At 41.4% G+C, this 71,797-nt stretch overlaps 2 protein-coding genes, 1 long non-coding RNA gene and 1 other non-coding gene across 5 annotated transcripts; 3 read left to right on the top strand and 1 right to left on the bottom strand.

The window, feature by feature from the left end:
* The first annotated feature begins 19,940 nt into the window (after window positions 1-19,940).
* LOC128903028 (uncharacterized) lies at window positions 19,941-22,944 on the top strand. The gene is made up of 2 exons (XR_008463951.1): window positions 19,941-20,333; window positions 21,417-22,944. It is a non-coding gene; the product is annotated as an uncharacterized LOC128903028 (long non-coding RNA).
* On the top strand, window positions 21,063-21,201 carry LOC128903142 (small nucleolar RNA SNORA47). The gene has a single exon (XR_008464033.1). It is a non-coding gene; the product is annotated as a small nucleolar RNA SNORA47 (small nucleolar RNA).
* Window positions 22,618-44,802, bottom strand: AGGF1 (angiogenic factor with G-patch and FHA domains 1). 2 transcript variants are annotated; one of them, XM_054186902.1, is made up of 14 exons: window positions 44,483-44,802; window positions 43,578-43,674; window positions 42,906-43,111; window positions 41,949-42,095; window positions 39,792-39,977; window positions 34,420-34,489; window positions 29,570-29,681; window positions 28,252-28,303; window positions 27,462-27,563; window positions 26,932-27,097; window positions 26,599-26,681; window positions 25,445-25,572; window positions 24,410-24,509; window positions 22,618-23,573 (listed from the first exon to the last, which is right to left on the bottom strand). In XM_054186902.1, the coding sequence occupies exons 1-14, from the start codon at window positions 44,651-44,653 to the stop codon at window positions 23,373-23,375; spliced, it is 1,821 nt and encodes a 606-aa protein (XP_054042877.1). In that variant the 5' UTR covers window positions 44,654-44,802; the 3' UTR covers window positions 22,618-23,372. The 2 variants fall into 2 exon arrangements, with proteins under 2 accessions (XP_054042877.1, XP_054042876.1); XM_054186901.1 differs by lacking the exon at window positions 34,420-34,489 and adding an exon at window positions 30,254-30,608.
* LOC128903081 (uncharacterized) lies at window positions 44,652-47,546 on the top strand. The gene is made up of 3 exons (XM_054186986.1): window positions 44,652-44,723; window positions 44,795-45,233; window positions 46,121-47,546. The coding sequence occupies exons 1-3, from the start codon at window positions 44,652-44,654 to the stop codon at window positions 46,267-46,269; spliced, it is 660 nt and encodes a 219-aa protein (XP_054042961.1). The 3' UTR covers window positions 46,270-47,546.
* The last annotated feature ends 24,251 nt before the right edge of the window (window positions 47,547-71,797 follow it).

Here is a 71,797-nt window from a genome sequence, read left to right as displayed (position 1 = left end):
ACACAGTCATGTTCTGAACATTTGTCCTTTCCTGAACATTTGGCCTTTGTGGTTTTCATTGCTGTGCATAAATCTGCCATTAAAATTCCTCTCATCCAAAAATCTGTCTGTGAAGAGCCCATTCCTGAGACATTATTGCAATCATACAAACAGTAAGGAAGTGGGTGTTTGTGTGTCCCCCTGAGTGGACTTCCCTGAGTACATCATCTGTGCCTGAACTGTACCACGACAATAGAGTTCATGTTTCTTATGCAAGTGAAATGCCCACTCCATAGATTCTGGGAATTTTGAAAGAGGTATCCAAGACATGTCACAGATAAGACCCAGGATACTGCTTTTTTTGGGTGAATTTCCCAGCCTACGGAAGCAAATGACAAACTCCAGCAGGGGACCAGTAAGTCTAAGTACAGCAAAGTCCACAATCCATGTCTGCCTCCTTAGCTGGCTGCAGCCTGGCTGTAGCTTCAGCTCACAGCAACCACATGTAGTTTATGAAGAGACAAGCTCTAGGTACCTGCTGGTGGTCTGGCTGAGGCGTACTTGCCCGGACACTCCTTCTTGCCCCAACTGCAAGGACGAGGATCCTGGTCTTTCTAGGCTCAGGTGTCTCCAGAGCTCAGGCTAAGTTTGCACTTGACTGTTTGTTTGGCATTAGCAAAGCCCATTATAAAACATGCCTGGTCTTGCAGACAGACCTAGTCCCATGAATGGCATCCTCACTCATTTCTCTGCCATCAGAATTTCCTCCTCTGATCTCATGGTAGGCAGGAGTAGGATGTCTTTGCCACTTACAGAAGAAGTTTTTTTCTTTTTCGTTTATATTTGGGCAGTGTTGAAAATGCTGCTAGATCTCAATAGATAAGAAATCATCTAAAATTAGCTGTGCTTAAAAGAACAATTTTTATCTTTGAACATACATAATCTCTGTATAGGTTAGAATACCAATCCTGAAAAGACCATGACTGAAAAGGACAGACTGCAAGCCAAAATGGAGCACAGAACAGTTTCATTATTTTTTTTTATCCAGTCCTTATACACTAGCTTGGGTTTAATCTCTCCTGAGACTTTCAGCTCATCACAAGGACAAACAGAAAAAAAATCATTAAAGGTTGACGTTAGAAGCTGAGGCAAATAGATATCTAACAATACTCTCTGGCAGAGCACAGCTGGGTGAATAGAACACTGCTGGACGGAGATTTGTCATGTGATGTGTACTCAAAAAAGCATTGCTTTTGTCACTGGCTAAGAAAGAACCATTCTTCAGAGAAGGGTCATTCAATAATAGTAATAATAATAATAATGATAATAAATAATAATAACAGTAGTAATAGATTTGCATTCCTGAACAATTCACTGCCATTTTATATCAAAGATAAAGCCGATAAAACTATGGGGTTTACGCTGCATTTTAGGTGCCTTGTTCGTGGATACACATCATGTTTCCAAGCTCTTTCCCTGCTTGCCAGCAGGTTGAGACCAGCAGGTCAAGGGAGGTGATTCTGACCCTCTCTCTACTCCACTCTCATAAGACCCCACCTGGAGTAATGTGTCCAACTCTGGGGCCCCCAACAGAAGAAGGACATGGACCTGTTGAAGAGGATACAGAAAAGGGCCACGAAGATGATCAGGGGATGGAGCTCCTCCCCTATAAGGAAAGGTTGAGAGAGTTGGGGCTGTTCAGCCTGGAGAAGAGAAGGCTCCGGGGAGACCTTATAGCAGCCTTCCAGTACCTAAAGGGGGCCTACAGAAAAGACAAAGAGTGTAATGAAAGCATGAGGGGTAATGGTTTTAAACTGGAAGAGGGGAGATTTAGATTAGATATTAGGAAGAAATTCTTCACTGTGAGGGTGGTGAGGCACTGGAACAGGTTGCCCAGGGAAGCTGTGGATGCCCCATCCCTGGAAGTGTTCAAGGCCAGGCTGGATGGGGCTTTGAGCAGCCTGGTCTAGTGGGAGGAGTCCCTGCCCATGGCAGGCGCGTTAGAACAAGATGATCTTTAAGGTCCCTTCCAGCCCAAACCATTCTGTGATTCTATGATTGATACTGTCTCAAAAGCCTTCAGGGGAAATGAAGGGCTAATTCTATCCCACACTGTCACACATTTCCATGGACTTTTTGACTGAAAAAAAAGAGGAAATAAATGCACAAAAGAGCTGAGCCACTCCCAGTCCAACTTCTTGAGCCTGGCCTGCAGAAGCAAGCAGATGGCATGAAATGGTCACTGGTCACTTGAGAGGCCACAGTTTAAAGACTTTCCAGAAGGCTTCAGATTGTCCTGATAGCCTTTGACTTTGCTGGGACTGCTAGCATGAGTAAAAGGCTGCAGGATCCTTCATTAATTCTGTTGTTATCGATAGGCTTCAGAGTATATCAGTTGTTTAATTTGCCTTAATTAATCTTTTACAGTGTAATCTTTATATGCACTCAATGCCATAATATGTTAAGTACATATCAGCTGATGCTATGAACTGCATGAGTTGATATATACAGTTGCTTCTTGTCTTGCCTTGGAGTGATTCATTTGGTTAGTAGGCAATCAATTTATTGTTAAATGTGTCCTCAACTGACAGCCTGATTGGACTCTCTTCTTATGTTCTTATGAACTAAATAAAAAGTAATGATCTATAAAAATAGTATAAAAATAGCACAGGAAGATTTGTAAACCACAAGCCAGAGAGCCACAAACATCACACAAAGCAAACACTCATGAGTGTTAGCACTTCTCTCTAGACTTAGCACAAATCTTAAGAGAACAATAATGCCACTCTGTGAAGAAGAACTAAAGGTACTGCAACCCTCAACTCGGAGACAGTCTAGCAGAATGTAGCAGCACTAAGCCATTTGTATCTAGAACAGGGAACATATACCTCAGCACGGATTTCAGATGAGATTTTCTCTCCCACGAGTATATTTAGGACACTTAAGGTCAGGTCCTTTTGTCAGTGACGTTCACATGAAGACATTGTCTTGTTCTCTCATCATGGGGCAACACAAGGCCTTGGTGGATCATATGCTCCTCTGCTGACTCTGGAATAAACTGTGCCACTAATAAAAGCAGATGAACGACGCATTCTCTAAATTCTGTAACTTTTAAAGAACCCAGTAATTTCTGACTTGTACTGTTGTGTCTTCAAAAAATAAGGCATTGCAGAGCAAACTTCAATTAAAAGCAGTGTGAAATAAAAATCTTCTCTAGCTCAAGTAAAGTTCTCTAACCTTTTCACTGTCTCCCACAAACCATGCTAACCAATCGCACTGGGGATTCACTGTTGAGAATCCATTGACACAAATTTTGCTATAAAATAGTATTAGAAGTATTCATCTTAGCCATCGCACAGAAATTCCTCTTCTACTCATTTTGGCGGCTGTGTACTTACTGAAGACATCTTCCCTCCTGGAAAGACACGAGCATGGCTTTCAAGAGCTACAATACTTGCCAGAACCCTGTTACTTGGCCAGGGCACAAAAGAAGGAAGCAACGTGAATCATTTTGTGCCTGTAAACTCTCAGGGTAATGCTTCAAACATGCAAACATGAATTCCACTATTTTAGAGCACTCCACAGCAGGACTATGTTGTAAGCAGTCCTTTGTCAGAGATGATGATTACATCACAGACTGCGTACTTGAGCGACACCTGTGCACAGGGCTCATGCCAAGGCAGCTATGACGAATATAAACTTCACACGAGTCATTAACATTTGCAAAACTCATTGGGGTTATGGGACAAAAGTCAATATGCCTGTGCAAAACACGCGTTAATATGATGTTTACAAATGGATGCTTCTGCACCTGCTAGAATACAAATATTTTAACAGGTGCATTTGAAACCTCTCTAATGTTATAGCTCTGAGAAACCGCTACCCAGCTCATCATACAGAAATAATCTGATTTTTTGATCTCTTTGCAATAATGCAATGAACCTGCACAAACACAATCACTCCCGAACAACTAAGGTGACAGATGCAGCAGAAGAATCTTTTTCTTTGCATGCCATGGTGTCTAACCCAGAACCATTGCACCAAAATATTGGTATTCAGATTTGCAAATCATGGCTATATACAGTCGCAGTTTAGAAAGTTTGACCCTCTTCTTGGCCCTTTTGCTTTCTATTATACACATAGATGAATTAGTGTAAGTGTATACGAGAAAGAGTAACATTACATTACTCTAGGAATGACTAGAATGATTTAATTTTAGAAAACCTTGTGGTGAAGATCCACTAGATCCAACAGTTGGCAGAAAAACATCACTGAGCCATTCTACTTCGTGTCACAACAAAATTGTATATCCGTTATTGTAATAACTATGCTTGCCTCGTGATGTCTACAAAGTTAGCTGTAGTTATGGAAGGCTTGGAGAAAAACAATATCCAGAGCAGGAATAGAAAAGCAACAACACTAAAAAAAAAATATCATAATGTAACATACCAGTTCCTGAAGTGACATGGTGGCAGAACTACACATTTTTCTCTGAGCTGCACAGCCCTGTCTGAGGCAGAACAGCTGCAATCTGCTCATTTCCACAAGCAATGAAGATGACTTGTGTTGCCCTGCAAGAAGCATCCAAGAATCTTCACTACAGCTTGGTCTCTCTTCCCAGATGTGGTAATGAGGGTATAAAAATTATATCTGTACAAATGGCAGAGGAGTCTTTTGCACAGGGCAAATGAAAGTATAAAAGGCTGTGGTGGGTTCAAGGCACAAAGCTGGAAGTGCAGCAACAAAGAGACAGTCACCCCACGCACAGCAGCCTGGTCCCTCAGTCCTGAAGGCAGTCTGAAATTCATGAACCTAAGGGTGCAGATCAATGAACAGCTGCATACCAACAGTTTTACCCACAAAGTGGCAATGTGATATCCGTAACCATTGTGCCAAGCCAAGGGCTCCCAGGCTGGTTGCAGCCTGCAGCTCATCCAACCTGCACACTCCACAGAGGTGTGGATGAAATGCTGGAGTGGTGGCAACAAGCTCCTGCCTACCTTACTTCCTTCTTTGCCATTGTGCTGGGTTGCTGTGTGTGCTCTACATGGCTGTGTAGTAGAGGTATATATCTGCTTCCTTTTTGGGAAGACAGTAGAGCACCCTGGGTTTTATCGTCTGCTCTGGTTACAGCAGTTCCGTGTCCTCCTTTAGAAGAGGGAGACTGACCGATGTGCTCACAGGCTCCCTAGATTGGAAAGTTTACATGCTAGTCATACCGCATAGAGTGTGAGATCTCCAAAGCAAAGCACTCCTGACAGAAGTCACAGACAAAGGCAAAGCCACTACTCAGTTGAGTGAAGGTTTCTGATGTAAGCACAAAGGGTACCAAAGCTACGACTCCTTCCCAACTCTTCTCTGGTAACAGAATGAGCACATGAAATCGCAGGTCAGAGGGCAGTCCTACTGACTTCCGGAAAACAACTTCTAGAAATGTAATGAACTCCAAATGTGGAAAAACAGGCTTTTTCATTCTCCTTTGTAATGTGGAGTGCAAGACCATTTGCAACAATATACAGCTATTTGCAACTTGTTTGCTGACCCACATCTCAGGTAGGTAAAATATTCTTTATTTGCAGTCAGAAACCACTGTGTGCAATGTTTCCAGGCTCATATCAATAAACCAAGTTCAAATCCATTTTAAAATCTGACCTTTAAAATGACATAATGGGTTTCTCAGTGCATTGTATAAGAGTGATTATTTTTCCATAGTGGGTAATTTCAGATAATAACGAATACCACAACTCCAGCTAAAGAAGGAAACAAACTCCAGGAAAAAATCATGCTGCCTTAGACTTATGACAGTACCAGTCAATTTTCTTTAAAAAAGAGATGTGCTTTTGCAAAGACTATCCTGCCTCAGTTTCCCTTCAAACTTCCAAATTCACCCCATTACTTCTCCCTCCCTTGTATCTTTTTCCTCTTCCCTCTTTAAGCAGTTTCTCTCTTATAGTTTTTACCCCTTTCCCCTACCTGCCTGCAGGGATACACCTTGGCTTTCCATTCCAAAAAACTCTTTTCCTCAGCAGTAACTGGTTTTCAAACTACTGCCTTCTCTCACCATCCTTCTTTCACCTCCAAGACTGCGGACTACGCTGTTTGCTTTCTCTACTTAATTTTCCTGTAATTAAATGGTGACCCCCTAAATCAGATATCTGGCTTATGCTTTCTCTCTCTTCCACCAAATTGGTTTTTTAAAGGCTGATGATGTCCTCCATCTATCTGAGTCCTTTGTACTGCTGGAACAGTAAATAGCAACAGTGACCATTCACTCACGGGGCAATCAGGATTGCTCGGTCACCTGAGCACAACCAGAAGTATGATTCTACATACAGAAATGATCAATTGGAAACAAGAAACGATCAAATACAACCAAGGGAGCATCACTATCCCAGTGTAGTTCTGCCTCTTCCTACCTGTGACCATCATCACATGCTCATCCTATCTCATGGCCAAGAGTAGTAGGATGATCAAAGTGAAATTAATCTAACAGCATTCATATGATACTTCTGTCCACTGCAAGAAAGCTCATCACCTACAGCCATTGCTGCTCTTTTACTCACATGGCTCAGAAATAAGACTCATAGGTATTGTGGTTTGAGAAAACTACAATACAATTCATTGTTGTTTAGACAATTATTATATCACCTGATGACCCCTCCCCACCTGGAAAGGGGAATCAGGGAAAGCAAGGAAACACGAGGGTTGAAATATAAGTATATTTAATAGGATAAGACTGAATAATTAACAATAATACTAAAGAATCAGTGTTAATCCTGATACTAATATAAGATATACAAGGATTATACTCAGCCCATTCTATCAGCAGGAAGCTGTGCACTCCCAGCAGTGGGCAGCAAATGTCGGACACTGTGAGTGCGGAGGCTTCAGGAGGAAGGGAAGGGCTCAGGGGTCCGGCACTGGGGCAAGGAGTTCTCTGGACTGCTCCCATCAAGGGAGAGAGAGAGACTATGCAGCAAACTTTCTAATATATATTGAAGGTGACGTTCATGGTATGAAATAATCCTGTTGGCCAGCCTGGACCAAGTGCCCAGGCCTCGCTCCCCCTCATCCCTTTCCTGGCAAGGCTTGAAAACACTGAGACCTTGAATCCCACATAGCCTACCTGGCTATAAAGTAAATATTTTCACGAATTCAGACACTAGAGTCTTCTAAAAGTGCAGTTTCCCCAGCATTAGAAGAGAAACTAGTCCTGTGTTGCTCTACCCAGGACAATAGGAAATACTGAAGGCAAATGGATTGCCTTCGCATCATCCTTTGTGCAAGGAGTAGTTTAGCATCAGCTAGTAGTTAATAAGACCACCATTATACACAGACATTTGTTTTAGCAGATCAACAAAACCTCCCTGAAGAAATGTGATACCCTATTCTACAGAGAGACAATGGGGAAAAGGATCAGAGGTACAATTCTGTATCAACAGCAGTGACTTCATTGAAACTTTAAGAAGACTCCCCTATGTCCCTAAAAGACCACATCCTTAGCTGAAGTAAGTAAAAACTCTGGCTTACTCTGGAGCAATTTCATCCACAACACGCCTGCAGAGCTGTATACAGCAAAGGCACTCAGTTCTGTATCCACAGGGTGGTGAGGCACTTTTCCTGACCTCTTTCTTTACAGAGACTTTATCTCCTTTTTCCCACCCATCTCTCAATGTCGCAAATGGCCTGCTGTTGCCATTGACAACAGTCACACATGCTTTTCTTCCTGTCCATCTGGTGCTCTCTTTCCTTCTAATCCATTCATTCCAGCAATCCCCTAAAAGGTGGGCTTGGCTTTTTTCAGCTATAATCTCTCAAACCTACCTTTAATTAAGTACTTTTTCTTTACAATGTCTCGACCTATGTTGTAGACTGGATCAGAAATGGAAAAATGTAATGTTGTTTGGGTTTTGGTGGCACTGTGTAGGTATGCGGTGTTCCACAGATTACTTAATTACTGCTAAAGCCTAGTTCAGCTATGAGGCTGGTTGTTAGCTATTCAGATCTCCCGATTACAGAAAATTTCCTCTGCTTGAACCTCGAGAGTGTATAAACAGTCTACAGGCAAGGTTTTTAGAGTCACCACAAAGGCTTCCACCCGGTAGAGTTTTTTAACATGGGATGGTGATGTTACATAGCACACTGAAATGTACTTACTGGAAGAGTTGCAACACTTATCATGCATGAGGCTTATGCAAGTGTTGTGTATTTGCTTAGGCTTTTTAGTATGGGTGACAAAGTGAGTAATTTTAGGACATGGACTGTCGTCTTCCATGGGAAATGGAAGCTGGTAACTCCAGAGAAGACAAATATGCTTAGTTTTGGGAGGGGATAGAGGAGGGAGTGAGCCAACGGTTTGCTTACCCTGAAATAGTCCTGGATTCCCAGGTTCTACCACATCTATTTTAATCACGTTTGCAGTGTGGTAAGTCATGTTTGGCCATGATGTGAGCAGCAACGCAGTGAGACTATTTGTGCTGTTCTGACAAACGCCATTAAAATAGCATCAAGATGATGAACTACTAATTCATTCAGCAAGAGTCTCTCAGCTTGCAGAAACTCTAAATAAAGAGACGGAGGGAAAACAAACAAGCAAAGACACAAACCAGCCAGAGCAAGTAGGAAGATGAGAATTAAAGCCACAACTAGCTGCATAAAAGCCAAAAATCCCAGAAACTATGACTTATAAATTCCCAGTAATACTGCTACCTGAGCACCCTCTAGTGGTACATGGTGGAGAATAAACAGCTCCAGAGACGAAAATGTGATCCCGCAGGGGAAAAAATAAGCAGAAGACGTAGTGTCTTGTTGACTTTGTTTGGACAATTAATCACTGTATTTGTGTTTCCATTTGTAAGACATGGAAGTAATTCAACATTCAAACCCAATTTTTTGTTTATCTCCTGGCATTGTGTTCCCAGCGTTTCCTTAATTTTCATGTAATCTGTCTGGTTAAAGCTTCTGTTCATTTAGAAGTATTCCATCGATTTGTTTTAAACTCATTTTATTTGGAATGGGAGATTAGAGTCAAATGAAAATTAATAAGCTGGTATAACAATACAAAGGGAAGATACAGAGGTAGAAGAAGTGACTCCAACTGATTTCTAATCCCTGTGGTGCCAAGGTATATTTTAACTTAACTGCAGATACACACTGGACTTGTTTGACCTGAAGACAAGGCATTTAACCTGGAAAAGGAGTGGAGACTAGTCTAATCATGCAGTGATCACACACATCACAGGTTTATAGTTCGGTATTTTTCAGGAAAATTCTACACTTAATTTTATATATGCACAGAGTATTCTTCATGTTTGCTCTTTCCCACAATTTTTTTGTCTTACGGTTTGTTATCAGTTGGGTTCAACATACAAAAAGTGTATGCTACTAAGACTATGATACTAAAATTATGAATTATTTTTACTGCACAAAAAAATAATAAAAATTCATCCCAGATAGCATGAGATCTCTTATTTCATATGGAAATCTCCTATACTTACAACATTTCTAGATCCACCTGACATTACTCCTGGAGACTTTGCCGTAGTGAAGGCACCTGTCATCAGAGTTGAACTGGTGGTGCCAGACAAAACTTCACGTCTTATGTTCTCCTACCTCAGGCACTGTGGGCAACCTCCTTCATGGCAGCACTAGCCTATGCAAAGAGAATGGCTTCAAGGAAGACAGATATCTGTAACTACGTGGAGGCTTAACACATTGGAGCATCAAATTAATCCTACAGCAGGCCATAGGCTCCTTGAAGAAAGACAGGACCATAGATAAGGATCCCTGAAGCTGCGATATCTGTCTTCAGTGCCTGTCTTGCCAAGTGACCAGATTTGGCCAGTAATAACAAACAATGGTGACTCCAGAAGGGAAAAGGCAGCTCTGTCAGACTGCATCCCCAAGGGCTCCTGGCCTGTTTGAGGACGTGCGAATGAAGGCATCTCTATTAAAATAATCACACAGCTGAAGACATGCCTTACCCTCAACAGGCCTTGTTCTCACAGTGTCAGGACTCTTGCCTCCACCCCCTCTTTTTTTTTCTCCTTGGGGAGCACGGAAAACACACCACACCTCTACCACACCTTACCTAGCTGAGCTTCTGACACAGGGGAAATATTTGTTGATAAGTATATTGCTGTTGATTCCTATGGAAAATAAATGTGTTCTCAGGGTTATGGCTTGAGAAGAGAAAATCGGAAAGATCTTATGTCCTGGATGAAAGGCATGGAGGACAATTACTCTCCTAAGTAATTAAAAAATCCAGGGTAAATTACCCCTCCAAAACTGGCTTCAAGATGGAAGGTGGGGATCTAAATTCTGGAATATTTCAGACAGCTCACAAAGTCTTGTGACCTGACTATTGTTCAGAGTTCTGAATACAGCCATGATCCACTAAAAATGCATATTCCATCTTCACCAGTCATCTACTGAAGGAAAAATCCCAGAAAACCCCAGAAAATATGTCTAGTTTCCAATTATCTCTTACTTTTTCATCTTCTCCTTACATACGTGAGAGAAATAATTTTTACCTTGATCATAAGATATGCAGCCAGAGGGGTCATTTAAAATCTTTGGTGGAGCATGTATTTGAGAAATACAAGCAGAAAAAAAAAATTCATTATAGTTAATTACAGTTAAAATGGATTTGGAAGAGAAACTGCTCATATTTTAAAGGCAGCCATGAAAAAAATGTAACGAGAGTCACATCCTGATCCGTACTTACCCTGTTTTGCATTGGTGTAACCTTCCTGCCTTTGAAAGAGTTTCTCTCCCTTTATACTCCTCTGAGTGAGATGAGAATCAGGCCCATAGTCTACCTGCCCACCCTTGCCATGATGATGATGATAACGATAATGAAAAAATTAATGGACCTGGAGTCAGTATTAAAAATTGCTTGTACCTAATACTAATTTTCCTCACGGCTGTGAAGCCCTCTTTTTGACGAGAAGGAAAACAGGACAGTTACCAGCTGTTCACATAATGACGAACACTAATAAGGGAAGACATGCATGTTAATGAACTGGGGGAGGAGAATCAGAGGGGGCACTCATCAGTGTGCAGCTGTAAGTGCAAATCCTTCCTCTGAGTATTTTTGAAATCTGATGGCATGTCATGCTGGCAAACAGGCTTGAGACTGAAATCAGTCCCAGATAAGGAAAACAACACTTCCAGAGTCTGCTTCCAGCCCTGACCAGGTGAAGATCAGCCTGTCTTTCACCATGCTGTTAACAGTATTAGGACAGGTATTTTCACCATGCTGTTAACAGTATTAGGACAGGTATTTTCACCACATGTGACATCCTCTATAAAATTATTATTACAGTCACAAATGAACAGTCAAACAGAGATGACCTCATGGGTCCGGCAGAAAATAACAAGTGAAGAAAGAAAGAGACGTGTGGATCAGAGCTGGAGGGAGAACAACAATGCCTTTTGTACTCTCTGGTCTGTACATCACACAAACAAATCGAAGCTTAAAGGCTTGCTTGCATGCAGAGTTGTAGGGTCTTCTTTCAAAGTGGGATTTAAAACCTGATGTAGCTGATTTAGTGCAAAAGCCAGTGAAAATCAGTCTTCCCTTAGTTTAAACCCAGCTCATTTTCATTAGGTTTAGGTCAGACAAGCACAGGCTTATGCCGATACATGCCATTCAGCCAAAAGTAAGGTCTGCATATAGGCTTACAGTGCTCTGACGCACCCACCTCAATTATGGACAGACAAAATCTGCTCCCAGGTCTTCGTTGAAGCAGTGGACTTCAAGTTACCACAGGTGCAGAACCCCTGCTTGCAATTCACTTCCAGTTCTCTGTAAACAGTATGAAAGGGCATTAGGTTCTTAGAGGACCTCAGCAACATGAACCCTGGCAGCTTGATAAGAAGATAAATTTGTTCAATTTGTTCATCCTGAGCAATCTTAGTAGACAAATCATCAAAACAGAGCGATGTTAAAGGGTAGGTCTGGAGAAAGAGGCCTGCTTATAAAAAGAAAATCTTGCTCCGGAGCTTCTGACCTGCTGAAGATTGCTTGGCCACATCCACAGGTGCCAACACAGAGACTATGGATTATAGTTCCACATAGCCAGAGGTAAGATTGACAATATGAAGGAGAGTGTTTGGTGTAAAACAGAATAGGTGATGTAAAAACGCATAGCTGGGCCTATGCTGATTTACATCAGCTAAAAATGCCTTTGGGGTTTTTGATGTGTAAGTAAGTCTTTACAAAAGGGTTAACATTTCATGGAAGGATGCTCACTTACTAGGTTTTTATTTCTCAGTAGAAGATGTGGCACTTAAATCAGTACTGCAAGTTGTTATATCAACCCCTATGTCAGGCTCAGATTGGAGAGAGGCTGCTGGAGACACGTTCTCTCCTGATTAATATGAATATAGAGCTTTTTTGGTTTTGGTTGGGTTTTTTTTTTAATCTTAATGCAGAGGAGACTGAAGAGAAACATTTACCATCCTAGCTCTGTTTCTACAGGAAAAACGTATGCTGCACAGCAGTCAGCACTTCTCAGCAGGAAAAACTGAGACCAAGAACACGGAGAGATGTGAAATCAGAGAAGAAATTGAAAACATGATCAAGGGAGATAAATTAGAAAAATCATTTAGAAAAACTCAATTTCCTAGTAAGTTCTAGTTAGTCTCACAGAATGCACTGAAATGAAATGCAAAACAGGGAGTCCAACTCCATCAAGATGCAAAGGTTGCACAGTATGGAAGCCAGTGAAATCATATGAATTCATTTAACTCTGAAAAAGTCTTCAGAAAAGTAAAAGCTTCTGTTGCTTTTGCAAATGGCTATAATGGCTGAGCCTGAGAGATGTATCAACAAGAGGATGAAATGCAGAGTTAAAAAAAGCCCCAAACTCAAGTGTTTTAAAACTACAGTTGAGGATAGAGAGCACGTCAAGAGGTGAACTGATCTGACGCCTACCTGACGCACAAGCTGATCCGTACCTGAGTCAACAACACTGCTAGGTTGCTCCTGTACATGTTCCCTGCAGCATGCAACAGCAGGGAGAATAGGACTGGAAGAAGCTCCAGGAGATCTATCCTGGCTACCCTCTTGGAGTCAGGACCTGGTACAAGACGAGGAGACATTGGGGACAGCTGTCCAACTCGCTGTTATAAGCTTGCACTCTGCCTAGAGATTTCATTACATTGGCCCTTGGAAGGGTAAAGTTTTCCAAACCCAGTCATTTTTTCTGCATATTAGGCTCAGTTATACTTGTTCCTTCCCTCACAGATTTGGTATATAACTGGTTACCATCCTCTTCAACACCATGCCTCCGAAGTCTTTGGCCATGTCTACTCTCTACTCTTTTTTTTTTTTTTCAAAGACAAACAAACCAAAATCTTCCTAGACCGCCCAACAATGTATTCCGGTCCTCCAGTCATTCTTGCTGTGGTCCTCCAGACTACCAGCTTCTGGCACAGTACAAGGTGGGTGGTGGGAATGCACAGAAAAAGAGGTTTCTGAAGGCCAGATGAATGCTCAAGCTGTTTAGACAAAGCTGTAAGTAATCGGGGAAAACACTGCCATTCACTTGGTGAAATCAGCCTTTGCAGAATTTCTTGAATTCTTCCTGCATGCAGACCAAGGGCTTGGTTCTGCAGAAGCATGAAGGCAGAGATGTATAAGTCACTCCTCCAACCTGAGGAAACCCAAGTCTCTTGTGCCCCTGATCATCAGCCGGACAAGTAGTTGCATTTTCAGTCGCGACTGCAATTATAAAAGGGTGTTGAAGCCACCAGATTGGTGACAACAGACTCTTTGCACCCCTTCAGTCTGCCTCTGCCTCAGATCCCCATAACAGTCCATGTCGGGCCAGTGCAGAAATCTCTTCTGCACCTGGGAAGTGTTGTGCAGGTGAGCTCCTCTGTGCCACTGCTCTGTAATCCCCATTGATGTAGCCATGCTGGAGATTAAGTGGTCTCTACATTTTGCACTCCTGGTAATAGTGTCAATGCCCTACAGGAACGAGACAATGGTATGCCAGTGCATAGCTACTGTGTGACCACTTCTGACAAGAAGCAACAATGAAAAGCACAGAGAAAATTTAGAGCAGGGAAAATTTATCCACAGGGAGTTGCAATTCTCAAGGTTGGAATTTGGTTGAAATACTTCCATGTGTGCTGAAAACCTTATGGAAACTTTAACAGCCCAAAGAAGTTAAGATCTTGGATTTTCACCTCTTCTGGAAAACTGCAGCACAGTAAGATACTGCATGTACTGATCAGAACCTTCCAAGATTGGTTTTGGACATCAAAGCACTAAAGCATGTCAATTGACTTTAAATACATGAAAAAAACAACAGGACAGCCAACATGTCTTCACCTAGGGCAAATCATGCCTGAAAAATTTGGTGGCCTCCTACAATGGGGTTACAGCCTTATTAGTGGATAAGGAAAGAGTGACTGCTGTCATTTACCTGGATTTGAGCAAAGCATTTGATACTGTCCTGCAGAACATCTTTGTCTCTAAAGTGGAGAGACACATGGATTTAACAGGTGGACCACTCAATGGATAAGGAACTGGTTATACCCAAAGACTTGCTATCAATGGCTCAATGTCTGGGTGGAGACCAGTGATGAGTCGTGTCCCTCAGGGGTCTGTATTGGGACCAGTATCACTTAACAGCTTTGTCAGGGACATGGACAGTGGAAGCGCACCCTCAGCAAGTCTGCAGAAGGCACCAAGCTGTGTGGTGTGGTTGATACTCTAGAGGGAAGGAATGCCATCCAGAGGGGCCATGACAGGTTTAAGAAGTGGGCCCATGCAAACATAATCAAGTTCAACAAGACCACGTGCATGGTCCTGCACCTGGGTTGGGGCAATCCCAAACATGGATACAGGATGGGTGACGAGTGGATTGAGAGCAGCCCTGCAGAGAATGACTTGGGGGTACTAGTGGATAAAAAATTGAATATGAGCCAGCAATGTGCGCTTACAGCCCAGAAAGCCAACCATATCCTGGGATGAACCAAAAGAAGCACGGCCAGCAGGTCAAGGAAGGTGATTTCTGCCCCTCTACTCTGCTCTGGTGAGACCCCACCTGGAGTGCTGCATCCAGCTCTGGGACACCCAACTTAAGAAGGACATGGACCTATTGGAATGGGTGCAGAGGAGGACCATGAAGATGATCAGGAGATGGAGCTCCTCCCCTATAAGGAAAGGCTGAGAGACTCGGGGCTGTTCAGCCTGGAGAAGAGAAGGCTCCGGGGGGACCTTATAGTGGCCTTCCAGTACTTAAAGGGGGCCTACAGGAAAGCTGGAGAGTGTGGTGAAAGGACGAGGGGTAATGGTTTTAAACTGGAAGAGGGGAGATTTAGATTAGATATTAGGAAGAAATTCTTTACTGTGAGGGTGGTGAGGCACTGGAACAGGTTTCCCAGGGAAGTTGTGGATGCCCCATCCCTGGAAGTGTTCAAGGCCAGGCTGGATGGGGCTTTGAGTAACTTGGTCTAGTGGGAGGTGTCCCTGCCCGTGGCAGGCATGTTGGAACTGATCTTTAAGTTTAACTGATCTTCAACTCATCTTTAATCTTCCAACCCAAAACATTCTATGACTCTATGAATCTGTGACTTCAAAATAGTAGGTGAATTTGAAATCAAAAGAGAGTAATTTATTTAAGTGTTGGCACCTCTTGCTGCAGCTTCTTCAGCCTCATGTTCATGCACTAGTTGCAACTGCACTGCTGTAGCATGGATGTTGCAGTGCAGGCAGCATGTGTATCCTAATGATGAAAAGAAGGGATGGTCCAAGAAAGAGTATGGACTTTTTGATGCAGGACAGAAGATGTGAAGAGGAGTCGTGAGTGGGGAAAGGGAAAGCAAAGAGAAAAAATCTGATCCAATTCCTTGCTAGCTAAGTACACTCCCTCCTGTGCAATAAAAGCTGTAGAGGGGCTTTTGAAGTAAAGAAGGCATGAGAATATAATTATACATTAAATCATGAAGCAAGCAATCTACATTGAAACAACACTGTTAGCATCATGCAGTTAAGCATTCAACAGCTGGAAATTCTGATAAATGTTCAGACAATTGTAGTTCTTGCATTTCTCGAACACTTGAGGGCCTGACTACAATGTTAACAACGTACTCTTTGTGTTGATTTTGTGTGTGATATATCAGTGTGCTCAGTCAGGTTTTGGCTACTACCTCCCATTCTGAGGATCTAGGGCTGGGGACCTATTTCTCTTCTTATTAATACTAGCGTAAATTCCAAGTAACTTAAAGAGACACCATCATAAAAAAACAAACAAGCAAAAAAAACCCCTAACAGATGCAAGCCATCAATAAAATGATACCCTATTCCTACATAATCAACAGAAACTTAAAGTGGCAAGTAGTGAAAACTACCACTGCAAAAGCCTAAAGTGAGGACTACTATCTTCATTTTGTAGAAAATGATTTTTTATTCTAAATGAGCCTTGTAGATTCCAAAATATGCTTTGTAAAATCATTGCTAATTGTCAGACGATTGAGTCACTCCAACTGAAGCCAGTAAAAAATCATGCAACTGCAGCTGTCAAGAGTTATGGATTTTAAGGCTCTAGACTATTTAACAGCATGTAAAAGAATATAAAACATGTCATTATTCAAATGAGAAAGGCGCAATCTGAAATGTGCAGTGTTTTGAAAATAAGTAAGCATCCTGACACCTGTAACATTGCTGCAATTTGGCTCGCACTATGATTACACCAACTATTAGTGCAGCTGTCACCCAAAATGCTGAATACAAGCAGGGGGTAAATGCTTCATTTAGGTGAGCAAACATACCAGGGCTTCTAAATGAATGACAATAGAAAGATTTTCCTTGGCTAGCTGCTGTGGTACCACACATCCAGTTTGGCAGGAGGATGGTGCTGTGAAAGAGGAACACATTTCTCAGTTTGGAATTGTGTTGTTCCTCCAATGTCTGACATAAACATTTTAATTCCTCCTCCAGCTTGCAGAGTTAGGGCATGTGTGTATGTGTGTAGACTTCTGTACCAACACCCATGCTATGATCTATTTACTAACACTGGCCTACGAGCATCTGGGGCCAGATGATTAGCTGATGGAGCTTAGCATGCACTCACTGAAGACACAGTGACACCGCAGTTGAGACTCCTGCCCTTATATTCCAGAATTTGTAGGCTGCTCTTTAGAGCTCTCAAACCCAGGTACATTGTCTGTATCCATGACTGCATAATAAAAACTTCTTTCTTTCAAAGCAAAACAAATAAAAATTAAGGTGAACAAAATGACATGACTCATTAGTTAAAATCCCCCAAGAAAACACATTCTTTACCTAAATCAGTTCTGGCAGCTATTAATAATCCTGCCAGCTGTTACAGGAGGCCTCTTCAAGTGTACTGAGATCTCAACTTAAAGGTCTCCTGACAATGCATCCACTGCAGCATTTTAAAAATGAGCCTTACACTCAGTTAAGCCTTCTTAATCTTTATTTGTAACGACTAAAGTGATTTATCTAGGCTTCAACAGTTCATTAGTTTTAATGGTGAATACTGGGAATTTGAATATTACCATAGCCAGGTGTCAGTAGTGTCTAGGGGAAAGGAAATACTTTCCCGAATGCAAGCCACAGGACTGCGAGGAAACAGGTGAGGCTCACGTCACGTTTTGTAGACAGTTGTTTAAACATTTTTGCAATGTTCCACCATCCCTTGAATAACTCCAAACATACAGCCTTGGAAGAACCAGCTAACCTTGTTTTTTGCAAAAGGTCTGAGGAAGCACATGCAGCGGCTACCCAGAGTGAGAATGATTACAAGCTTAAAACCACATTCAGTTTTCACTCAACTCTGGCTGTGGCAAATTCAAAGTAAATGGGTATTTGAGCAAACAAGGTGCTGATTTCAACCGTGAGCCTGGTGGCAGGGTCTCTGCTGGGTGCCACATGTACAGACACGTAGGAAAACAAATACAGCTGAAACTCACGGTGATCTTTCACAAGTATTTCTCCATCAAGTCAAAACATATATAGAATATCTCAATCCATAATAAACTCCAAACCTTGCAAATTCATCAGAAGAGCTATCCTTCTTTAAATACCTTCAAAATCTGACACTAACGACATGTAGTGGATACAGCTATTTTAAAGAACTTGTAATTTTCCTCCTGGTGTGTACTACGAGTGATTTCCAAGTCTAGTCTTTGCTGTATACAGATGTCTAAAATGAAGCATTTATATGGTAAAATGACAAATGGAACTACTGTCTCAAAAAAATCATACTTTTCAAGAACATCCCAACCACACTCTCCTTCTCGTGAAGTGCTTTAAAAAAATCTCTAAAAAGCTGGATGGTGGGGCCTTGTCCACCCTATTATCTTGTGCTTAACCAGAACAAGCACAAGAAGCCCATCTCTAGTGCTTCCTGGTTATCATTTCCACATCACACTGACCTCCTTTGCAGAAAGCTTAACAACTGCTCACGGTCAAATAACCCAGCCAGCCAGAAGCTCTGCTCTCCCACAGCAATCATAACCAGAAAACCCAACCTCTTGGTTGACACAGATCAGAAAATCCCTCAAAAATACCTCCAAACAGAAAACATACCTCAGAAACACCTCAGCGTTTTTGAGTATCTCTAAAGAGGGAATGAGAACAACTATTATTATTCCCATTATGCAGACAAAGAATCGAACAGAAAGATTAGGGTTTGCCATGGATATTAAAGAACTGCAACTATAATTTAGTTTCACGCTAAGCCTTAACCCAGCATTGCTGGGCACTTTAGAGAGTACTCCTGGAGGTTGTACAGGCTGAAAAAACAAATCTAGAGGGCAGTGAAATGGTGGTTAACCCAAGTAACTATCACAGTTTTATTTAATCACCACTTTGATTATTTTTTTTTCAGTGGGTACAAAGTAGCTAAATGAAGAAAACTGATGATCTAAATTTGGCAGGGGAAACAAAAAGGAAGAAGAAAGAGAAGGACTGCAAGGGGAAAAGGTTGAAGGTGAGCATGTTAGTGCAAGACTCAAGGAGCCACAAAATCTAGCCTGACCATTTGTGCAGACGTTTTCGTCTCACAAAGCCCAACAGTTGAGGTTTGGCCAAAGCATGCTGCCTGCCGCAGCAACCAGGCTTGACCTAAGACTAAGACAAGGCCAGTCCACCGTCGCCCTTGGTCACAAAAGGGAGGGAACATGTAGAGAGAGCAGAGGGAGGCTGGGGAGTAGGGGCTGTAAGGCATTTACAGCAGAATGGCAGGGAACGGGGGATGAAGAGTCAGCTCTTGGTGGGACGAGGTGCTCTGCTGGCCCCAAACTGGCTGTGGCTACTGCTACGCTGGCTCCCTTGGTGAGCTGCGCTGGCTCCTCCTGCCATTTCTTTCTCAGTATCACTCCTGAGACTCGTCCACTCATTCTTTCTAGGGCTGCCCAGAGAGGTGGTGGAGTCTCCATCTCTGGAGACATTCAAAACCCACCTGGACGCGTTCCTGTGCAACCTGCTCTGGGTGACCCTGCTCTGGCAGGGGGTTGGACTAGGTGATCTCCAGAGGTCCCTTCCAACCCCTACCGTACTGTGATTCTGTGATAATTCCTGATGCTGAATGTTCAAAAAAGTCATGTGGATGTCTTTTTAAACTGGTATCCATGGTTCTTGTTTTCTTTTGTGGCTGTTCAGCCTCTGGTCGCTTTGTCCTCCTGTGATGGATTCCTTGCTCCCGCTGCTCCAGAGCTCCAGGGTACCTACCACTCAGGGGAACACCCCAATTCCCTGCCTCTCCCGGACCTCCCGAGCCCGCAGCCCTGGCGGGAGGTGGCCGGGAGCGGAGGAGGAGGAGAAGCAGTCCTCAAGCGAGAGGCGACGTACGGCCCCCGGCGGCGGCGGACCCGGCAGGCCACGCTGGCTTCCTCCCTCGGCCGCCCCCGCGCGGCGCCGCCGCCTCTGTCCGGACGAGACGAGGCAAGATGGCGGCGGGCCTGGCGCGGGGGTGAGGGCAGCCCGTGGCGGGTCGGGATGGGCCGGCGCCGGGCTGCTCCCCGGGCTCTAAAGGGGGGTCTGTGGAGGGCGGCTGGCTCAGGGCGGTGAGGGAGGAGGAAGCGGCAGGCGGTGCTGCCGGGCCCGGTCCGCCGCCCGGCCTCCCCGGCACAGAGCGGCTCGGCCTGAGCGCGCAGGAAGGGTCCCGCCGGCGGGGCGGCGAGGCCGTAACTCTCTGTTTTCCCCCCTTCCATTCCCGAGGAGCCGCAGGAGAGGCAGCGTGTGCCTCACTGGCGGTGCTGAAGTAACACCGAGACACCCGAGGGCAAAGGGATGAGAGTGGGTAGAACCTTGCCACACTGCGGGGCCGCACCGAGACCAATGGAGCCGGGCCACAGAGACCCTGAGCCAGGTACGTGCAGCAGCAGAGGGGTATTGCCGGATTAAAATAAGACACAGATAAAAACCATTTGTGGGGCAGCAGCTGGATGAGAGAAAAATCCCACATTCTGTGGTCACAAATATCTGCAGCAGTTATAAAAAAGTCCAAATATAACAAAATCTGTGTGTATGCACATTTAAAAATGGTTTGTAACAGGATGCTCTTGACATGTCTTCAAGCTGCTGTGGATTAGTTACTATGGGCTGAAAGGCAGGTACACTTCATACAAACAATTGCAGCAGCAAAGGACCTGTTCTTGCTAAAACAGAAACCCCAGTTTCATCTACAGTATGTTTTGTAAAAATATTTCATATGTGTACAATAGTTCAGAGCCCCTGTTGGCATAGGTGTTTAGTCCAGTGGCTTTCACAAATACAATGAATGCGCTCCTTGTTTTTACTTGCCAGCTGGGTTGTTCAGCATTAAAGATACATATTTACCTGCTTTTCTTAGTTTATTGTGAATTTCAGAAATACGTTTGGTAAATTGGTGCTTTGCAAAAGTCACTGTTAGGATTACAGAAAATACTTTGTTTATATAAAAAGTTATTCCTAATAGCTTTAAGATTATACATATTCACTAGTAATATTTATATATACACACAGAGTAAACTGCTGAAACTTCTGATTTGGATGTATACAAAACAACTTTAAGTAATCAATACTAAGTATCATAAGTTTGAAAAGACAACAGGATGGTTGGAGGACTGAGAAGGTAAGACAGTTAAACTTTATGCTGTTTCTTACTGGTTATAGCCTCCAAAATTATAATAGTGCAATGGCAACTCGTGTTCCCCTCCTGACATGAGGGAAAGCAGTACTGCATTTGCACATAATGCTTGCACACCATTGGTGGAATTCACCTGCCATGTTTGAACTTAAAACTTTCTAGAGGTCACTAAGGTAGGGGATGAAAAGCTCCATTTAGCTCAATACAAGTCTTCCTATTCAATAAAGGTGCACAACTGCTTTATGAGGATTAGTCAGACCTTATTTTCAGTTGCTTTGTTAACAATGCTGTGTATTAATGGCACCACTTTTTCCAATTTCCTAGGCAGCATCAAGGGAGAATGGGATTTGTCACACCAACACTAAACTGACACTAAGCTTCAACCCTTTATATGGAACTGTTTGTTGAAAGAGGAAGCTGCAGTACTGAAAGCAGTCAGTGCTTGACTGCATGAAGCCATGCCCCTCTCAGAAGACGAATGATGTCTGTCTTCAAAAACTTTATGAAATGCAAACTCAGTTAAATCCTTTCAAGGTTCTTCTTTGGAAAGTAACAATAAACCAGTGATTGACTTTTCTTAGAGCTGTTATTTGAATAACTGGGGAGAGGGAAAGCTAAGCTTCCTCCTGAAGTATGTACAAGATGTCTTGCTCTCCATTTAGGTAAAGATTTGTAGTTTGATTTACTGTGAAGACCACAAAGGTCAACTTTTGTGGAAGGTAAAAAAAAAGGCAAAAACTTTCTGTTAGCATACAGGTTTTTCTTCCCTCTTAGTTGCTGAAGTGCCTTTTTATGTATATGGTGAACAGAAACTTAGCATGTAGCTGTTTCATACAGAACAATATTTTTTTTTCACAGCTAGAAATAGGTAGCCTCTGAAAATGTGAAGTTGTCAATATAAAGGAATGCAACAGCAAATTAATCCAATAATTCATAACTATCACTAAAACAGTAAAAACAAAGTAACTGCTTACAAATGCAAACAGTGAACTGATTTTAATTAAACAATACTGCTGCAGACATTCAGAATGCTTGTAACTGTCATCTTCAGCTTTATACTGCTGAAGTAAGACACGCTTCAGGTTGTTAAACTTAGTGTGCTTAATGATTTAATAACATAGATTGAATAATTTGCTTTCTATTGTATGTGTCTAAAGATGTATTAAGATAAATAGCTAGGAACTTGTCCTGGTTTTACTGAACAGTGCTTGACAAGTTGGTGCATGATCCAGTAGGATGGTGAGACTACCAAGCTTCCCTTACTTGGAGAAGTATCAATGGAATTAAGTTTTTCTTATTTTAGAAGAGCACTCCGATCCAGCATATACGTAAGATAGTATCAAAAAGCACACTACTTAAATGGACAATGACTTACTGTGTTTAGGAATATTCAATAAACACCCAGCTTCAGCTTGGCAATCCTTCCCCACCAAAAAATCAACTTTTTTTTTTCTGATACAACTTCCATTGCCAGCAATGGATGTATCAGAACAAAAAGTTAATAAATAATACACACAGACAGCAGTTTTCTAAACATACTTTCTCTTTTAAAGGCGTGATACAGATTTACTAAACAAGTGTCAGGCAAGTTGTTCACAGAAGAAAATTTTGCTACAAGCTGTCTTTGAACATTGTTTTCTTCACCAGTGCTGATAGTTTATTTTATAGAGTACGGTATTTATTTTTGAACAGTACCAATGAATCATTTAGAAACAAGTTTTTTCCCCCCTTAAGGTAAGCTGAGACATGTGACTAGTACTGAACTGTATACATTTAAAGAGTGGTGTAACTCTTGCTGAGCATTTCATAGCAATCATGAATAAACATACAAGGAAGAAAAAGGCAGTTAGAAGGGGTCCAAGGGGTTTTCTTTTTCTTTTGTTTCAGCTTGCTTTTAAACCAGTGTTTGAATGTTAAAGGTATCATATTTCAATTTAATGGATGTTTTTGTTTGTTGTTAACAGTTTGACTTTCCATGAAGAATGGTGTTAAAAACATAACTGAAACTTCCTGCTGCTGAGGAGAATCACTTTCAAGTACTTAAATTTGAATATCCCTCTGAATTCCATTTATTTATTAAAAATGTGTTTTTATGAAAGTATGAAGACTGCAGAAAACCAATTAACATAGTAGAGTTAATCTTGTATAGTTTTTTTTTTCTGCTGCTGTATTTTGCCTATCACCAGATCACTTCTGCTTGAGCAAAAGAAAAAAGAATAAAAATAAATTCTCTCCCAACTATTTACACATGGGAGTTACCCTGCTGTGGTATCCGATACTTCACTGTACAGTCCCTCTAACCCAAGGCATAATCTTAGGTGTATTCTGTTGTGATTTAGGTTGTTGGAAGTTTTCAGCAAACCTTTTTCTTGCTTTATCCCAGTTCTTCTTATTCTTGCTCTGGATGATCTGAACATCTTCAATGGAGGCTGGTCTGCTGGTACCCAAACCTGCATGCGTTTTATGTAACTGAGGGTGGATCTGTCAAATGCAGTTACAACAATATTTAATGCAAGTGAGGTATTCTAAATACTTTAAATGGTATTTTACAATACTAATTCTACTCCCCGCTCCCCATGCACTTCTGTTTAAGGCTCTAATATACCTAGGTCATACATGGACATATAACGTACTGTTGATGCATCAAATCACCACCTGTAGAACTATGATCTAGAGTGCTGAATGATGTTGCCTGCCACTAAATTATTGAAGTACTCCTCACCAAGTGAACAGCATATGATCCCTGTGCTGGGTAGTTTGACTATGGTGTGGCTCTGAGCAGCACTAGTGCCAAAAGACGGCACATCTCTGGTGACAAAAATGAGGCTAACAGCTGCCACAGAAGCCCAGAACTCTGTTGCTACAGTGACTTCAGACAGCTTTTCCTCTGTCATGGCCTGTCACCTAGCTTGTTTTTTGTGCTACACCAGCCTCAGAGAAAGTGAAGGATTCCATCACAAGCCTATCTTGAATTCACATCACTTAAAGTAATTTCAGTCTTTCTCCAGACTCTGTGTTCTAATATGAGATTATCGGTTCAATGCCTAGAAGCCATCTCTCCGCCCTTGCTTAGTCTCGTAACAAACACTGACTTACTTAGGTTGCATTTTCCACTGAATGGACAAATAATTGAAAAATTTCAAAATATTTCATTAATCAAGTAAAAATTATTTGAGATTAGTTCCACTGAGATGATTATGCCTTCCTAACCAAGACTTCGAAATGCTTCAAGTGAAGAATGGCTTACAACTAGACATTTTTCACTATAAATACATTTCTATTTGTATTTGCTCCAAGTTAAAACCAGAGACACCTACCGGATCCTTCATACCACCGCCATCTTTGCCCAGGCCTTCCCCTGTCTTCCATCCCATCTTCTCCATCATTTTACGTCCTTTGTTGCTGTTGCCAATTTCACTTTGAAGAAAGTTTAAGATGACTGATAAGCAGGAGTTAATACCAAGAGTATGCTCTCAAATCAAATACTGAAGGACAGAAATGTGCATGCATGTGCTGCTCTAGAAACCAGAACTACTATGCTACAGAACTACTTCCATCAAGAGCTATTCAGAAGACCTGAGTGCTACCTTTTGCAAGTTCTTCCATGAATATCTTCAGTTACCAAAGGTACTCCAAGCCTCTGGTCAATGCTAACTTTCTTAAAACTTCTGAACTACTTTTTTACTTCAGAAGATAAAGTGTGTGTGGGAACTGACTGCACCAGGGAAAAAAGTAGTATCGCTGCCTCACCACCAAATCATCCTAATGCACGTACTTTATTGCCTCACATTTCCTTTTACTAACTTAGAAGCACCTACAAGTTCACATTTCTTAAATAAAACACCCCAAAAAGCAAATATAGAAACAAAGAAATAATTGAACATTACAGTAAGTGTCATTCAAGAGTATGAAAATGCATATCCTATGATAAGCTGGATATTGACAATGAAAGAAGCTGCAGGTGAAGAACCTGCATGTGTACTACTACTGGAACCGGATAGGAAAAATAGGAATTGAGACACTTGAAAAATAGCTACTGTTGAAGGTGTCAGTAGTGCAGCTGAGGAGTTCCTTGATTTTTTGAGTTTGTAAGAAAGTGATCTAAGCATCCTTACTGCTAAGTTAAATTCTGTATGGAAGGTGAAGAGTTAATAAAAAGAGCATATAATTTGGGAAGTGAGAATAGCATACTATTTTCTAGCTCTGAACGTATTATATACAGGTAATTCATAATCTAACAAACTGTATCCTAGTAAGTAATTGGTACTTAATCATCATTTTAAAAAATTCACTAGAGACACATTAGATTCCCCCCCCGCCCAAAAAAAAAAAAAAAAAAAAAAGAACCTTACACATGAACAGAAGCTGGACTGTCATCTCTCTGGAAGGTTCCTTCACTTCCAATGGTCTCTCTGCGTTTGCCTGCTCTATCTTTGTACTTTGGATTCTTCACTGCTTTGTTGTCTTCATACTCTGTGTTCTTTATAAACAGATGAAATTCCATCAAGACAAAGAAAGTGGGCTTTAAATTCTTTATTTTTGTCAACTTTGCTGCTTCCTTCCAAAAGTAAGGCAGCTTCAGCCTATTTAATGAATTCTAAATCTTATAACAAAAACCTATAGCTCTCACTTAGTAGTTTCTTACCTTACAGCCATACCTTCTAAGGTATGTTATTGCCATCATCACATAATAATGTAATATTGCCAAATTCATTAATTTCACAGAGGCTGTATATAAACTAAAAGATTATTTTGAATCTTCACTTGGTATGAAGAATCAATCTGTCCATATTTAGCAGAAAATGATATGGATACGCCACTGGCTTTCTGTTTAAACATTTAGGTTGTTCCTCAGCAACTCTTTTCTTCAGAATAGGTGACAGAACTAAGCATGTGTATAAATTCTGTATCAATATTATTTTGATAGCTGAAGAATTTGAAAGAAACGATGGCATTCTGTTTTCTACACAAATACTTAACTACAAGTGCTGGATGTAACCCCACAGTTAAAGTAATCTCTAAGAATACTTCTATAATATAGTGCTTACACATTCATGTTGGCATTCTTCTACGGCAAAGTGGACTTAAAGACTTAAAAAATGTCCCTTTTGCTTCCATCATTTTTTCAGTTGCTCATTATTTTTGTTTTCCAAATAAAAGACAGCACTGCAACTTAGTGCAAACTTAATTTGCAGAGACAAAAATACTGGTGTCTTAAGAAATCTTAACCTCAAAAAGATAAGGAATCGTGCACACATTGGAATGGATCTTCTTTTCCTAAAATTTTAACAAAACTTCCATGCCCTGTTACCATCATCTCTCTCTGTAGAGGTTTGTAAATAATTATTTAGGGTACAAAAAAGACAAGCTTGAGCTAAACTACCAGGTTCAAGTTTGAGTGCATTTGAAAACTTGCCTTATTCACTGAAATCTCGCACTTAAAAAAGAATAACAAAGTAGATGTAGACTTCAAACACTTAATCAACTTTTACTGTCCTTTACCCACCTGTAAACCATATTTTACTCGGATTTGTTTTAATGCTTTTCTTCTGACTGTCTCTCTTTCTTCTTTGCTAAGTGCTGGGCAAACTAAAAGGAAGAACATAGGATTGAATTTCTAATTAATAATGTAACAATATTTTTTAACATAAGATAACTCTGAGAATTTTTGTTCTAACATTATTACAAACAGACACACATACCAAGAAGAAAATACATCATCATGTATTATAGAACTATTCCTAGTTGACAAGAAAATTGTAACAAACCTGAAGTAGTAATTATGTTTATGAAGTAAAGAGTTATAATAAAAAACATATCCCGTGATAACATGACTAACCAGAAGATTCAGTTTTCCTGTCCAGGCGAAGATGTGCTCTGACTTGTCCTGGTTCACATCCATCACAAGTATCACTGCCAGGATGTATATGAAAAGAAAGCACAGTTTCACCAATCTTCACTTCATCTCCATGCTCCAAGATGTAGGGATCACATTTTCTTTTAGGCTACAGCAAAAGAAAGTTTTGGCAGCCATGTTAATCAGTTACTAATGAAGGGCACAAACTCTATTTCATGAATACTGCTCATAATTTAGTAATTCAGTTTGGTCTCACAAATGCAGGCAAGTATTTAACGACAGTGGGTATTTCACTCTAGCAACTGCAACCATAGTGGATTTTTCCTAATATAAAAAAATCAAACATTTAATATTGTAAGTGGCCGTAAGAACAGAAGGGAACCAAGGAAGAGACTAATGTATGAAAGAAGCCATACAATGACATTGTTAGTGATTTGCCATGACATATTTAAAATGACCCCATGACTACAGATTTCTGCAATGTACACAGCGTAATAACAACAGGTACTCACCTGGAGAATATGATTTCCATTAACAACTGTTCCATTCTGACTGCCTTGATCCACAAGAACGTAATTTTGCAAATCATGGTCAAAATACACTTCTGCATGGAACTGACAAATAGAAGCATAAGTGAAATGTTGTTATTAAGCAAATCACCATTTATATGCTATTTTAAAGTAAAATTTCAGAGTAGCTCTGGTACTCTTAAGTTAATAGAGCATTCCACACCTTATGATTTCATTCATGTGAAGTGTAAAGGGACGGGCCACAACAGCATGAGCTAAAGTATACTAAAGTATACTATTAATAATATGATTATTTTGACCATAAACTGATTTAGTACTGAAAAAGTATATACTTCCAATGTGGCAAAGTATGAGTTACTTAAAGGACTACAAGATACTTTATGATAAAGTTCCAACTAGCTGACATCAGTATTTTATATAACCTTAATACTTAACAGAGTAATATGTTTTCCTCAAGTTGAATAACTAAGAAATTCAAGATTCAAAGTAAAATTTTTTTATGGTGCATTACCCTGTGGATATGTAAAACTGCACTTTAAAAAAATACTTAACTTTTCTAGACATGAAATCACACTACTGTTCGTATTAATTTCCCATTCAGTAAAATACTGTATGTTTTCTTTTTTCTAACTTCAAAAGTGGCTAAACCCACACCTCATTCTAAAAGTTCTTTAAAAAAATTAACATAAAATTTTGCAAAATTTAAAGACATAAAATCTACAGCTTCATTCATATGCTGATCTACCTTTCAGTAGACAGAAACAAGAGTTACCTTACTGACTCCAACTTCAGGAATCTCAAGTGTGTGTCCAACATCTTTTTCTCTGCAAAGACAAGTTGATATATAAGTCATGACAAAGTAGAAACAGGTCTAATACATGGCTTACAAAAGACCTATTTCAGTTGAACCTTAATACCATGTTTCTCTTCTGAGCTAGTAGGGAGCTTTACAGATGTAAGACACTGTGTTGCAATATACACAATGTAAAGACTTCCTTCACGTCCCTTCTTCCATCTGTAAACTATACACAGTAGGCAAAGAATATGTGATAAAGCTGTATCTTTAAATTCTTATCTATAAACATGACATTTCTATCACAACTTTTATACTCATAAAACCTGTAAATAATAGTTTGAACTGCGCGTCCTTCAAACTCCTCAGTGCATCTTGGCACCAGTCTTCAATTCTGAAGTTGAATTCTTGGTAGCACTAGGTTGGTAATATAAGCAATGAAAGTAATCTGTAAAGGGTTTTTTGGGGGTCAAAAACACTGCAGTAGGAGCAAGAGATTTGTGTATTAATTTCTTATACTAGGGGGTGAAGAAACAATGCGGTTAGCAAATGATCTATATGCAGATTGCAAGCAGAACTGTCATCTGTTAATCTTCACATAAATGTACCTAGAAAACTCCAGCTGTAAGAGCAAATCAAAACACATCTATCAGCATTAGAAAAAAGCAGCTGAAAGGGTGAGGTTTTCCAGTAAGCATGGAAGAAAGCATTAATTCATCATCCACAATGAACAAACCAGATTTTGGGTTTTGTTTGTTTGTTTGTTTGTTTGTTTTTTAATATTAGAACTGGAAGAATGGATACAGGCTAGCACAAAACCCAACTTATTTAAAAAACTATGAACCAACTCTACTGGAATTTACACGTGTCAGGGATTCCAGGATATGCTTTCCTGTGATCCTGAATTTCGGAGGTGTGTTCCTCCATTTCTGAAAAAGTTACCTTAGTGGCCCAGAAAAAAAGTTTACTTACTTTCTAGAAAACAACAATTTTCCAAGAATGGCTTGCATTGGTCTGCTGCCACTAGGATTCAGACGCAAGATCAAATGATCGCTAACAAATATTCATGACAGCTGAGCTACACTAACTGTGTAAGCTGTTATTACAGCAAGCACGATATTACATGACATGACTTAAATTCTTACTGTGGGCTAACCTAACTCAGAGTACCTCACAACTGCTGCACACTAGGAGAACAAGCATGAAGAATAGGGCCAAGCAATCCTGAGTTGGCTTCCACAGCTTTCAAAGTGAGGTACAGTTTCAGACACATGTAACAAATTCCATTCAGTTTTACCTCCCAATTGTGGCAGGTTTCACAGCAGTGATTATATAAAGTGATCCAGTCTGCAGAACTGGTGATCTTACTACAATTACTCTGATACAAGGAGGCCAGATCTTTTCTTCATCTGCAATTATAGAAAAAATAAATACTGTTACTACTAAGAAATTACAGTTTTACCCTGATGTACATTCAGCCGTGACCTGGCTGACTCCTGTGCAACTTTCATAAAAAGGAATTATACTGTATAAGCACATCTGAGAGAAAACTTTGATGAGACTCCTGTTTCAAAGGCTTTCTGACTGCACACTAAAGTATTAAAAATGTTTTCCTAATTCTGGTTATTTACGTGTCTACAACTGTTTAGTTACAGCAACAAAATATAAATACATTCACAGAATTTACTATCATATTATAATTTATGGACCATTACCCATAACAGATTAGAATATAATTTTACTTTAAGAAAAAGCAGCACCTTTTTGCTCACCACATCACAAACCTAACTTACTTCTGGCTAATGTGCAAGTAAAGAGAAGGAAACAAATACTGGTAATGTATAACACTTCTCAATTCAAAGTATGTCTATTTGCATGCTTTTATTTTTTTTAATTATCCAAACTGTTCTCTTGTAGTTTGTTCTTAATGGGGTCCTGGAAAAATACAGTAATATCACACATAAAAGCCACGGTAATTCACCTTCATCTTCCAAGTCTTCTGAATCAGTAGTTTCTTCACTTGTTACTTCATCCTCAGTGCTGTAAGCTTCACACTCAGAATCTGTAATTTCACCTTCCTCTGGATCACTCTCTGTGTCTGCTGTTCTACTGTCATCTGTGTATGCTACTGTATCTGGTGTACTTTTGCATGAATGTGAACTTACGCTGTCTGTAGAAATTGATTCTTTGGCTGTTAGATTGTTTTGTGGTTTTGTGTCCATTTTTGTCTTCTTTCTTACATTTAGATACTCTTCTTCTTCAGTAGAACTTACTTGCTCAGTAGTGAAAGAACAATTCAGGCTGTCAGATGATTTCTGCTCTTCTGTGTCCAAATCCTGGAGGGGAGTTAATGAATGTTAAATTCTTTGCAGATTGAGTTATTCTGAAGTCTGCTATCAGCCTGAAAGTAAATTCTTCACTAGGAAGAATTATTTTTACAACTATAAAAAAATGGTTAAATTTCCAGAAAGTTTAATGTATGCAGTCAACAGAACATTTCAGTAGAAATGTTCCCACATCCTATTAGACGTGACTGAGACCATCTTCTCTTTGAAAAAAAAGTGTGACTGCACTCCTCTTCTAAACTTCACTTATTCCTTCCTCTTTTCTCACAAAAAACCTAAGATCCTTGTCCTCACTTTCAAACTTGTACAACAGCATCTTGAATATTTTCCGGTTTTGCTTTTATGACACCTGCTTCTGTCCCTCTCTTAAGCAATTCTTGCAACTTGTTTAAAAGTTCTTTCGTTTATCTTCATCGTATCTTCCTCCTGTTTTTTGTCTTCTCATTTTTTTCCACAATGGTCCAGAATATCAGGAATGCCCACCCATGCTTGCCTAATGACCTGCCCTTCATGCTTTCAAAATTACAACTTTAACAAAGCCTTTTGTGAAGATTCTGTAGAGAACTTAAGTTTAATTTATGCTGTATGGAACAGTTCTACTGAGAATCCATTTTGTACTGAAACAAATTTCTCCACTGAACACCAGATAGATGATTGCAGGTTCTTCCATTGCCACTTGAATTCATCAGCAGAAAAAAGAAATTTTTTAAACTGAGAAATCGAAAGTTTCAGATTATTTTTCCCAGAGTACCACGAAAATACTCAATCTAGTAACCCTGATGACCATCTTAAAAAACAACGAACGAATGGCTTTAAAAGATAAATTAACCCCCCATATTGTAAGTTATTTGCCATCTTGCATTCATAATGAATGCATTCAATTGCCCTGAATTATGCAAAATATTGCAACAGAGCAGTTAAAATAAAAAACATCCTTGACTTTTTTCAGAAAGTTTTCATATAGAGCATTTTACATTTCAAGATACATTAATTACTGTGAATGTTAACATCATGGAAATTAAAGCACCTTCACTTTTCAAAATCGTAAAAACTCATCAGTGGCACAGCTGTAAGACAAATACAAGAATTCCTCTCAGTCCAGCAGTCAAGCTGTTGGACAGAACTTCAGTGTGCTTTTCAAACACTTTCAATAAGACATCAGATTCTCAGGAATATTCACTAAATTTTAAAAGACCTCATGCTTTAACTGATGGACTGTCAGCGTGTTTGGCGTTTCTCTATAATGCAGTAGCCCTCCTGAATCCTTTAAGTTTTAGAACTAGGAAAGAAAGGATTGCAAAGTCACTCTGTAATGTTGTTTATTTTAAATAAGAGATGTACCAACGCTGCCAAAAGTAAGACTACACAGTTCATACATGTCAGACACATTAATTTCTTTAGAAACCTTTTTGGTAAATCTGATTATTACTTTTATGAATGATCTTTTCCAGTATATTTATCTTTGTCTCTATTTATGTTTGGTAAAGATATGAGATCAACACCCAATATTATCAAGGTGCTCTGCAATCCTAAATGTATTTCTTCCCATAATACTGTGAGCTACCAAAGTTTTACTAATCTAATCTGAAAATAGAAAACATAAATGGCCTGCTCAAATCACAACCGAGGCAAAGCAACAGATGACTGTGATGCACTAATGCCCAAGTATAATGCTTCAATTACTCAGCTCTTTCTCCAGTTATTCCAGTGATACTTGTTTTTGGCATCACTTCAGATATTCTAAATTAAAAAATAAAAACGTGGTGTTTCAAAGCCTAGCTACTAAAGAGTAGACTCTCTGTTCTGAGCTGAAAACAGAAATTTTAAAAAACACTCACACAGACAGACCAAGGATTCTGTACATACGTTCTGCCAATATGGCCATTAAGCCGGTTCTCAGCAGTTTCTGCATTTTTCCCACTATTACTACAATCAACTGTTAAGAAAGCAAATATAAAACTGCATTCCTAAAGAATATGGATTTTGAGCCCTTTGTAATTCCACAGATCTGTATTAAAATGCACATCTTGACAATATCTAAACATTAAACCTGGGGATGCTGAATGTATTCTTAAAGCATTTAAGGTGGGCTTTACTTGTGCTGAAGAAATCCTTTTACATTATATATGACTACTAGTACTAACATAGAACGTATGTAGCATGCATGAAAAGTGTAACAGCACCTAGTGCCTTGCCTCCAGGTAGCCACTGCTTAAAAACCAGGAATGACCAGTAAACAGAGTATGTAGTGAATACCATCTTAAATGATCTAATCAATATTAGCAATGTACTTCATTTCTCAACAGTAGCATATTTAATTCTTCATCCCAAACCCATGATACAACACACAAAGTACGCAAGTACATGCTCATTATAACCATGTTTGTCACACCATGATAGCAGGCACATACAATCCTTCTAAACAGTCAGCAGACCTACCCCACAGTCACATGTTGGATGTGGACTGTCTATACGTGATTCAGCTTTGAAAAACTTTCTATCTACTGGGTATCACCACTAGCTTTTCTCTCACGAAGCACCAGTAAAGTTGAGAGGTGGGATGAATCTGATCCATAATAAAAATATTGCTTAACTCCAGGGCTGAGTTACTTCATATTTCTGCATTCCTGACAAAGACAGCCAAAGGTGCAAGTGAAATCAGGATTTCTATGTATCCCATGCGGGGTGACCTTATAAGAATTGCAGATCATGTTTGTGTGACTAGACTCAATGGTTTTGCTTTATAAAGGATAGGCCACAAACTACTGATTACAACAACCTTCTGAAGTGCAGATTGGCCTGCTTATAATATATACATGAACGATCATAGTAACCAAACCGTTTTTAACGAAAAATTCAAAATATTTTAAGCATTTAACTATACTCTTGCTTTACTGTGACAAAGGCATTTTGTCTTCCAAAACTTCACATTTTTCTGTATTATGCCTGATCAACATGCATGTTCATGCAATTCTTCATCATGCCTACAAATTAGAACTTAAAAATTAGTGAGCTTAATTCTAATAAATGCACTCTTTAAACTGTATTGTTTTCTGAATCAATTTATTTTATATAAAACATACAAATATGTACAAATACAACTTTTCAGAAACGCATAGTCTGTTGCTTCTTAGTTTGCCAGAAGTTCAGTAAGTGACTTAATGGAATCATGGGTACTCAACACCCTCATCTGAAGGGCTGAATGTATTAGATCTTTAGCACTGACTCTCAATTGGAAATATTAATCTGAAATTCAGTATTTTACTAAAGAAACATTTTCAAGAAATTTAAGTAGCTCTTTCACTCAGATGACTAAGCTTTCACTTGCTAGCACCGTTTCACAAGTACTTCAGTTACTGTCTTCCACCCTCTGCAATACTCAAGTTTCCAAGGCAAAAAGTCTAATTAAAAGCCATAAAGAGAATAAAGCTATTCCTATATCATAAAGAATCCATTTTACGTACTGGTGGACAGCTCTGAAATACAGGAAACATGAATTTGCCTTACCTAAAGAACACATAGTTTGTTTAGTCAGGACACCCTATGTTAATACAGTGATGCTAAATATGTCTCTTCCCAAATATTCTAGAATGCCATCAAAGTTTTCTTCAGATGTTTTACTTATACAGTATTTCAAATATATTTCAAAGTTACTTTGTAGACGGACTGATTTTGATCAAATAGCTTCAAAAAATTAATTAATTTAGGAAAACAGCTACTAGATACTATTTTTCCTTTAATAAAAATATCCAGGTTAAAGGTAAGCATCCACGGACTAACGTGTTTGGTCTCTGAACTCTACCTTCACCAGAAGCTGCCAATCCAGAAGAAGAAATCTGCAGATTAGCCATGTTTTCTGTCAACTGCTGTACCTAAAGATGGGATGAATATCAGCAAAAAGTAAACTACATGTAATAAAAATAAATAAAAATCACTGCTTCAAGAGCTCTATGGGAAATACTACTACGAAATCCTTGTCTCTCCTACAGAGGTAACTAGGGTGCATCTATAATGGAAAAATACAGCAGAAGTTAATTTTGAGCACTGTGCTGAAATAAAATGTATTAGACAGTGGTTTAAGAATAAACTGTAAGAATAATTTCTGGGAGAAAAATGGCATGTGTGCATCTAAATTTTGCTACGTATTTCTAATGGCCTCAATCCAGCAAGAAAAACTACATGAAGTAGTAGTAGAACTACTACTGCTGCATACAGTCTGTCCTGCAATCTGTACGGAAGCACTAGATCTAGATGTTGAGACAGGGAATCACATTATCATTTATGCCACCTTGTGGTATACTTAGGTTATTGTTTTGTTTGTTGTTTTGTTTTTGTTTTTTTTTTTTTCAACTTTTCCAAACTTACAAATTTAAAGATTTCTCTTGTATAGGAGACAATTATGCTATTTCTTGTCCCACTTTTTTTTTGGCCCGTGACTACAAAATGATATCAGAACTAAACTATATGCCTGAAAGTTCCAAAGTATTCCATCTGTCCACTTCATGCGACCTGCACAGAAGCTATCTAATACTTTATCCTGGCAAATACAATTCCCGATTGTCTATAAAAAGCAAGCATGGGGGCAGCATGCATATTTTCACGAGTCAAAATAAAACTATTTGTAATATAGAAGTTTTGTGATTAAAAAGAAAGAATCTCTTTCAAGAAAGTTCTTGTATAATCAGGAACATTCTTGAGGAGATATTAAGCACATGAGTTCCCCTCCACTGTTTTTTTTGCAATTAGAAGAACATTCATTTTTTCAGACACTCACTAGTATTTTCTTGTTTGTTAACTCAGCAATAATACAGTAATATATTAACAGATTAATTTTTTTCTTTAGATTCTCAGATCTATATTGCTTTTAGAAGAATGCTGTAGTATTTGTGGAGCATACACTTGCTATTTCTGTAGTGTTAAGCATCTCAACTTACCACTTATAAACAGATACTAAACGTAAGTTTGCTGAGCACATCGAATCTTACCATAGCTACAAACTGAAGTCTACCTTGACTTCAGCAAGGTATTCGACACCGTCTCTCACAGCATCCTCACAGGGAAGATTAGGAAGCGTGGGTTAGATGAATGGACAGTGGGGTGGACAGAAAACTGGTTGAAAGACAGAGCTCAGAGGGTCGTGATTAGGGGCACAGAGTCTAGTTGGAGGTCAGTGACGAGTACTGTTCCCCAGGGGTCAGTACTGGGTCCAGTTCTCTTCAATATATCCATCAATGACCTGGATGAAGGGATAGAGTGCACCCTCAGCAAGTTTGCTGGTGACACAAAGCTGGGAGGGGTGGCTGACACAGCAGAAGGCTGTGCCACCACACAGAGAGAGACCTGGACAGGTTGGATATTTGGGCAGAGAGGAACCTTATGAAATTCAATAAGGGCAAGTGTAGGGTGCTGCACCTGGGGAGGAATAACGCCATGGACCAGTACAGGTTGGGGGCTGACCTGCTGGAGAGCAGCTCAGGTGAAAGAGACCTGGGAGTCCTGGTGGACAACAGGATGACCATGAGCCAGCAATGTGCCCTTGTGGCCAAAAAGGCAGGTGTCAGGAGGATGAGGCCAGGCTCTTTTCAGTGGTACCCGGCAACAGGACAAGAGGTAATAGGCACAAACTTGAGCATAGAAAATTCCACCTAAACATGAGGAGGAACTTCTTCACTTTGAGGGTGGCAGAGCACTGGAACAGGCTGCCCAGAGAGGTGGTGGAGTCTCCATCTCTGGAGACATTCCAAACCCACCTGGACGCGTTCTTGTGCAACCTGCTCGAGGTGACCCTGCTCTGGCAGGGGGTTGGACTACATGATGTCCAGAGGTCCCTTCCAAGCCTACCATTCTGTGATTCTGTAAGATTCTGTGAAACCAAACCAAAACTAAAAAAGCCTCCTATGACCAGAAAGTTAAAGATTGGCCCAGTTACAATCTTTTTTAGATTAAAAAGAGATTAACTTTGGTTTAAATAGAACAAGTCATTGAAAAATCACACGCAATTTTTGAAAAGACTATGTAGGTACCAGTATTGTCTATGTAGAAGTATTCGCTGTGATAATCCACACATGCAGCTGCTAAATTTCCTTATTCCTTTTATTTGATAACTTTTAAGTAATACTGAAAATCTATTAATACTTGTTTACGTTTAATCCTTTAACTAAAAAAAAGAGAGAAAAAAAGTTTAACAAGTGTTTTGTGTACTTGAGGTTCCTAACTACTGCTCACTGTCTTCCCTCGCTGCACGTGCATATTCTTTACAAGCCGCCTCATCTTCATCCAGGAATAATAAAGTTCAGCAGGTATACGGCACATTCCCAGAATTAGACCCTGGTATTGCTTTATTTACCATTACTAGTGGTCCACAGACCAGGCAATAAACCAAACAATTCTTCTACTTGTACTGGCCCTAGAAAAAGAAACTCAAGTAAAGCCTACTTTGGTCAAGAAATTAGATAATAGCGTTTTTCAGGCTAGCAGCACAATTTAATAACCAATTGGGAAAAGTAATAATGAAGTACTAACCTTCAAAATAATTGTCACAACTTTAATAATTTAATCAGTATGCAGAGACAGGTTTTATTTTAACTTTGGTTTTTTTTTGGTAAAGAGTGGAAGAGCAAATGGAATGAAAGGGAGACGGCTGGGCATAAGTGCGTAATGTAAGAAGCATTTCAGTAGACAATGCTTCAACTACAGAGTTCTACTTAAAACCAGATGTTTCTGGTTTTATTTTAGGATGTAAATAATACAATAACTAGAATGAACTAATCAGTGCCTTTACAAATACCAGACCAAACTGGACAACAATATTGCCAAGAAATACCAGAAATCTATGAACTGGATGTGCAGCTTAAAAACTAGTTTTTCAGTTTTATAACAGAAAAATCTATTATCTTTTATTCTAATAAATCTTAATCTTTTATTCTAATATAATTTTTTTAAGCTAATGAACAAATTTCTTATACGATTAAGAACCACACAACAGGAATGAAGTGGTTTAACTCAATTATGTAAAATATGACAGTAAGGTGCTTTGTTTTTTATAAATCTAACAGTGCATTTACACGAAAGTACACTGACAAAGAGGCATTCTTTTCTTCTTGAAGTTCAAAGTGGAGAGTGATTGTTTCAAATTTCACTTTGTATTCTCCTTTTTTTTGTTCTTTAAAAAAATAAAAGACCTTAATTCTCACTATGACACTAACTTTCATTTAATGTTCACAGATGCAAAGATCTGTGCACTACAGAATGTGTTTTCCTGTTATCTTGTTGGTCAAAGTAATTCACAAATAAAGCAAAGTACTCAGTTCAGCATCAATAAAACTAATCATAAGTAAGTGGATGTTTACCTTCTACCTTGTGACTGGGCAAGCGTCACACAAGATTTATTAACAAGACCATCTGTGTAAAAATATATTATCAATACAAAACAAGCTAAAGACAAGCAGCTACTTGTAGTATAATCAGATGACAGAAGCAGATTCTGATGAGATCCCAAAAAGCAGTCAAAATTATTTGTTAGGTCAGAGCTATATATGCCACAGAACTTTTATATGCACACTTGTTGATTTAGGTCAATATGTAAGAGTTCATCCCAGAAATATCTATTAATTGCACTATATGATAAAGGCTCATTCCTACAAGCTTTTCATGATGCCTTCCTGACACGTGATGAATAAAGTTCTGTATTAGCAACGTGTTTTGAGAGTGACAGAATGATAATTCAGCAGCCACACACAGCATGCCCAAAACTTGGATGCTGGTAAAACTCCTAGCTTCAATTCCCTTAGCTTTCTTAAGCCTAAAGGATTGTATTATGTAGTATTGCGAAGTATCTACTTCAAGTTTTCAAAATGGAATGGTTCACATGAAGTTTTCCCAAAGAACAGTAACTCCCCCATTAGCCACAGTCTATTTATAAATTCTGTAATCAATGAACTACCCCTATCCATTTAACCGACCTTCACTGGTTCTTAATCTAAAGAGCTTCCATTTTCTAATCTATCTGAAGACCTCACTCCTGATAAGAAAATTTTTAAAATCTGTACTGATGCTACGTAGCTATTACGTAAGAGTACCTGTACACTCACATAACTATTTCAGATTTCAACCAATCAACTTGACTGAGGACTACATAATGAAATTATACACCAGTTAAAGCAATAGCTTTGAAAAATGAAAAAGATGGAGTGCTACAAACTAAAGAAATCAAAACATTCCATTAAATCTTAAGACATAAAACAAGGTTGCAGAATAGGGCTATACAAATTTGATTCAACATCAACAATGCATTACAAAAACGCTTCTTGAGGTTTAATAGCTGTGTTACAATAGAACTTCTGATGGTCAGGAGTGAGTAATGTTTTTGAAGGCAGTCACTATGTACTACATGATATGCTTTCTCAGCAATAGGAAAGACAACAGAAAAGCAGTTATGCTTTTTATAGCTTAAAATTAAGTTAAGTACAATGGGTATTTATTAAGATGTACAGCCTATCCACACACCATGGACCACAAAAATGTATTGACCAAACAAAATATCAATAAGTGGGCATAATGTACAAAGGATTAGACCTTCACAGGCATTTTCAACAATCCCAAATGATGGCAGAGATATAGTTAAATGTCAATGGAATGAGCTTTGGAATACCATCGCAGAGAAGGGGTGGTGTGTGTGTACGTTTTCAAAACTTTTGTAATTTTTTGATTCATCACATGAACTAAAAAAACAAAACAAAACAAACCACCAGCCAATAAAAAAACCCAACCAAAAATCAGAAGCCAAAACCCTAAAATCAAGACACTGAAGTAACACTGAATTTCTGATGTAAATCCAGTCCACACAGTACCCTGAATTCATTCTAGTGTGCTTGTTAATCAGAGAGCTTCACTGACACTCAATTTTAGATATCTATACAGTAGTAATAAAATAACATTGAAAAAGTGAGGGAATCCAAGTTTAAAGTTTCATCCTTAATCACTCACTGGGACAATTGCTTGAAAACTAACTACATGTTAGCAACCTGCTGTATATATAATTTGAAGATGTTTGAATCCTTCAGAAAATAAGCATACATCCTCTACATAAAACTAAACCCCACAACTCATAAATTGCATCATGAAAAAAAAAACCAAATAGGTTTTGCATTTTCTATCTGTCAGTTCTAAAGTTACCTTATATTCACTTGCAATCCGCTGTGGTTCTTTTCTCTTCTTTTTCCCTTTTTTATCCTTGGTGCGCTGAGTACTAGAGGCCTGATAAGACTGTAGATCCACCTGTGAATGAAACTGGTATCGGCCACTTTCCACATCACAGTAGTAATAAATTCCAGTTGCTGGATCATAATGCAGTTGATTTTCCTTTATAGCAAACATAAAGAACAATGTTATCATTACTTCAATAAATACATCGTTCAAAGAAACACACAAAGAACCACATGCTACATTTAAAAAAAAAAAAAGAAAAACAACATCAAACATACTAAAGAACTGTAGTGGCTTGACCCTGGCTGGTTACGAGGTGCCCACCCAGCTGTTCTCTCAATCCCCCTCCTCAACATGAGCAGGGAAGAAAATAAGACAAAAGCTCATGGGTCAAGATAAAGACAGGGAAATTACCATCATGGGCAAGCCACATTCAACTTGGTGAAAATATATTTAATTTATTGCCAGTTAAGAAAGGGCTGGATGATGAGAAACAAAGACAAAACACCTCTCCCTGCCTCTTTTTTCCCAAGCTCTACTTCACTCCTTCATTCCCAACTCCTCTACCTCCCTCCCCCCTGCCCAAGCATCGCAGGGACATGAGAAGTGGGGGGTTGCAGTCAGCTCATAACAATTCCTCTCTGCTGCTCCTTCCTCCTCACACTTTCCTTCTGCCCAGCATGGGTCCTTCCTGTGGGCTGCGGTCCTTCAAGAACTGCTCCACTGTGGGTCCGCCATGTGCCACAGCTCCAGCCAGGGGAACCTGCTCTAGCATGGGCACTCCATGGCCCACAGCTCCTTAAGGAGCTGCTCCAGTGTAAGTTCCTCCACAGACTGCAGTATGGATATCTGCTCCAGCGTCGTCCTCTTCCGCGGACTGCAGGGAATTGCCTGCTCCAGTGCTTGGAGAACCTCCTCCCACCCCTTCTTCTTTGACCTTGGGATTCACAGCGTTGTTACTCACACTCCCTCCCCACTTTCACCCCTGCTCCCCAACACGTACACATTCCACTGTGCAGCATTTTGCGCTTTCTTAAACATGCTTTCACTGAGGCACCACCAGCTTCTCTGATGGGCTCAGCTGTGCCCTGCAGCGGAAGGTGCTGTGCCCTGCAGCGGAACGTGCTGTGCCCAGGCAGGCCCTGACCTCTTCTGCAGCCCCCGGGCCCCACTACCAAAACCTTGCCAGTAAACCCAAACAAGGAATATTTCCTGTAATTCAGAACAGTTACTGAACAAGAAAATATATTATTTTGTGTAATTGTACCATAAACTGTAATCTATAGCCCCAAACACTTATGTATCTAACTACATCCAGAAATTATGTCAAAAACAATGCTATAATTTAAGACTTTAAAAATGAAGTCCAGAATTGTCCCTGAAAACAAGTAGTTTTGTGTACCACATGCACTTTTTTAAATACAAAATCAAGTTAAACATAATGCTGCAAACAGAACTTGTCTTCATCACAGTAGTTCCGCTGGGATTTGTGACGGTGTGTATATATCTAACTATATAAGCACGTACGTATACACATACCTCACAAGACAAAAAGAAACGTCCCCAAAAGCTCTCTTATGAAAAACATACAGCAGAAATTAACCATTATGAAATTTTGATCCACTGTGTGACTTCTTTTTTTAAAGCACTGTTTTCTTTACCGAAACGTCAAACTAGTTGGTAACAATACTTACATAAAAGTACAAGTATTTCAGTATTTCATAGATTTTCTGTGAACTTGCCTTTCACTGTGGAAAAGCCACTGACTTAGTTCAGCAATCTGTCTTTTTTTTAAGTAAGTCATCTTTTAGCTCAAGCTTTTAATTTTGAAAGTTACAGAACAGCTTTAAAGTATAAAATTTCTACAATGCTAAGCAAGTTAAAGATCTAGAAGACATCAAAAAGAACTGAATTAAAATCTAATTTTTTATTTTTGCCTGCTATCTTTAATTTGACTGAAATAATTCAACAACTAATTAACAAATTTCCATCACTCTCTGTCTTCAGTAACATGTTTTTCAAACCATAAAGTCAGGTTGGATCATAGTTCTTTGCTCACATCAACTTTTACTACTATAACTTTGCAAGAGAGAAAAAAACACCAAAGGTTTCGAAAACAATCCTTACCGAATTATAGTAGAATCCAGTGCTACGGTCATAATACAGTCCTGTATTTTCATCATAAGTAAATCCGGTTTGTGAAACAGCAGCTTCTGCAGCAGCTCTCAAGCTCTCTGCCAAAGAACCCTCTATTACTGAACTATCTTCTGCTTCCTGACAACAAAAAGTAAGAAATTAAATTTTCTTCTAAAAAGAACCTCCTTAGTTCTTTAGCATTTTACAATGCCCTATTTTGAATAAAATAAATTAGTCCAATATGGACTTTAATTGATTCAAGAACTATTAAACAAGAAGGCAAAAATCTAGCTGCAGTTTACTGACAAACTCCTACTGATTTCAACGGGACCGAGACTTCATCCTTTGGCTTTCGCTTTCCCCAGCCTGTATTCAGAAGTGGTTCATGTCAAAAATATACACAGTGAATATCTTTCAGTACATTCCTAAAATAGATTTCTGCCCTCTGTTCCACTTCAGGCACAAAAATCAGTTAAACGAGTGAGATGAAGTGAGTGATCTAAGAAAAGGCTGCATAGCAGGGGAAAAAAAAAACCCACAAGAAAATAAACAAAAAAAAAAAACCACCAAGAACTTTCTTCTCCTGGTATGTTGCCTCCTTATATCAATGGATGGAAAAAAGCCCCCACCATTTTAGGAAAGTCAGCACGGCCATATTGAACATATTCTGCTGACAAAAAAATGCCATGTGTCCAAGCTATGTAGGACATATGTTTTAAAGTGTGCTTTTTTTTTTTTAAAACAAATCTAAGAGTGTGTTACACTTGAAATATACTACAAAAAGAAATGGTTTCAAAGCACAATAATGTTTGTCTGTTATCGTCAGCACCACACCATCACAAAAAATAATTTCATACAATGACATCAAGACCAAAAGCACATCTTTTAAATGAAATATTAGTAGAATCCTGACTTCAAAATTGGTAAAACCCTGAACAGTTCTATAACCTGCAAATTCTGGATGAAGTTTTCCTCTTGTCCACCTTCAGCAACTTTGGTGCTACCCATCCTTAAAGGAATACTAGCATCTGTCTGCAATCCCTCTGTGGAATTGTGCTCAGTGCCTTCAGTGACATCATTGTGCTGCACTGATAGTTCAGATGCACAGTCCTGAATACCAGTGTGTTTGTAATAATTTTCATAGTAGTAATAATCTGCAATAGGGAAAGAAAAAGTTGAAGTTGCATAAATTAGCAAAGCAATATTTTACACAATATAGTTTAAGGACCCTAAATTTTAAACTGGAAATTTATGCATACAATTAGTTTAATTAAAATCAATTATTAGGTAGTGCCTCCGCTTTGAATTTATTCTACTCTCACTGAACAAATTCTGCCTTGTTTTACTGTACTTTAAAAATCGGTAAAATATGTCTGCATGTAATGTACAAGATCACTATGTAACAGATTATTATGGTATGAATTCTGCTTACAGACCATTAAGAAATGGACAAAAAGGCAATGTCAGGTTACTGAGGTTAATACAGCTAAGAATACTTTTTTATGTTAAAAATGTATTTTATATTTTTATATTTTTAAAAAATATAGATTTTATATTAAAAATATGTCAAAGTAAGATACTGGTTTAGATGCCTGTTTAAGCAATTACCACTCTCTCTACCTGCTTGTGGCCACGCAGCATAGCCCTCTGTCTGTAATTCTACACTACATATGTCTTTGTTCTTCATGTTATAGATCTCCTTAGTGAGCTCTTCAACCTGAAAGACAAACAGCATGTTACAGAATATAATGCTGCACTTTAGGAGTCTATGTCAGAGAAGAATATCAGCCTATTTTACATTCTATAATTCAAACAAAACATAACCACATCATAGCTATTTCAACTGATCTTTGTTTTGCAGGAGACAATTTTCTCCTTGAATGGTTGGCATAATGAAAATCATAATTTCTGCTAACAGAGGGTTTAACAATAAAGCCAAGCAGTTGGGAAGAAAAAGAAAAACTCAACCATGGTTATTTTTAAGATCCCCAGCCTGAAAAGTTTAATTTCAAGCAATAAGCACTGTTCTGGGGTGATGAACCATCGCATTTACAAAACTTCCCTATTTTGCCATAAGCATCTGTGGGACCGTTTTTTCACTTTTCCTTTACCTCACCTTGTTTACTAAGCTTCTTTCCTTCACCTAAATGCAGTTTTACCTTCTGACTGCGAGACCAACTTTGCAGCTGAGAAGACGTTACCGTTCTCGCCACCACCACCACCACCTGTCGAGCCAAACCTCGGACGCTGACTCGGGACAGCAAACTCCAGTCGTCAGCAGCAGCAGCGCCACTTTCCCTGGTGGATGAAGTCCCGCGGGCCCGGAGAGCCAGGCGGGCTCCAGGAGGCACGGCTCCCACTGCCCCATCAGCTCAGACAGGCGAAACGGGGGGTCCTCGGCGTGCGTGTGGGGTGAGGGCTGAGGGGATGCCTGACGGGGCTGGGCCCGGGGGGGAGAGAGAGGGTCGGGGAGAGAGAGGGTCAGGGAGAGAGAGGGTCGGGGGGAGCCGGGTGCCGGGGCCTACCTGTCTCCTCAACTCCTCGCCGCTCTCCCGCGCATCACGGTAGAGGCGCTCGGTGCGGCGCAGCCGGCGGTGGGCCTGCTCCAGCTGCTCGCGGCAGGTCTCCAGCGCCGTCTCCAGCGCCGTCACCTGCTGCCGCAGAGCCTGCTCCTCGCCGCCAGGCGGGGAGGCCATGCCCGCCCACTCCCTCACTAGCACCTCAGCGCCCTCCCAGCAGCCGCCACCCAGCACCGGGGACAAAGCGGTGGTGGCGGCGGCGTCCCCGCCCGCCTGCCCCGGCCATGGCGCCGGCCCAGGCCGGGGCGAGGGCACTAGTGGCGCGGGCGCGCAACCCGGAAAGGAACAGTAAACGTCGGAAGTGACATATGGGGAGGGGGAAAGTGCGCTGAAGCCTCTCACGAGCGTCTGGTTGCCAGGCGACGCGCCGAGGGGGGAAGTGCCCACCACCGGCAAAATGGGCTGCGGGCGGTAAACGCGCGGACCAGAACCACAGCAATCGCTAATGGGGGCCTGTGTGGTTCGCGGCGGGGAGGCGGAGGCGGCGGCGGCGGCGGCGGAGAGGAGCGGAGGGCTGGCCGTAAGCCGCCACAGAGAGCCGGGGTGTTCGGGCCGGGGGCTGCGGGGGCTGCACGGGGCGGCCTCGGGGCAGGAAAACCTCCACATCCGTGGACGTCCGCGCCGGGTGGCGCCAGGGAGGGCTCCCTGCTGTTGGCAGACTCCGAGGTTTCACCTGTAACACACGAGAGAGTGAAAAGTAATTCCAGGACGTGCACTATTCTACAAAAGTACAGCACAGTTTTGCGTGCTTTTTTTTTTTTTTTTTTCTTCCCCTTAAGATTTCTCAGTCTATACTGTGGCAAACCTTCTCCTATCCTGGCTAGCAATTGCCATGTCTGGACAGTATTGCAATTGTAGCCGACTGAGCAGGCCTCAAGGCTACTATGTTAAATCTGTGCTGAGAATTGCAGTATTGCAGTCCTGCATAAATTTCTGTTGCTGGAATTTCTAGAGGCAGCTGCAGAGGACTCTTGTGTTTCCCTCCACAGCCCCATCTCCGTATGATAACTTTCAAACCTTCAGCTCACAGGTTTCTGTTTCTTAAGTATGCTTTGTGTCTGATGAGCATAATGCTGCTCAGTTGTTAACAAACTGTAAATGTGATATGCTTTGTTACTTTTGCACCTTGATCCAGAAACAAGAAGTACATCATAGTAGGTCATAGCCTAATAGTTTTTAAACCTGGCAATGGTGAATGTATTACATATGTGGACATCTACTCCTGCTAGCAGATGTGTCCTGAATAATGCACCACCTTTAAAGGAAGTGATGTATGCATTTCATATATATGTGTGTATATATATATTCCATATATTTTCATATAAATATTCCATATACATTTATTCCATATATATCTATATATTTCATGTAACTTTTTTGGCCTTTTTTTGAGTGCTGGTTCTAGCTATGCTGAAAGAGTCTCCAAAGGGATGAGGGCTCTCTAGCACCTCTCTCTCTAAGTGGAAGGAGACACATAAAGAGATTTACGAGTTTAGAAGGAACTAAACTACTTAAATAAAATATTAATAATAAAATAAAAAGGAAATAATGAAATAGATACAATATATACAAAACCGTATAAAGCTTCCAGGATGATGTCACTGGCACGCACCAGGGAAGTACCAGACTGGGCTTGGCAAAGGATGGAGCTGGATTTTGGATCTGGAGGAACTGAGAATCCAGGAACGCTCGGATCAGGATCAAAGCCATATGAACAGACAGGGTCCTCCTAAAACGCCAGCCATTGAAGAAAGAGGCTGACCCTTTTGATCCCTCAGCTTTTATACTGAGCATGATGCGCATGGGATGTAATACCCTGTTGGTCAGTTTTGGGTCACCTGTTCTGTCCGCTCCTCCCTGCAGGTGCAAGCCCTCTACGCTTTTCTGTTTCCAACCTTCCAGACTGGCAAATAATAAAGTTATCGTCTGGCCTTGGTTGTTATAGAAATTAGTATAAGCAAAAGCCTCTCTGTGTAACATTCCTTACAGTTTGTTAACTGTAAACATGTGTCTTATCACAACAAGAAAGAATAGTTTATGCAAAACATTCAGAGATACAGAAGAGGTTCAGCTAAGAAGTAAAATTAATGAACAGAAAGTTGTTTCTGCTCTACCTCAAGCCAGGACAGGGCTTTAAAGTATGCAGTATGTCATGATGCAGGACACAAAGTTGTAGCCATGCTTCTGTGGCCTGCTTTTTGACTGCTGATTACAAGGGTGTGGCTTATTGCCTGTCCAACTTTTGTCTGAGCATCAAATTAGTGATTATTTTTGCCAGTGCAGCCTGTCTAGGCACTTCTGAAATGGCCTCCTGCCATTACTTACTAATGCTTGGTAGCAACGTGGGACTACAATAGATTTCAAGTTAGACTTCACTCAACACAAGCAAGCTTGAACTTTACATAGCTCTGTGGAGAGCAGATAACACTTTCAGTCTATGAGTTAGAGGCAGAGATAGTGATACCTTTATTCATTTGCTTCTTGCAGCTGCTGGAATAATGACCCGTTTCCAATAAATAATAAGCCCAAAGACATGTAGGCTTAAAAATCACAGTATGTTGCAGTGTTATTTTAGCATGAACTGCTCTTTACTGCAAAGGCAATTGCATCATGCCCTCATGCATAGCTTAATAAGTACCATTCTGACCAGAAATGTCTGGAACCAAATGCTTGTGCTCCAGAGGGTGTTCTACATAAGCAGGCAAAAGGCAAATCTACACCTATCATAAACTAACTGAAAGGAAATGGGCAAAAAATATACATAGCTTGTCTTCTTTAAAGCATTTTGTAAAAGCTCTAGTGTGGACTGTAGGTCCTAAGAGATGTTAAAACAACACAGTTTCAGGCTTCAGTTATGCTTCCCCACAGTTTCTCACCAGAAAGGAATGTCTTATCAGTGGCGAACTAGTGTATTGTCTGTATTAGAAGTAAACAGGGACCTGAGCTGAAGGAAGATGCTTTCTGAAAGAGCAGAGATTTCATCCACTGTCTTGTATTAAATTGTATTAAATTCAGGGAATCACACTATCTTCTTATTAAAAGATTGGACTAATCTCAGGCCTTTGATTTGCAAGTCATATATTTCATTGTAAAAATAGTGGGTTATGAAGTTTAAGCAGTGAAAAGAGGATGAAAAAGTGATGCCAGCACTTCAACCAGTGTATATTCCTAAAGGTTTGCAGCAGATGAAAATGAAGGGGGTGAAGGAGATGCACATCCCTGCCAGCTGGGGGAAATGTGTTGGGGTGCATTGGCTGTCACCACAGGCTGTTGTTCCACCGTGCCTTGCTGTCAGGAAGCAGCAGATGGGAATAGCAGCAGACAAGGTGGAGGATGCAGATTCTGATTTGCATCCGTGTGCAGGGGCATTAAGTTTGAAGGAGAAGGAGGTGGCAGCTGTCACCACAACCAGCCAACTTCCAGGCAGACCTCTTGGTTCATGAATGGTTCAGCCACAGGTCTAAGGTCTCCATTCTGCTCTTCTTCGTTCTCATGATAAAGCCGGTGCCTCTGTCGGTGCCTCTGCCCTTTGCAGGCCATGCCCATGTTATTCATGGGTCCTTGACATGGACTGATGAGCTGCTGTTGCAGCTGCCCCTGTCCATATTCCTTGCTCCTCTGGGATGGGGTAGTTACACTTGGAAGTATAGGTGACATCCCAATCCAGCTAAACAGAAAACAGATTCTGAGTTCCTGCACACTCTGTATTAAAGGGAGGGGAGGACTTCAGCTGGAGGGGCGTTTGCCACCAAAGGGCAGGGGATAGCAGAAGGAAGATGAAATTGGTTCGTAGGAGGCATGGGACAGCAAGGCTGCTGAAACACAGACTGTCTGGCTAAGGGCAAGATCTCCAGGAAGGCTCTCCCTCCCACACAGCTATCACAAGCCAGAGCCTGCATGAAAGAAAATGCTACTGTGCATGCTGCGTGAGCGAAATACAGGAGCTCAAAGCCTACAGGGAGGGCCTGGAGGAGTAGGAAAGGTGAGGACACAGAGCTCTAACACTGCTGTTCTTTCCCCAGACTGATGCCATGCAGGAACAACCAAGAGCTGCAGGGAGATGTACCAGCCCAGCATGCATGGAGACCTACTACATGTAGGAGACCTACTTGTTGTCCTACTGCAAGGACAGATTCCTCATTCACAACTAGGGATCCTGCTTCCTTGTGGAGGCACTCGAAAGTGAGACACCACAATACAAGGCAATGCAGAGCTTAAGTCCTGTGAATGTATTTCCAGTATTCCTGGTCTGACTTTATGACATTCAAGGATAACAATGTGAAGGAAACTCAGAAAATCCGAACAGGTCTAACGGTGACTGCACAGTGCTCCTTTTCCAGTTGTGTTTCTCTGTAAAGCAGAAATGTAAAAAGTAACTTTTACCACTAGATGGCGTTTAAGGATTGTTTTTTTGAAATGCTCTGAGAGAGTTCTGAAAACTGCCTAACTAGGCAAAATAATGGATTTCTAACCTAATTTTCTTCCTCTCTCCATGCAGTTTGGGCTTGGGCACACAAGCATGGTGCCGATATAGAAGCACACACAGGGCTATAAAGTGGACTTGAATGAGCTGTGGAAGCTGCCTTACACTCCTCAATCTCACCAAAGTTTTCTTAAAGAGCTGGGCAAAAGCAGTGCATGCAAAAAAATCACAAATCTTAGCTGTGTTGAATCAACTGGTGCTGGAGACAGCCACCGAAAATGGCTTGTTGCTATTCCTTGAGATGATCTGATCTAAGGGGTGTTAGCACAGTAATAGAGCAAGACTTGCCTATTGCCTCTATAGTAATTGGTACCCTAGAGAGAGTGAGTCACCTGTGTCTAAGAGACAGTCAGCTTCTTTGTACCCTTCTCCTTTGGGATCTTGGCTGCTGGGAGATAGCCATATCTCTAGCGCAGTAGAGTGAACAGACACCTTAACACAAGCGCCCAAGTTGCTACAAAGTTGGAATGCTCTTCTCTGAACTTCTTATTGATGTTAACTGCAGAGGAATAAATATGGATGCCCCTTTCTTGCTGTACAAGTGATAGCATTGCCTGCATTTTGTCATTACTCCCTGAGTAACTTGTCTCAAGCTGCACATGCACATACAGAGCTGTTGCTCTGCGTCACCATCCACCTGCCAGCAGGGGCAGATCACACGGGCGGCACCCGCCTAGACTCTTTGGCTTAGATGCTAAGTATGGTGCCAGGTTTTATAAAGGCTGTTCAACTTTTTTCCAGTGGCATGAAGCTGCCAAATGTCTGGCATCTTTGCTTGGTGATTACAAATAAACTCTGACAACTTTGCTGATTTGCAAAGGCAAAAATAGATTAATGCAGGCAAGAGTCAGAGTAGTAAATGTAAGCTGTTCTCTGAAGGGAGCAGAGCTCAATACCTTGCAAGGGTTCAGGCTGGAGATCCCAGAAAGAAGAACATCTGCCTCTAATGATGACAGACTTGTTGCAGCTAACCCTCTCTGGAATGCTACAGCCTCCCCTAAGGAGGCTGCCACTGGCATGAACATCATGGTGGATTTGTTTGTGTCATGCATGCCCCCTTGTCAGTGCAGCAGCAGGAGACATTGTTCTTTCCCTTCTTGGGGTATGCTGTTATGGTGTCCAATGCCTGTGGTATGCTTGCACCCAAGGAATGTGCCTTCCCACTCTGCTTTTTCCAGGTAACCATGTGCAGTCCCACTTCCATCCACTACATCTGCCCTTCTGCACCAGCCCTACTGATGCTCCTCCTGCTTCTTACCCTGGCTTCTGGCAAACCTTAAACTAACAAGGGCCAGGCAACAACATAGACACATGTGGTTTGCCTGTATGCTGTATACAGGGCCTTTCTCTGCTTGCAGACGCCCCAGAAATCAAGATGACCGTGGTTGTTACAGGAAGAGAAAGTCACATAGGCCAATATAGAAGCAGATGGCTCAAAAGCAAGAAAACTCCCTCTGACTTTGTTATCATGTGGTAGCAGGGTGGAAAAGTGTGCCCACCTCTCCATGACGGATCACACTGTGAGAAGATGCGGGTGTTACACCTATTTGATCTGCAATACTTAAGTATTAGCTGTGCCAGTTGCAGTCTTCCAACTTACCCCCATCATGGTCATGCTACAGGTTGCATAATTTGAAGTTCTGGCTTTAATGAAGAATCAAAAGAAACACAGAAATATTGGCAGGTGTGTGTGTGTGTGTGTGTGTGTGTGTGTGTGTGTATTGGCAGGCAGTGTGCGGGTGTGAATTTCTAACACATTGTAAACAAATTGGTGACGATTAAAAGGCTTTCTTTAAGTTTTTTTTTTCCTTGCAAATGCAGTCCTTTTTTATCTGGGTCATTATGGGAAAAAAATAGGGATGGTTTTGTGAGGGAAGGTAGGAAGTAATCTCACCACCGGGTTAATTATACTGGCAGCTTTATTCAGCTGACTCATATTTCATGAGGTGTTTTATCATTTAGTTAAAAAATAACTGGAGTAGTGATCAAAAAACTGCTGTAGTCATTTATAGCCATGGAGAGATGCATGTAACTATTCATATTGCAATGCATTATGCTGAAACTCTAATTAAGCGCAAATCAGGTGTGACCTGTTTTAATAAGTATGCCATATGAATTACTTGAATCTTCCATTGGAAGCCTAATGAATTAAAATGGTCTCAGTAGCTTTGTTATCTGAATGAGAGCCAAATTGGATTTAATCTAGTTAAAACAAAAACCAATTTTTTTTTCAATTTTTACTGTTAATTATTAGATAATTAAATGAGATACAAATGAAACTCAATGTCCAGGCTATCAGTGGTTTTGCTATGAAAACAAATTTTTAATTTTTACATTTCTTTGGGCTGAGACATTGGCGATACATCTGATTTTTATCTAGTACTTGCTTTTCTATTCTGGGGTAAAGTAACATTTAGGATTGCAGGTTTTTAGCTCTTTTTCACTCTCAGCAGCCTCTTGAGTCTGATTCATTCTTCACATCCAGAACAGCCTCCATCTCTTTGGAACGGAACAAAAGTTGTGTCAAATAAGCAATGTTCAACGTAATATCCTGTTCCCAATTATGCCCCTATGATTCTCCTGTGGTTTCTCCTCTGGGGTCTGGTGTGTCCTGGAAGAGAACATTCAGGCTGTAGTTTTTTCAGTTGTCCCTCTGAAACAGGGACTTTCAGTATAAATGTTAAAAAGGTATTGGTGGATGTACTGTAGGAACTTGTCTCTGCATTTAACCGTAAAATTGTACTTGCATGGCACACACGCACGTTTGCATCAAAGAGGTTTTAGTGCTTTTATCATGCAAAATGTCATTTTTTGGAGTCTTTCTACTTGGAGGGTCATACCTGATTTCTTCCCTTGTAATCCTCATTAGAAATATTTATATCATCTTCCCAAAATATTCCGTCAAGTCCTAAAACAGATCAGGAAGAATATTTATAGCAAAGAGGGCACAAAGCATCACTAGGAAGGCTGTGCTTTCGAAGGGACACACCGTACTTTGCCTCAATAGCTGAGATACAGCTCACCTCTAAAAAAGCTGCTGAAAAGCCAGAGAAGGGAGGTGTATCAGGTGTTTCGGAAGGATCACTCTGCATTGTGGTGAAAATTCTGGTGTCTTTCTTTTCTCACTACCCTGCTTAGTTGACTTCCCAAACATCAATAAACCATAAAAATCAGCATTTCTTTAATATGAGCAGAGCCCTGCAAAAGTTCTGTTCTTGCTGTCTGTTAGAAAAGCGGAGCAAGTAAGCAGGAATGCATCTGTGTTTTGAAAGCAGGAAGGTTTGCAGTGAAAACTCCCCCAAGACCTTGGTTTCAAAGCAGTTCTCAACTCAAATGTCTTTTCTCTTCCTCAGAGGCTATTACAATGGTTTCTTTCCACACAGAGGTGCAAACCAATTGCTTCCAAACCTTTGGTTTAACCTGTCTCTTCTCCTTAAATGGTACTTCTTGGCTGTCTTTTTTTCAGGCACTTTTCCTGGATTTTTCATAGAAATGTAGAAAAGCCCGGGTTGAAAGTGGTATCAAGAGATCCAACCTTTTGTGGGAAAAGGAGCCTAGATGAGATTATTTAGCAGCCTGTCCAATCGCATCTTAAAAACTTCAAGCGACGGGGACCCTACCACATCCCTGGGGACGTTGTTCCAGGGACTGATTGTTCTCAATCCACACTTACTAATACAGGTGTCTTTTATCTTGGATATAGCGGGGTCCCCCACACCAGAACTTTGTAATCCTGGTTAAATCTTCCTTTCTCATTCTGTCCTTGTGATGACATACAGCAGAGGTGTAGCACAATGGAGGTTTACTTCTGATGTAAAAAATGAGGTGAATGCAAACTTTGTTCAAATTTATTACAACAGGTAATGAGTTTACCATAAATATATATTTATATTTATTAAGACTTAACAAGATAAGACTTAAATAAGTCACAGTTCTCATGTTGATGTATACTGTGCAGTAGATCTCAGAGAAGATTTCACTGGCCTCCACACTCCCAGAGAAGGGCATGTGGCAACTCAGGGTGAGCGTGAAAAGGAACATGTAGGAGAAAATTGTTCCCCAGGAGGTAACGACCACTTTGCTCTCTTTTCCAACACAGATACACTAAATTCCTTTGTTAGAATGATCTTGATAATGAATAGCCTATACCGCTTGTTTTCTACTATATTTTTCTCTTAAATCTCCATTGTGATTTACATGCGCCTACACATACACAAAATTTATGTTAAGACCCCAATCAACTGAAAAGCATTATAGCTGCATCTTGTTACTAACCACACTGAAACTCACTTTTTTGACTTCTTGTTCAAATTCCAGAGTGCCAATTTGCATGCACAGTTTTGGAAGGAGTATAGACTGGCTACAAGTGAGACGAACAGAAAGCCAAACCTCTCACCATTACTTGTGTGTTTGATACCTGAGAACCAGCTACTGAATTAGTGATAACGAAACAACTTTGAAATAGTACCAAAACTGAATGAAGGCCTAAATTATATATGATGCTGCTAGCTTTTTCTCCCTCTTTCTTTACTCTCCTGTTCCCTGCTGCTAGTGTTGCCTGCCGAGTCTTTCAGCAGCCCTCTTTTTCACTGCAGATGGAGCACAAACACTTCTAAAAGTTGCTATTCATGCCTATAATGAAGCTCATAACCTAGCTACTCATGTAAGGAATCCTGTAGTATGAAAATGCAATGCTTCTCACTGTTGTATCTCTGTTCAAATAAATTCTTGGTCATTAACTACTCCCAGCATCATAATTTTGGGGCAAATGTCTATATTTTCCTCTGCCTAAAGAGAGGGCTTAGGAGAGAATTCTATTACTACATTGCCAATACAAACTAATCACCTCTTCCCTAAGGAACTTACTAATAGCTTTTTAGATGAGAGGAAAAAAATCTGCCCTGTGCTAACTTGGTTTTTGAAGATTTTTTAATAACAAATAATTTATCTTTTACCAGAGCAGCCATCAGGGACAGAGATATAAAAGTATCGCTTTACTCTCTGGGCAAGTGTGAACACTGGTTGAGAGAGTCCATTGGGAGATAATCCTGAAGGGCAAAGGGGTCCAGGAAGTCTGGATGCTCTTCAAGAAGGAAATCTTAGAGGCCCAGGAACAGGCTGTCCCCAAGTGTCGCAAGTCTAAAGGGCAGGGAAAACGGCCAGTCTGGATGAATAAGGAACTTCGCATGGGACTTAGGAATAAAAGGAGGGTTTACCACCTCTGGAAGAAGGGACAGGCAACTCAGGAGGAGTACAGAGATCTCGTTAGGTTATACAGAGAGAAAATTAGGAAGGCAAAAGCCCAGCTGGAGGTCACCTTGGCCACTAACATTAAGGACAACAAAAAAAAGCTTTTATAAATACATCAACAAAAAGAAAGTCAGGGAGAATCTCCATCCCTTACTGGATGCTGGGGGGAAAGTTGCAACCAAGGACGTGGAGAAGGCTGAGATACTGAATGCCTTCTTTGCCTCTGTCTTCAATAGTCAGACCAGCTATCCCCAGGGTGCTCAGCCTCCTGAGCTGGAAGATAAGGATGGAGAGCAGAACAACACACCTATAATCCAGGAGGAAGTAGTCAACGATCTGCTTCTGCACCTAGATGTACATAAGTCTATGGAGCCAGATGGGATTCACCCAAGAGTACTCAGGCAGCTGGCGGGAGAGCTCACCAAGCCTCTCTCCATCATTTATCAACAGTCTTGGTCAACAGGGCAGGTGCCAGGTGACTGGAGGGTGGCTAATGTGACGCCCATCTACAAGAAGGGTCAGAAGGATGATCCGGGGAACTACAGGCCTGTCAGCCTGACCTCGGTACCAGGAAAGATCATGGAGAGGATCATCTTGAGTGAGCTCTCACGGCAAGTGCAGGGTAGCCAAGCGATCAGGGCCAGCCAGTATGGGTTTAGGAAAGGGAGGTCCTGCTTAATCAACCTGATCTCTTTCTATGACCATGTGACCCGCCTTCTGGATGCAGGGAAGGCTGTGGATGTTGTCTATCTGGGCTTCGGTAAGGCCTTTGACACCGTCGCCCACCGCATTCTGCTGGAGAAGCTGGCAAATCAGGGCGTAGACAAGTGTATTCTTCACTGGGTTAAAAGCTGGCTGGATGGCTGTGCCCAGAGAGTTGTGATTAATGGGGTGAAATCCTCTTGGCGGCCGGTCACCAGTGGTGTCCCTCAGGGCTCCGTTTCGGGGCCAGTTTTGTTTAATATCTTCATCAATATTCTGGATGAGGGGATCGAGTGCACCCTCAGTAAGTTTGCAGATGACATCAAGCTAGGTGGGAGTGTTGATCTGCTTGAGGGTGGGAAGGCTCTACAGAGGGTCCTGGACAGGCTGGATTGATGGGCCAAGGTCAACTGTATGAGGTTTAATAAGGCCAAGTGCCAGGTCCTGCATTTCGGTCACAACAACCCCAAGCAACGCTGCAGGCTTGGGGAAGAGTGGCTGGAAAGCTGCCCGGCAGAAAAGGACCTGGGAGTGTTAGTGGACAGCCGGCTTAACATGAGCCAGCAGTGTGCCCAGGTGGCCAAGAAGGCCAACAGCATTCTGGCTTGTATCAGGAATAGCATGGCCAGCAGGAGCAGGGAAGTGATGGTGCCTCTGTACTCGGCACTGGTGAGGCCTCACCTCGAGTCCTGTGTTCAGTTCTGGGCCCCTCTGTACAAGAGGGACATTGAAGCGCTGGAGCGTGTCCAGAGGAGAACTATCAGGCTGGTGAGGGGTCTGGAGACCAGGTCATATGAGGAGAGGCTGAGGGAGCTGGGCATGTGTAGCTTGGAGAAGAGGAGGCTGAGGGGAGACCTCATTGCCCTCTACAACTACCTGAAAGGAGGCTGGAGAGAGGTGGGCGTTGGCCTCTTCTCCCAGGTGAATAATGACAGGAGCAGAGGAAATGGTCTGAAGTTGCGGCAGGGGAGGTTTAGATTAGATTTTAGGAAGAATTACTTTACTGAAAGAATGGTCAGGCAGTGGAACAGCCTGCCCAGGGAGGTGGTTGAGTCACCAGCCCTAGAGGTATTTAAGAGACGTCTAGATTTGACACTTCAGGGCATGCTCTAGTGGCAGAGATTGTAGGTTGTTTGGTTGGACTCAATGATCTCAAAGGTCCTTTCCAACCATGAAGATACTATGATTCTATGGTTCTATGAATATGAAACTGGGTAAGAATTAGGAACTTATTTCAATAGCTATAGTGTACTGAGAAATAAATAGATTCTGAAGCCATTAAAACTCTCAGAGGGGCCAGATGGCTGCCAGTGGCAAAGGTCTGTGACTTTGATACATGTACCCTTTTTTAATGCCTCTTCAGAGAAATCTGGAAAATTTCACAACACAAAAATTATTCCTTATAATCAAGCGTCTCAGACCACTTTGAGCCATGGGATGGTGAAGTTTTCTCCTGGCCACTGTGATCCTTTCTCTCTCTTCAGTCTTTCTGATATCCTACAGGGATCTGTGAAGGAGTTGGAGATGGACTGCCTACAGATGGTGACAACTAATGGAAAAGACTGTTTCTGAACTGCTCAGGGCTGATACCTGGGGCCAGAGGCTAGCTCTTTCAAAAGTTACTGTCAGCAACTGGGAATCCAGGCCCTCAAGCCTGGATTTGGTGAATGAAAACTGAGTCTGAGATTGCCTGATGGGAAGAGGAGGGGGTCAGAAGGGACATGGCATCTTCTGAGGTCAGGTCCTTGGTGAAACTGATGCTACATGGAGGCAAGAAACGTTCTTTAGGGGAGAGGAAGGGGAAGCCATAATGCTCTCAAGTGACTGTCCCAGAACTACTGTGCCAAGTAAAGCAGAAGTAGCAGGAATGCATATTAGTGTAGCAACTGACTGGAGCGTGGGGCAAGTTACCACCTGCCCCATCACTTTTTGATTGGTCACAGCAAATGCAATGAAGCGCATAAGTTTGCTCACCCAGACCAGGGTCCTCCTCGACTGCTTTGGCAGTAGTGTGCAGGAAACTGCCTGCAAGGAAAGGCAGTCCCTCTCGCAGCGCTAAGGGGGCAGCTGACAGGGACCTCAGCTGCAGCAGTGGCCACATCCTGCACGGCCCCAGCCCTCAGCCTCAGCACCATCCTGTGACTGCCTCTTGCACAAGCAGAAGCCAAATGGGGAAGGGAAGAGCAGCTCCTTGGTCATTCCTGCCCCTTGTGCTCCCACCTCTGCTGTGGCCAGAGCCGAGAGTCACCAGCTCCTCTGCCAGCTGCCTACGACCCCAGGACAAGGGTGGCCAGCAGGGTCCTGCTGTCCTGCTCAAGAGCAGTGGAACCACAGGCATGGCGGGTGCAATGTGCAAGGGTGCCTTCCTGGGGAATTGTGCTCGGGACAATCCCTAGGTGTTCTTGAATTCATTTCTGTTGATGGAGCTGGGTTGTATCACTCTTCAGCCTCAAACAGCTTCTCCTCAGCTTCTGGCGTTACACAGGCAAGCCTCCTCTTTCCCTCCCCCTGCATAGCTGTATGCAAATACTGAAGGTATGTGAGGGGACTTTGCAAGGCTCTTGTGACTCTCCCTCCTTGAGACCTCCTGTCTTGAGACATTGTGGTAAAATTGAGATTAATGAGGATTTTTCAGGGATTTCTAATATACGATTTGTCAGGGGGGAGTATTTGAGGACTCACATGGGCTGCTGAGATGCTCTGTATCTCAGAGGAAAGTACTTTGCTTCTTCAAGCTGCAAGATCTTACCAGTTGGTGATGTGCTGGATCTAGCAGCTACGAAGGACAGCAGTTAAGACCTGAGCATAGCAAGGTTGTGGGTCTGGACTTGGGAATCATCTGGTCTCCCTGCTTCATCTGTGACTAACCCCAGCTTTTAGGTGAAGAACTGAGTTCTCGCAAAGTTTTTAACTTCAAAGCATTACAGACATAACCTGTGACTAACTGGCTTTAAATAATTAGCCTATTCTTGTACACATATACTCCAGATCTTCATCTAGGGAAAAAAAATAAATTACCTCTAGTGGAAACAGACATCCTTTAATGTCAGATTTTACATAAAGCTAGCTCTCGCTCCTGCCTATAACGTGCCTGGGCCTAGACCATACACAGAAATGTAATTTAACCTGGGCAGGTATCACACTAACACAGCTGAGCCACTCCTAAGACTGGTAACAGACACCACCAGGGCTAGCACTGTGCTTTGTAAATAAAGCTGCTTGCTAGCAACCGCTATCTAAATTGCTAATGCGAGACACACTGCACGGCACAGATAAAGCTTCAGAGGCAGATCTTACTGAGCATCCAACACACACAAACAACAGCTGCAATACCCTTTCTGTTGCTCCCCTAATCAGATTAGAAAGCCCATTCTAAAGTATTGGAGACTTGTGACAGACTGCATGTCTGTCGTCTGCTTTTGCCTACTAGTTTAAAGCACATCGTGAAAAGTTTTGCATACTTCTCTTCAAAGCAGCAAGTTTAGTGTGAAGTTACATATGTGAATCTCAATTCTTTAAGTTATCCCTACACAGAATTTATGTGCAAAGGTGGTAATATTCACAAAGGACTGACATTTAGTCAGTTGTCCTGTAAATAAAATAGAAACTTCTTCAATATGTAAGTACACGGTATTTTTTAAGATACCTCTGAGATACCTGTTCCAGGCTGTTCAGAAAGACCCTTTGATCCTGTGAGGTGCTGGTGGACTGTAGTTGAAGAACGTGCTGTTTGTCAGCATGATTTTCCAAGGTGATGTGAGCTTGCTTTGTCCCTCTGTGTGAACCTCAGCCCCTGCCCTGTGAGCCCAAGTGGGACTGCAGCAGTTCTAATGGGGTCACAACAGGTGGATTCATTTGGTAGTCAGGCCCGTATTCTCTATCATAGCCAGAAGATCTGTCAGTCACTGATTGAAGGAGGAAAAAAGAGGACTGGGACAGGGGTTGGAGGGAAAAGAAGTTTGCTATTTGTATCATCAGTGGCCTTTGATGTGCAAAGATCTCCAAGGTCACAAGAAATCAGAAGGATCAGTTCTCCTGAAATGCCCCACAGATGCAGGAGATGGGCAAAAACCCAACATGACAATATGTGGAAGAACACACCAGTGCTGAGCAAAGGTGTCACTAGCTGAAAGAAAGCATAGTCTGTGCACATATGGGTATGGCCAGTCATCACACACTTCGTACAAGCCTGCATGAGCTGATGCAAACAATTCTGTATGTTTTAAGTTTCACCAAAAACATTTGTCTTCATTATCTAAGATTCTAGCTACAGATTTTTTTTTCTTTTTTCAAAATAAAAGTGCAAGGCAACTTGAAATCCATCTTTGCTTTAAGAAGCTGCAAAATGTGCACGTGTTATCAGTACCTATAACTCCTCTTTTCAGCCATCGTGGTAACGGGGCATGGTAATGTCCCACAAGTTATGTATTCTTTCCTACGGCTGAGAAGATGACTTCAGTAACTTTGCTAATAAAATACTCCATAGACATCCCGGAAAATCCTGGTCAAGCAGATGTCTACAAAGCCCTTTACCCCAGTGATTTCTCTATGAAATACTTTGAAATAAAAATTTTTAAAATTGAGAGCCTTGGAGGGTTCTTAAGATGATGTTTCCTCTTGGAATCCAATAAGGCAGCATCTGCATTTTTCTGACAAGGTTTTCAGGTGAAGTGAACCATAAGATTGCTCCCAACTAAACATTCATCTTTACCTAGAAATGGCCTCATTACTCAGCAGGTCATACATTCATTACTGGTTCTTGTCTTGAGAGCTTGCAGAGTCACCTGGCGTCTCATCTAAGTGTTTTAGTACTGGCAAAAATGGGTATTAATGATTGGCCCTAATAGGGCCACATTATGAGATTTGATTTGAATGCCACAGAGTAACTAGGCCATCTAGAGTTGACCTGCCCGAAAATGTCAGCACAGCATGTGACTATTGAGAGAGTTAGGCGCTGCTGTTTCGATTAGTCATTTCATGACTCTGTCCCTAAATCCATCCATTCAGCCTTTTTTTGGCTTAATGCCAACACCACCTGCTCAGGCTGGGAACTGCCTTCTCTTAGCGAGACCAAAGGAAATGTTGATGTGTGCTGTGTCTATTTGAACCAAAGATCAGCAGGGGAGACTTTCTTCCAATCACAAGTGAATTTGAGGCTGTGGGTGACAGGTAGGCCACCACTGTAGCTTATAATGACTCTAGTTAAATCCCCAGCTGCACACTTTAATTGCAAGTTAAATTAAGATATTGTACAAAGAGGGTTCCAAATGTAGGTGTCTTCCTTTCTTAAAATAATCCTTATAAAGCAATCACATGCCTAAAACCCTGTGATATGGTAAAACCTTTCTGTCAAGCCATGACAGGTACTGATGGGCTGTGCAGTATTTGAATGCAAATCTGACTCCAGCTCTGACATGAGCAAGATGCCGTCTGTTGAGGTAGCCGTCACTGGAGTCGTCACTGTTACTCAGAAGTGTAGTTGCACACTAGATTAAATATAGAGATCACAATTATAAATAAAGTGAAGTGTTTACCAATTGTGGTGACTGATTTCTGAAAATATGGTTGTCTCCTTTTTTCCGCAATGATATCCATATAGTGTGTCTCTGATTGTAGCATAATCCAAGTTCGAAGGTCCCTAGTGCAACTGCCTGCTCAGAGCATGGTCAACTACAAGGTCAAAGCAGTTTATGCAGAATTTGTCAAGTTACTTTTATGTGCATCAGTCTGTGCAAGAGTTTTGTGGAGCTTACCTTTGGTTTTGATCCTTGTCCTCACCTCCTTTCCTCCTGCCCAGTCTGGGGATCACATACAGATGTTACACTCAGCAAATTTCCTAAGTTTGCACTAAATAGTTTAATATACATGTTAGCAAAACACTGGAAAACACAGCTCAAAATGCCTCTGTGCTCATTCATGCTAATTAAGTAAGTTCAGTTCATGCTTAGTTTTGAATCTTGCCTCACCATCTTTCTTCAGGCTTACATAGGATCTCACACAGTAGCTTTCAATTTCCGCATTAAAAAGTGTTTAGAAAAATGTACTGTATTTCTTGACATCTAGCTGTCACTTTAATATGAATGTCTCAGAAGAAATTTTTTTTTTTTATACAGCATAATTATATTTCTGAGCTGCACACTAACAGCAGGCCTGGAGCAATTGGCTTGACAGCTCTTTCACGTATGTCTTTTTTATGTCCTCAAATACAGACTTCCAGTTTCTTTTCTATGTGATCAGAGGTGTCTGTTTTTGGTAACTGCAGTCCAGCATGGCAGTTGATTGCAGGGTTGTATGAATTTGCTACCCTATTTCCACCAAAGCCTGCCACATCGTTAATTTTTTCTCAGAAAGGTCTTAAACAGATGATTTTGTACTTTTAGGCACTTCAGAGAGATACCTCCATTTATTAAGCTATGGGTGGTACATCTTTAACGTAATACCAGGAGAAGCATTTCCAAATCAACACCAGTCCTTCCTGTCTGTATGGGAATTGATCTTTGAACAAACTGGGGAAGGAGCTCCACACTGAAGCAGCCTGGGTGCCCTCCCCTCCCGCCTCAAAGAACTCAGCTCCCAGCTGCCTGCAAATGGTAGTGCTAACGCTGGAAGTTAGCGATGCTGGAAGTTAAGAGAAAGCAGTCAGACAGACTTCTTCTGTCTGTTCTTCAGCTTCTGTATACCAAGCACACCCTCCTTTTGGGCTGAAAGTATGACTCAGACCTATGTGAGGAAATATTTCAGGATCCTCATGAGTCTTAATCATTATCCCCAACAGATGTCAGGGAGCTTTCAAAGTTTTTCAGAGGCAAAACTCCAGTTCTTTTCCATTCGCTCAGGGCTAATTAAAATATGGTCTGGACAAGACCAAAATATACCTAGAATGACTTAGCATAGGAAGAAAAGTTGATAGCAAGACAGCTTCTGTGAAACATTACTGCTCTGGAGACCACAAACATTTGGAACTGATGTTGCCACCCTTTTGCACCTTTGTCTCTGTGCTTAGGAGGAATGTTTTTCAATGATGAAATTACCTTGAATATCTATCAGCAGGCCCCACAAGGCCATTTTGGACAACCAAAGCTGAGCTGTTTGTGGCTTTCGCTCAGCTTTGCTGCATCCTGCTGCGGGCTGGTACAGAGAGGTGTGGTAGATTTGCCCTTGAGCAAACAAAGACTGCCTTTACCACCATTCCCTTAAGTCAGGAAACACAGAAACAACGTCCAGGAAAAAAAAAACACAGTTATTGAAACAATTCATCTACAGGAATTGCACTCAATAACTGTGTGTCTGAGGGATAAGGTTTTCCTCCGATGGGAGTTAGGAAGAGGTAAAAAACCTTTGTTGGTGAGAAAAAAAGTCTTTTTTGGTGAGAAATCAAAAATTATATATTTTTACAGATACCTGGGAGACTTACTAGTCGTAACAGAAATCCGTTTAAAAAATACAGCTTCTGGTTGCATTTAAACAACTACTCAAAGTGAAAACAATCTGCGTTATTCTGTACAGTGGGTAAAAAAGAAGTATAACTCACACAGGATTCAAGCTGAAATCTCATTCTGGTGACTAATGTAATTGTTTCCAGAAGAAGCCCGTCCATAAGACGTATGATAACAGAAACATAAGTAATCATTTTTAAAACCTGTAAATTGTAGAGACTCCTTTCTCCCCCCTTATCTGCTTCACCAATGCCATCACAAAGTTATCACCCAGCCAGCAGAGGAGGTAGCACTGCAGCAAATATGTGCAAGGAATTGGGAAGCAGATACTATGATAAAATGTAATTATGCTATATAAAAAATATACTTCTTTGGAGGCATTCGTATTTAAGTGACAGCTACATCCCAAGAAATACAGTACATTTTTCTAAATGCTTTTCTAATGTGGAAATTGAAAGTTACTGTGCAAGATCCTATCTAAACCTGAAGAAAACAGGCTTGATTTCCAGACTAGCTGACAAGTGTATGTAGCAGTTTTCCAACTTGTTATGTGGAATTGTAAGATTCTGTCGTAAAAGAGCAAAAATGAGAGATGTATTCAGTAGCTCTTGGGAGAAGCTGGCGTGAGGGCCAAAAAAGGGAAATAAGGGAAAATCTCTGCATTCCTGACGTGAGCTCTCGGCCTTTTTCTTTGAAGTCTGACTGATCAAATTTCATACTTTCTACCTGATCCTTTGTCTTAAGGTACAAGTTGCTAAACCCAAAGGCTTCACAAGGCAATATATGAGTAAATTATGCCTTTCATTGTAGAACTTACGTGATATATTCAGTTATGAGAAGTTATAGCCTTAGCTAATTAGTTGACAAAAATGCAGTTTTTTTAAGGCTTTTCCTCAGGACTTTGTCATGGAACTGAGGATGCTTGTTTCTTTTTTCTTTAGTAGCCTAATAATAAAAGGCTTCAGAAAATGTTCACCAAGAGAATAATGACTATTTGGAATTTGCATTTTCCTTTTGAATGATCTTTTCAAGGGAGACTCACAAACATCTTGGCAAAACACTTCCCATGATTTCTCTTGGGAAAAGGTTCGCTGCTGCGTGTGCTGCCTGTACACATTTGTTTGTGTTTGGCTCTTTAGGGAACTAAAACTAAATAGACCAATTTCAAGGATACCTTGATGACTGATAGTGCCTGAGTATCAATAAATACTGGTCTGATTTATTTTTTTTGTCTTAACACCAAACACTGTGAACTCATGAACAGTTAGTCTGTCATGAACATATGGGTGCATTCAAGAAAGGACATCAGAGAAGTGGGCTCATATTATGTGTGCAGGATGTTATTTCATTCCAGTCCTCATCAGTTCTTGATGCTTCAGAGAATGCAAAGACATCAGCTGGTATATGAAGGCTTTGTCATACCTACAGCTAAGTGATTAATTTGGATTTTGGAAGAACTTTCTGGTTCAGTCATAGCTTCCGATCACACCTCTGCTGCAATGCCAGCAGAAAGCATTTCCAGATTCCACATGCAGCCACACATGACAATCCCATTGTGCACCCCCTTGTTTGAGTCTGTCCAATTTTTTCTTGCAATAGCTAGGGGGAAAAAGGTTGCTTTTATCCTGCCCCATTTTTCTGTTCTGCTGTACAGTGCCACCCCATGAAAACCTGTGTCAGTGCAGCTGGGTGGTGGGAAGTAACTGGATGAGATCTCCAGTACTGCCATAGATTTATGTAAGGGGCCATGAACTCAGTCAAGCACCTCCCTCAGCAGAAGAAAAGGGATTTTGGAATGGTTTGCCCCAACTGCTGCTGCCCTAACAGCTGATGCAGCCGGGCAGGAGGTCAGATATGTGGCTGGACCAATTATCAGAGCCAGTGGTTATAGAAAGACCCAGAATATGCTTATGTTCCCCAGCAGAGGATTTGGATTTACATCCCTAGCCATGCGGAGGAAGGCAGGGGCAGGGTCAGTGGCTGTCAGCTCGGGGGGCCATGCCAGTAATGGGGGAATCGGAGCAAGAGCCGGGAGCCTGCCTTGCTTGCTGAGGGCAGGGAGGAACCTCCCAGGGACCCAGTGAGGCTGGGAAGAAGCTGGGAAGTGCAGTGATTCTCAGCTTTCAGGAGCTGCCTCTAAATATAATCTAATTTCTTAAGCCTTGCCTGTCTGTTCAATAAACTCATTTTTTTCAACCTTAAATTGTATCTAATATCAAGATCTGTTTCAGGTGCAGAAGGTAGCAGGTCCCTGAAGTTGCCTTACTTGGGAAGGCACGATTCTGAAACAGAGAAGCTGCTCTCCATCACCAAGGGCTTCTTGCTAAGTGCAAAGGTGTGTTTGCGATCCGGGAAGATGAAGTGTTGGTCGGAGAGAGGATAAAATGTCCAGTTTCCCATCTAATGGCATGGCTAACATTTCCCATTCCAGGGGTATAGCTTACCTGTTTCTTTTCTAGAACTATTATAATGGTGATTTCTGGTACTCTATTAGTGACTCAGTGGCTTTAAAATGGGGCTTTTAACTACAGTGATGCTACACTATAATCTGGTTTAATGTGTTTTAATTCCAATCTGAATTGTGTTGGCTTTTTAACTCCACTTCAGACTAAAATAATTAATACAATAAATAGGCACTGAAATATCATGCACAGCCAATTTAGAAGTATTTTAAATTGAAAAAAAAATTAGAGCTAATTGAACATGAAATATCTTTCAGCCATTTGAAGTAACAGTTCAGATGCACTGAATACCAACCCTCTTCCTTCTCCAAAGCACAAAAAGTATTTATTTCTTTTAAAGATCAAAATGTCATGAATATGCCTTTCAACGACATTTTTTAAGAAACTCACTGAGGGGTGGTTAGAAAAAGACACAAGTTCTAAATGTTCTTCTTTGTTTACACTGCTCATTGTATGGGCTTGGAGATCATTCACCCAAGTAAAAGAAACAACAGTTATTTCCATGACTCACAAGCAGTCAAACAAATGTGAAGTCTTTAGGTGCTAACTTGAGGTTTTCTTGCTCCTTAAAACAAAAACATATTCACAGCTGGTTAAAAAACCACTTTGGTTGTATCTTTAACCATAATGGGGTAGTAGTAGTTGCATTCAGGAGCTCAAAATGTTGGCACAGCAGTCAGCTGTCTCTGCTCTTGTGCCCCAGGCTTTGCCTTCGCCGGATGCTGGACAAGACCCAGTCAAGTCTTACAATAAGATAAATTAGCCCGACATATCACCCCTTTGAAAGTTAAGTAAGATTTAGGGGTTAGAGAAGAGACCTCTACCAGCTTTGTAATTTAAAAACAACTGCTATTAATGAACAGCTTTCTTATGAAAGACAAAAACCACTTTTCATTCCCACTGCCTATTTTGCCAATAAAGGCTTCAGTAAAAGGCTTCTAAAATGTCAAGGACTGGTTTCATTTAATCAGCATTTGTGCTTATTAATCAGTTGCGAGATTTAGTAAAGAGCAGTCTGTTGTTGGTCACTCCTTGGAGAGACAGTATGGGTGATAGTGGGTGTTTTTGGAGGAAAGATTAGGGAGGCAGCTGATGCATCCTTTTGACTGTGAAGCTTGAGACAAGACAAACATGCAGAGACTGTGAGAGGAAAGAATAGCAAAGACAGAAACCCCAGCTCTGTTTCTGGTGACGAGTCCCTCACTCTCAGCTTCATTGCAAGCAAAATGCAGCTGTAAAACACTTAACCCTATTAGACTTCCTGTGGTCTCACAAGCTCATATGGAGCTTTTAAGGTCACTCATCTTATGGGCTTCCGGGTCACAGGCTCTCAACTGCGGGACGGGCAAAAGATACAGACGAAGGCATGCTCAGAACAACAAAAAAAAATAGGAACACAATAAAGAAAAAAGATCTGTGAGGAGGAGGGCGACTCACATGTCCCACCCTCTTGAGGACACAACTGTCTCCACAAGAGATGGCAGCATCTTGCTGAACACAGTGCCCAGTTTTGGGTGGCATCATTTGGTCACTGAGGCCACCCCGGTCTGAGAGCCCCCAGGACTGGAGCAAGCCAACTGGGTCTTCAGACCTTGGCACCCAGTGACTTCTCCAGGATGTACCAGGTACCTCACCACCACGTTTTACATGCATGCCTCAGCATGTGACATCAGCCGCTGCAGCATCCTCAGCAAGTCTGGTATAAAGGGAACAGCAAAGATGGGACAGCATGGAGGTAGCACCTCTCACTGACCTCAGCTGTGTGAGGTCTTTCAGCCACGTTTGTTTTCTGTTTTACTACTAGGCATGTTAGTTTGGCATGCATTCCTAACATGGTTTTACTCCCAGAGGTGGTGTCTGAGAGATGTCTGAGGGTACAACAAATCTGTGCTGTTCCATTCACATATCCTCCTGCTTTATGCAGGGTGGGAGATTTTGGACCCTTTCCAGGGTCCCCATTACAGACCAATTTATTTTTCATTATTTAACAGACAATGTTGAAAATACAAATACCAGTGGGATAAAAAAAGATTTATGTAAGTAGCAGTGGGAAAACTCTGTGGTAAACCAGAGGTGGGACTAATCCCTTAACAGAGAGGAGTGAGTAATAGCAGCTGAGTCAGGCAGAGTGAGGTCTCACTGGGTGCTGAGTACGTCTGTGAGGAGCTGGGCATTTCTGCTCCCATGACAGTGGTCACTACAGGCAGGCAGGACCTACATGAGCAGTGAATTCTTCATGCACTGGAACCTATGAGGATGATAAGGACTAATAAAGGCCATTTGGAGAAGACAAGACAAGTGAAAGGACTGCTTGAATTTCTAATGAAAACTGACCAAGTGGCTTTTTATCTATATGTGTAATTAGAACCATCACTGAGCAATGTATTACTGGGGTTAGAAATACTCCATGGCAGTCCTGCAAAAAAGAAAAAATCATTACTATGTATTTATTTAAAAAGGCCAGATAACCTGTTCAAGAATGCTATTAATCCGGAAACAACATTAGCTAGAACAAGAGACCTATTTTCAATGCTCAATTAAGATCGTGCCACTTGATAGCTTTTTGTTAACATTGTGCAACATCAGGACAGAATTAATATGCTATTTCTCAGTGGAGCCGTTCTCTTTATGGTATCTGCAGCTTGCAGCTTCAAGTTGCTCCTTGTTTCTCCAGCTTTCCTGAGAAGACCATGTAAATAGAAGATGAGAGGCACGCTGATTCTGAGTCTTTTTTCCTAGATATTAGTACCCAAAAAAACAAACCAGATGGATGGCTAAAGCGCAGACTGTACTCTGGGACTAACAAAGGGAAATCAGCTCCTTTAACCTATTCCATTTACAACCTTCTGTCTCATGGGTTGTCCCTGGAAAGCAAAGGTTACCCACTGCGTGATCCCAAAGCACTAGCAGATTGTTAATTAGCTGTTGTTCCCTGTTCTTCCCAGCAAACTGGGAAGGGCTCAGGCTGTTCCATTGACTTGCCTCTGCCAGAAAGGGGAGATTGTGTTTCGAGTCTCTCCCAGCCCCAGCTGCCTGCGCCTGCTCCCTGACTTGCAGGGGATCTCAGGGCCCTTTGCTGAGCTGAATCATCTCCCTGGGTCAGCAGAGGATTGATGTGACAGGTTAGCCAGGTGAGTGGCACAGACAAGGGTCAGACACACACAGGAGGAGGCAGAAGGAGGAAGGGGCAGAGGAGGAGAGCGGTGGTGTGACTCCAGCCTGTCACTAGCACCCTCTGACAGCTCGTCAGAGCAGTCAAAATCTACTTGTTTCCTGGCTTCTTTTATTTTTAGAGGAGAAGCAAACAGCTTCAGAGCCTCCCTCCCCCCTGTCTCTACCATCATGAGAGGATAATGATGAGATGAACAAAACTCACCCACTGGCCTCAGTTGTTGATGTGTTTGTGTAGGCTTCTAGCACCTCACCTTGGGTGGTTTGGGGTCTCTGTTCTCCCCAGCAGAGTCCTGGCGCTCGCCTGCCTTCATACTGCTCCTGAGGCTTACCCGATCTCAGGGGGAAAAGGCAAAATGGTGAAAATAAACTGTGCTATAGATTCCGGTCAGCTGTTCCCTTTTAAACACAGACTTGTCAAATAATGCTTTATCAGTATCAATGCACATCAGTGACCACATTGTTCAGTCTTGCATTTGGGAGTGCTTTCCAATTAAAAGCAAATCGCTGAAAGAGACTTTCAAATTGGTTTCATTGAAGAAGAAGAAATGAAGGGAAGCTACTTGAGATCTGACAATAGCTGAAGTGATTTGTAAGCATGAAGCATGCAAGCTAACATTTAATTAACAGCAGCAAAAATAGAACATCGCTTTGAATTTACGTAAGTTCTCTTGTTCTATGTATGCGCAATGCCCTTTCTTTAAGTTTCTCTTCTCAGAAAACTGTATTAACCCTCCATTCCTATAGTTGATATACCAGTCACTGGTTGGGCAGCATTTTCCGTCCCATGTAGGGTTGGACCCAGGCAGTATTTTCCGAAAATCACAATCTGGAATCATTTTCCTTAAAGCAGTGAAAATGACTGTTTGTGTAGGAGAAATGATAAATAAATCCTTATGTTTATTATGGCTATGCCTGAATTTGAAACATCTCTGTGGCTCACTTACAATATTACTTAATCAAGTAATATCTCCAGAGCACATGAAGAAACCAGGACTCTTGCAACATAGGTGATGATCCTGGGTCCCCTCGTCCGCAGACCAGGTTTTTGGTTTTTAGTGCCACTCATGTGGATCCATTTTGGGTGCCTGCTTCAGGAAGACCTGAACTGCAGTTCCTGGACACCGCTTCTCCCTGCCGATCACCCAGAGGGCCCTGACACTGCAGATGGCTCCAATTGTGCAGATCATTCAGTGAGACTGATCTTGAGAAGTTCTTGGCTCAGAGCACATCTCCCGGCCCCAGCATCACTCCAGTGGTCACTGCAGATGGGAAACCCCTTCCCACTGCCTCTGCTCAGCACATGGTGTGACAGTATCGCTGTCTGCATCCAGTTCCCATCCTGCATCAGGATGCCCATGTCGAGATGCCACTGAAATGGTCATTGTGTTTGCACCAGAACCCTCTCCAATCCCTCAGGCAGACTGCCTCTCCCTTCGTGTTGAAGCTGGGCAAGTTGCTGCTCCCCAGGAACACCATTGCTGCCCATCTGCTTTGAGACTGTGATGCTAGGCTGATGCTAGGATGGCCGCTGTTTGGTGGGATCCATGGTGTTGGCCAGTGTACCCACCTCATTCACTGGTCCCCCAGTGCTTTTAGACCTAGGAAACAACTGGATGGACCAGATAACGCTGAGCAGCCGCATTGTGGCCCCAGTCCATGGCGTACTCCAGCCTCCACTGACCAAGGCCCTGAGCAACTTGGTGCAACTATGAAGCAAGCGCCCAGATGATCTGCCGAGTTCCTCTTCAACTAGAAGAATTAAGTGAGGCTGGGGCTGCAGTGAGCACACAACTGTTGTCCATGGGGCCAGGCCCCCCTGCCAGGCTCCCAGCAAGGGGCTGGCATGTGCACCTGACCCCATCTCACTGAAGGTGAAGTCTCCTCTTTCTCTTAAATGAAGAACCAGGATTTCTCCGTGGCTGTGATTCTTCTTCCCCTGCTCTACCAGGAACCTTCCCACTAGTCCCCCCTGCTGATGTTCTACTGGAGTCTGAAAACCACTGTGCAATCTGCACACTGCCTGCACAAGGCCCGCTAGATCAGCCTGCTGCTCTTCTGCTTGTAAGGCAAACGCATGCTAGTTTAGCTGTGGTGTCTGCTTTGGGGTTTTTGGCAAAGTTACCCTGCTTTTAGTTTTACTCCAGTTTTGAATTTTGCAAGCTTACTGCATACTATACTACACCTCTGTGAATTAGAAAACACCAAAGAAACTATATTCCAATATGAAAAATAGCAGTAATTAATAGTAATAGTAAATTGTAAAGGAATTAGTAGCTAATCCACTTGTAATCAATAGCTAATTATCTATAGTAATTAATCAATTATAGAAGAAACATGAGCTTATGTATGATCTATTTGTGTGATCTTATTATCCAGACTTATACAGTGCTCCAGTTTTTGTGACAGTTGTTTTAAAGTCAGTGGCAGAACTGATGTTTTTTTAATGATAGGGTCTCCTGCATCTGTGTAGTAATATAATCTTACCCCTGGGTTATTATGAACCAGCCTGGCCTTATCCAATTGATTTTCCTTTTGCATTTGATGCAATGCAGGCTCCAAAGTCTACTTGACTTTGATGTGCCCTCTGTGAAGCATGCAAACACACACTTGCCAGAAGTTTCCCCTCATGCTCCACTTTTCCCTGCTAAGACAATAAGAACAACTGTCCAAAAAAAGCCAAGAGATGGGAACAAACTCTGATGGATCATGTTGCTCAATTAAGCCGGTTTAGAGTAAGAACAAGGCAAAACCATTGGGGCAAATCCCGCAGAGTTCAGTCTAGCCCATTCTTCATTTTAGATGGGATCATCTAAGCAGCATTTCCACTGTGTCCTCAGCTACCTAGAAAATTGTACCATCCACTGACTGTAGAGATTGACAGCTCAGATGGGCTGAGAATGAGCAGATTTCTTATTTTTGTAATCCCCATTATCTGTGTTCAAACCAACCGAATTATGATAGTAAACACAAAGCAATTTCCATGTTTTGTGAAGTATCTCTTTCTAACATAAAAATTGGACAGGTAGGGATGATACTGCTGTAGTGACAAATGGATCAGCCAAAAACAATCTCCTTCCAAAGATAGTTACATGTTTTGATGTAACGAGATGATAAATGTGTGCCTCAGCTGCATTAAGAATGGACTCTATTATGCGGGGATGGCTCTGTAAGGCTTCACAGATTTACTTCTCTGCCTCTTATTTTGAGGATCCAACTCCTCCTGCCTCCAAGTGGGTCTTCTCTAGTTCTCATCATCTTCCTGGGTTAAAGGAACCCAGTGTACTTTAACAGGAGTCTTTTTTTTTTTTTCACCAGTAATGCCAGTAATGTTGCTTCTTCTCAAAACTTTAGCTCAGCCCAGAAACTTGCAGCAGCATGAAGACACGGGATCTTTTGTACTATAAGAAACTGCCTACACATTCTGAAAGGTGAGGCTGGAGCTTGACTGATTGAACAGTCAGAGACCCTGTTTGCTTACCTCTTCACGTGGGACACTTCATTTTGGCTTCCAATTAATTGTGGTATCTGGTGGGACTGGAGGAGAAGTTACTGTACTGCTAATTAAATTATGGCAGAGTTAGAAGCATGTGTTATCATTCTCTTTTGCCTTGCAAAAGAGTCAGATTTCCAAGAAACCAGAAACTTGGGGCTGTGTTGAAACCTCCTCCAAGAGGTGCCCACTTAAAGCTCAGTTTATTACAGCACCTGAATTTGAGTGGGATTGGAATCAAGAGATACTTAGAGATGGTGCTCA

The sequence above is a fragment of the Rissa tridactyla genome, chromosome Z (genome assembly GCF_028500815.1).
Source record: "Rissa tridactyla isolate bRisTri1 chromosome Z, bRisTri1.patW.cur.20221130, whole genome shotgun sequence".
Classification (NCBI taxonomy): domain Eukaryota; kingdom Metazoa; phylum Chordata; class Aves; order Charadriiformes; family Laridae; genus Rissa; species Rissa tridactyla.
Note: the sequence above shows the minus strand (reverse complement) of the source record. Positions and strands in the feature narration are given on the sequence as shown.

What these genes read in the sequence shown, in the direction of transcription:
- LOC128903081 (XM_054186986.1), top strand. Translation starts at nt 44,652, where the DNA reads ATGCCCGCCCACTCCCTCACTAGCACCTCAGCGCCCTCCCAGCAGCCG. An exon ending in CCAGCACCGGGGACAAAGCG is followed by an intron (nt 44,724 to 44,794) that starts GTGGTGGCGGCG and finishes CGAGGGCACTAG; the next exon opens with TGGCGCGGGCGCGCAACCCG. An exon ending in AACACACGAGAGAGTGAAAA is followed by an intron (nt 45,234 to 46,120) that starts GTAATTCCAGGA and finishes AACCGTATAAAG; the next exon opens with CTTCCAGGATGATGTCACTG.
- AGGF1 (XM_054186901.1), bottom strand. Translation starts at nt 44,653, where the DNA reads ATGGCCTCCCCGCCTGGCGGCGAGGAGCAGGCTCTGCGGCAGCAGGTG. An exon ending in GGATTGCAAGTGAATATAAG is followed by an intron (nt 30,609 to 39,791) that starts GTAACTTTAGAA and finishes ACTCCCCTCCAG; the next exon opens with GATTTGGACACAGAAGAGCA. An exon ending in AAACCTGCCACAATTGGGAG is followed by an intron (nt 28,304 to 29,569) that starts GTAAAACTGAAT and finishes TTGTCTTTGCAG; the next exon opens with AGAAAAAGATGTTGGACACA.